Consider the following 72,089-nt stretch of genomic DNA (forward strand, 5'->3'; position numbering starts at 1 on the left):
ATCAAGTCAGGTCCAAACAACTGGCGGTCTCCAACTTCATCCCACGTCAACGGTGTCGTGCACCTCCTTCTGTACAAGGCTTTGAAAGGGGCCATCTTTAAACTGGATTGATAACTGTTATTGTAAGAGAACTCTGCATACGGCAAATTCTTGTCCCAACTAGATCCATAATCTAGCGCACAAGCTCTCAGCATGTCCTCCAAAATCTGATTGACTCTCTCGGTCTGTCCATCTGTCTGTGGATGAAAAGCTGTGCTGAACTCTAGCCTGGTACCCAAAGTTTCGTACAACTTATTCCAGAACTTTGAGGTAAACTAGGTTCCTCTATCTGATACTATACTCCTCGAAACTCCATGTAAGCATACAATCCTGGTCATGTATATCTTTGCCAACTTAGCACTGGTGTAAATGGTCTTTACCGGGATGAAATGAGCTACTTTCGTCAACCGATCAACTACAACCCAAATCGAGTCATAGCCTGAACGAGTCCTGGGTAATCCCGTGATAAAATCCATGCCTAACTTATCCCACTTCCATTCGGGTATCGGCAATGGTTGTAGCAATCCTGCTGGCTTCTGATGCTATGCCTTTACTCCCTGACATACATCACAAACTGCTACATACTCTGCAATATCCTTTTTCATTCCGTTCCACCAGAAAATATCCTTCAAATCCAAATACATCTTGGTATTTGCTGGGAGAATCAAATATGGTGAATCGTGTGCCTCTTGCAGAATCAACTTCCTGATCTCCGGGTCATTGGGCACATAAACACGGTCTTCAAACCATAGGGTGTCGTGCTCATCCTCACGAAATCCTTTAGCCTTTCCTTCGCTCATTTTCTCCTTTATAGAGGCAATCTCCTTGTCAGTCTTCCGAGCTTGTCTGGTTCTATCCATCAAAGTTGACTGAATCTCCAATGCTGCTACATAGCCTCTCGGAACTATTTCCAAACATAGTTCACGAAGATCCTCGGCTAACTCCTTTGGTATTTCTCCCATCATTAGTGTATTGACATGGCTTTTGCGGCTTAATGCGTCAGCTACTACATTAGCCTTTCCGGGATGGTAATGCAATCTCATATCATAATCCTTAATGAGCTCCAACCATCTCCTTTGTCTGAGGTTTAACTCCTTCTGCGTGAAAATATACTTCAAACTCTTGTGATCCGTGTACACCTCACAATGATTTCCAATGAGGAAATGTCTCCATGTTTTCAGTGCATGCACTACGGCTGCTAACTCCAAATCATGCGTAGCATAATTCAACTCATGGGGCTTAAGCTGTCTTGAGGCATATGAAACAACTCTCCCTTCCTGCATAAGCACTGCTCCAAGTCCTCGACGTGAAGCGTCGCAGTACACCTCATAATCCTTGGTATGGTCTGGCAAAATCAACACTAGTGAAGTAACCGAGCGTTTCTTCAACTCCTGGAAACTAACCTCACATTCCTCAATCCATTTGAACTTGGTATCCTTCTTTAATAACTCCGTCATAGGCTTCGCAATCTTTGAGAAATTCTCAATGAATCTTCGGTAGTATCCTGCGAGTCCAAGGAAACTCCGGATCTCGCCAACTGTGGTTGGTGCTTCCCACTTGGTCATGGTATCAACTTTAGTGGGATCTACTGATATACCTTCTCCGGATATAACGTGTCCGAGGAATCCTACTTCCTTCAACCAAAACTCACATTTGCTGAACTTGGCATACAACTGATGTTCTCTGAGCTTCTCAAGTACCAATCACAAATGTTCCTTATGCTCCTCTTCATTCTTCGAGTAACCAGAATATCATCAATGACCACCACGACGAACTTATCCAAGAACTCCATAAACACTTTGTTCATCAGGTTCATAAAATAGGCAGGTGCGTTAGTCAGACCAAATGACATAACGGTATACTCGTACAACCCATACCTGGTGGTAAAAGTCGTCTTAGGTATATCCTGTTCTCGAATCTTCAACTGGTGGTATCCTGATCGCAGATCGATCTTGGAAAATACCTTAGCTCCTTGCAATCGGTCAAACAGATCATTGATCATTGGTAGTGGGTACTTGTTCTTGATGGTTACTTCATTCAATCCTCGATAATCAACAACCATCCTTAACGATCCATCCTTTTTCTCCACTAGAAGTACTGGCGATCCCCAAGGCGAAGAACTTGGGCGAATATATCCCTTATCCAATAACTCCTTAATCTGCTTCTTAATTTCCACAAAATCCTTTGCAGGCATCCTGTATGGTCTCTTCGATATTGGCCCTGTGCCTGGCAATAGCTCAATCAAAAACTCAATGTCTCTATCCGGTGGCATGCCTTGCAACTCTTCTGGAAATACTTCAGGGAAATCCCTTACCAGTGGTACTTCCTCCTGCACAACTCCTGTTAAACAATTTACTTGAGTCCCTTTTGGCACATGTCGGGATACATACTTGATCCTTCTCCCTTCTGGGGTGGTAAGCAAAATTGTCTTACTGGCGCAATCAATGTTTCCTCCGTACATCGATAGCCAATCCATACCCAGAATTACATCCAATCCTTGTGATTCCAAAATGAGTAAATCCGAGGGAAACACATGCCTACCTATACTCAATGGCACTTGAAAACATCCTTGACTGGCAATATACTCCGCTCCTGGTGAGCTTACTAGCATAGGTGTTCTAAGAACCTTAGTGGGCAGGTTATACTTATCCACAAATCCCCTTGATATGTATGAATGCGATGCACCGGTATCAAAAAGAACAAGTGCAGTAAATGACTTAACCAAAAACTTACCGATTACGGCATCTGGTTGCTCTTCAACCTCCTCCACATTAACGTGGTTCACCTGTCCCCTGTTGAAAGGGTTCGGCTTCTTCCCAGAGCTTCCATTGCCATTCTGGCCTTCAGGACATTCATTGGCATAATGTCCGGTCTTTTGACACTTAAAGCAAGTGACTTGGCTCAGGTCTTTCTTGGCTGGGGTTGATGGGTTGGTACGCTTCTGGCCGTTGCTTCCTCCATTTCCATTACCATTCTTGGTGCCATTGTGATTGTGCGAGCTACCTCCTCCATGGGTATGCTGAAAATGTCCTCCCGATCTAGGGGTAAAACATGGCTTCTGCTGAGCTCCAGAATTGTACTTCCCTTGTCCATACTTCCTCTTGCGGTTCTCAATTTGCTGCTTCTTGCCTTCAATCATAAGAGCACGGTCTACCAACTCCTGGTAGTTGTTGAAGGTTGCTACCATCAACTGCATGCTCAACTCATCATTGAGTCCTTCCAGAAACTTCTCCTGCTTAGCTGCATCCGTAGCAACGTCATCTTGGGCATAACGTGCTAATTTACTAAAGTCCTCCACATACTGGCCAACTGTCTGTCCTCCTTGGTGCAAGTTGCGAAACTCTCGCTTCTTCATGGCCATAGCTCCTGCTGAAACATGGGCAGTACGAAAAGCCTGCTGAAACTGGTTCCATGTGACAGTGTCGACAGGGAAAGTGGTTGTGAAATTCTCCCACCATGATGCTGCGGGTCCTTCAAGCTGATGTGCGGCAAACTTCACCTTCTCAGCATCTGTGCATCCTGCTGTGGTCAACTCTCTAGCTGTCTTGCGGAGCCAATCATCTGCTACTATCGGCTCGGTGCTACTGGAAAACACCGGTGGATTCAGCCTAAGAAAATGGGCTAAGTGATCAAGAGGTGGTGGTGGTGGTGGGTTGTTGTTGTTGTTCCCCTGATTCTGATTCCGGACTAGCAACTGCATCAACGTGTTCTGCTGCTGGATCAACTCGGTGAGCTCCGACGGAAAGGTAAATCCGGGGTGACGTCTCGGAGGCATCTGAGGGTTTAGAAAAGATGAGATTTAATAATAGAGGGGGTCTAAATAGAAAACACTACCCATATGCACATGAGGCAAAAGCAAACAATTCACTTCATTCAATCAAACAAGGGCATACAAACGATCTAACTATCGCAAAAGTGCTCGGACTACTGTATTTACATGGTGGACTACTACTACTGATGAGGTGGTCTACTAGAAATATTCTTCGGTTGCAGACTCCATGATATCTGCTCCAGCTTCATCAACATAGTCATCATCGCTGTCATCTGGGTCCGAGTCGGTGTCGTCGATGATGATGTAGTCTTCTGGGCGAATCTCCTTGGGTTCTTCGTCTTCATCTACAGGTGTAGGGCCTCCCATAAATATCCCGATCTTCATTGTTAGGTCGGCATTCTTATCCACTAATACTTCAATTTCCTCTTCATAATCTTCACGTGTGGCCTTGAGTTCTTCCTCTAGTTCCTTGATTCTTGTCCTTTCCTTCTTTAGGTCTATCATGTCGGCGCACATCTGGTTCTCCTGTCGTCGAATGTGCTGGTTTAATTCCTGGATAAAAGTTGCAATTGATCTATCCTTTCTGGTGCTGATCATCTCCCAGTGCTCATCTCGGCGCCCACAAATCTGGTAGATAGTATCCTTGAGATCATTGCGGTAGACTTCTCCAATGCGTCCCATGGCGATGTGAGCTGCCATGCTCTTCCCTAGACTCCAAGTTGGTGCATCAAAAGAAAACTCTATGGACTCAGTGACTGGCATGAACGTCCTTCCTGGAACTTGAACTTGAATCATCCAGCGCTCTTCTTCAGGTAAAGTGGCGTTGTAGGTTCCGGTGAAGCTTGGCACTCCTATGTTCAGGTATCTAGTGACTTCCTTCAAGTGGCGTCCAAAGGGTGTATCTTCATCCGGTTGCGTGAACTTGTTCCTTGCATCCGCCATCCTAAAGAGTAGAAAAGATGAGAAGTCAGAAGAGAAGAGAGTGAATAGTGATCTAGGTCTTTAGCTTAGTGGTCGTGTCCTACAGTCAGCGTGTACTCTGATACCATCTCTATAGCGACCAGACCTCAAACAGTCTGATCTATGTGCTCAGGTGTCATCCCTGGATCAGTAATGCTGACACCACACAGTACTCGGAGGATTTATAACAGAGTAGCAATCACACACTTATTACATCGAGTGTCTCCATAGAGAACTTATTACAATAAATATGGCTTAAGGCCATCTAATAACGATAACAGCGGAAGGCTTGGAAGATAAGTGAGTCCATCAACTCCAACGACATCACTGAGTATAGAACCACGACCTAAAAACTCCTTAATCGTCGTCTGAAAAGTTTGCAACATTAACGTTGCAGCCCGAAACGGGTCAGCACATGGAATATGCTGGCAAGGTAACACATAGAGAGTAATGGAATGAAACAGCTATACTATATGAATATTTGGCTGGTGGAAAGCTCTATGGTTACAGTTTTGCGTAAAGCTAATTTTTCCCTACTGCAAAGGAATAAATTTTATTTAACTATCATGGTGGTTGTTAAACATTAAGAATGGTTGACAGCATCCTCAATCCCAATTAAGCATCATCATTAAACAAAACCCAACAAAATTAAATTTTAGAGTAACATGTTGAGATTCACATGATAATCCAAGTACTAGATACTCAAGATGTCCATAACTGGGGACACGGCTAACCATGATTAGTTTGTACACTCTGTAGATGTTTGCGCACTTTTCCCCACAAGACTCGATCGCCTCCGTTTGGTTTCTCGCACTACATGGTGTTTGAGAAGACGGATGACTGAGACATAGTCTTTCAGAAGCGCTAGCACCTTACGATGGATAGACCGTTATACCTACTTTCCCCTACATCTGCTAGTCTACCCTGCTAGAGCCCATAATAGCTTGTGGCTGCACACGGAAGTTTCTAGTATGGAAAATCTCATGATCCCTTTGGGCCTGGGTGGCGGTCCATAAAGAAAAACAGGCAATCCTGGAATACCCAGGTACCTCAATCCACCCAGATGTGTGTTTAAGTTGCCACCTTAGATAAACCATTAATTAACACTCTCACATCTGTCATGGATATCACTCACCCAATCCACGTCTACTAGCATAGCATGGCATAATAGACAAACGTAGAAGTAACTCCCAAAGGTTTGATAATACAACAGGTAATAGGTACTACCTCAATTACTTCCCATCCCACAATTTAATTAGATCCTAATCATGCAATATTTGAGGATTGATCTAATGCAATAAAACTGGGTAGTAGGAGGTATGATCAAAGTGTTACTTGCCTTGCCGATGATCCGCGAAACCTAGAGATTCGAAGTAACAGGCGGCACACTCCGGGTATTCTATCGCAGACAAACAAACAAGCATACAATAAGTATTCATCTAATGCATGGGTAAAACTCAAATAAGAGATCTAACCAGAAGGTTCAACTTAAGAACTCCGGTTTGCAAAAAGAATCAAATCAAAAGAAGCAACGAAAGTCAAACGGCAAAAGAAACAGGCTTCGTTTACTAGTCTGGATCTAGGGCAATTTTTACAGTGGCAAAAACTTATTTAAGTTGGTTAAACGGTTAGAGGGTTTCGAGATGAAACTCCAGGCGCTTGAATCGCCTGATTCCGATAACCGAGCGAAAAGTTATACTAAAACGAAAATCGGATCAGGAATCGCGATGAGAAAAATCGCGGGTTTAATCCGAGAAAAAGAAAAACGACGAACGTTCGCTAGAACGAACGAATAGACGAACGCTCGCTAAATAAATAAATCGGAAAAAGCCGATCTATTTAAAAAACCGAAACTAGAAAAAAAACCGCGCCCCCCTTTTTTTTTACCTCGGGAGGCGGGTCAGCGGCGGCTCCGACGGCTCCGGCGGCGGCGGACGCGCGGATCAAGGCGCGGCTAGGGTTAGGGTTGGCAGCGGCTCTGGTGGGCTAGGGCAGCTCGGGCGGCGGCTATTTAAAGGCTGCCCCCGGGCGGAGTCCCGCTCGGGTACGGCCCAAAGTCGGTTCGCGTTTTTTTATTCCGCGCAGAAAAACAAATAAAAGAAATACTAAAAGGACTCCAAAAATCCCGAAATAAATTTTCCCGGGCTTCTAAAATCAAGCCGCACAAGGTGAACATTTATTTGGGGCCTAAATGCCATTTTGAAAAACGCATATTTTTCCTAAATTCAAATAAAATACCGAAAAACTCGGAAACAAAATCTTGTTTGATTTTATTATTAAATTCTCAATATTTCTTTATTTTGGGAAATTCATTTTATTCCCTCTCTCATATTTTTGTAATAGAAATAATTGATGATAAAATAATTAAAATCAAATGACCCTATCTTCAAAATTTGAGAAAACTCAAATATGAAAATAATGAATTCCCCAATCTCTCCGTGGGTCCTTGAGTTGCGTAGAAATTTCTAGGATCAAACCAAAAGCAAATAAAATATGATATGCATTGATGATCTAATGTATAACATTCCAAATTGAAAATTTGGGATGTTACAATATCATTATCCACATCTTTCTTCTTTTGCATGTCACACAAATCAACGAAGCTATTAAGATGGGTAGCGGCATCTTCGCTAGGAAGCACAGAAAACGGATCTTTCATGATAAGATTCAGCAAAGCAGTATTAATTTCACAAGATTCAGCATCGGTAAGAGGAGCAATCGGAGTGCTAATAAAATCATTGTTGTTGGTATTGGTGAAGTTACACAATTTAGTATTATCTTGAGCCATCGTGACAAGCAAGCAAACTAACACATAAGCAAACAAAAAGCAAGCGGGTAATAAGGGGCAAATATAAAGTGAGGAGAGAGAGAGAAAGAGCGAATAAAACATCAAGGGTGAAGTGGGGGAGAGGAAAACGAGAGGCACATGGCAAATAATGTAATGTGGGAGATAAGGGTATGTGATGGGTACTTGGTATGTTGACTTTTGCGAAGACCTCCCTGGCAACGGCGCCAGAAATATTTCTTGCTACCTCTTGAGCACTGCGTTGGTTTTCCCCGAAGAGGAAGGGATGATGCAGCAAAGTAGCGTAAGTATTTCCCTCAGTTTTTGAGAACCAAGGTATCAATCCAATAGGAGGCTACGCGCGAGTCCATCGTACCTGCACAAAACAACTAAATCCTCGCAACCAACGCAAATAGGGGTTGTCAATCCCTATGAGGCCACTTACGAGAGTGAGATCTTATAGATATGATAAAGATAATATTTTTGGTATTTTTACGATAAAGATGCAAAGTAAAATAAAGGCAATGTAAACAGCAAAGTTCTAGGAGAACAATATGATAAAGATAGACCCCGGGGCCATAGGTTTCACTAGTGGCTTCTCTCGAGAGCATAAGTATTCTACGGTGGGTGAACAAATTACTCTTGAGCAATTGACAGAATTGAGCATAGCTATGAGAATATCTAAGCATGATCATGTATATAGGCATCACGTCCGAGACAAGTAGACCGACTCCTGCCTGCATCTACTACTATTACTCCACTCATCGACCGCTATCCAGCATGCATCTAGAGTATTAAGTTAAAAACAGAGTAACGCCTTAAGCAAGATGACATGATGTAGAGGGATAGAGGCATGAAATATGAAGAAAACCCCATCTTGTTATCCTCGATGGCAACAATACAATACGTGCCCTACTGCCCTTAATGTCACCGGGAAAGGACACCGCAAGATTGAACCCAAAGCTAAGCACTTCTCCCATTGCAAGAAAGATCAATCTAGTAGGCCAAACCAAACTGATAATTCGAAGAGACTTGCAAAGATAACCAATCATACATAAAAGAAATCAGAGAAGATTCAAATATTGTTCATAGGTAGACTTGATCATAAACCCACAATTCATCGGTCTCAACAAACACACCGCAAAAAGAAGATTACATTTAATAGATCTCCACAAGAGAGGGGGAGAACATTGTATTGAGATCCAAAAAGAGAGAAGAAGCCATCTAGCTACTAACTATGGACCCGTAGGTCTGAGATAAACCACTCACACTTCATCGGAGGGGCTATGGTGTTGATGTAGAAGCCCTCCGTGATCGATGCCCCCTCCGGCGAAACTCCGGAACAGGCCCCAAGATGGGATCTCGTGGATACAGAAAGTTATGGGAGTGGAATTAGGGTTTTGGCTCCCGCTCTGATCGTTTTGGGGTACGTGGATATATATGAGGAAGAAGTACGTCGGTGGAGCAACAGGGGGCCCACGAGGGTGGGGGCGCGCCTGGTAGGATAGGGCGCGCCCCCTACCTCGTGGCCTCCTGTTACGTGCCTTGGCATAGGGTCCAAGTCTCCTGGGTCTTATCTGTTGAGAAAATCACGTTCCCAAAGGTTTCATTCCGTTTGGAGTCCGTTTGATATTCCTTTTCTTCGAAACCCTAAAACAGGCAAAAACAGCAATTCTGGGCTGGGCCTCCGGTTAATAGGTTAGTCCCAAAAATAACATAAAAGTGGATAATAAAGCCCAATAATGTCTAAAACAGTAGATAATATAGCATGGAGCAATCAAAAATTATAGATACGTTGGAGACGTATCAGCTACTTTGCTGCATCATCCCTTCCTTTTCGGAGAAAACCAAAATAGTGCTCAAGAGGTAGCACTACATGATTCGGACAGACTTAAGCATCGCTACGGGTGAGAAGGTCTCATCGTATTCAATCCCTTGAACTTGTCGAAAAACTTTCGCAACAAGTCGAGCTTTATAGACAGTAATATTACCGCCAACGTCAGTCTTCTTCTTGAAGATCCATTTATTCTCAATGGCTTGCCGATCATCGGGCAAGTCAACCAAAGTCCACACTTTGTTCTCATACATGGATCCCATCTCAGATTTCATGGCCTCAAGCCATTTTGCGGAATCTGGGCTCACCATCGCTTCTTCATAGTTCGTAGGTTTGTCATGGTCTAGTAACATGACCTCTAGAACAGGATTACTGTACCACTCTGGTTGACCTACGAGGTTCAGTAACAAGTTGATCTGAAGTTCCATGATTATCATCATTAACTTCCCCACTAATTGGTATAGACGTCACAAGAACCGGTTTCTGTGATGAACTACTTTCCAATAAGGGAGTAGGTATGGTTACCTCATCAAGTTCTACTTTTCTCCCACTCACTTCTTTCGAGAGAAACTCCTTCTCTAGAAAGGATCCATTCTTAGCAACGAATGTCTTGCCTTCGGATCTGTGATAGAAGGTTTACCCAACAGTCTCCTTTGGGTATCCTATGAAGACACATTTCTTCAATTTGGTTCGAGCTTATCAGGTTGAAGCTTTTTCACATAAGCATCGCAGCCCGAAACTTTAAGAAACGAAAACTTTGGTTTCTTGCCAAACCACAGTTCATAAGGCGTCGCCACAACGGATTTCGATGGTGCCCTATTTAACGTGAATGCGGTCATCTCTAAAGCATAACCCCAAAATGATAGCGGTAAATCAGTAAGTGACATCATAGATCGCACCATATCTAGTAAAGTACGATTACGATGTTCGGACACACCATTACGCTGTGGTGTTCCGGGTGGCGTGATTTGCGAATCTATTCCGCATTGTTTCAAATGTAGACCAAACTCGTAACTCAAATATTCTCCTCCACGATTAGATCATAGAAACTTTATTTTCTTGTTACGATGATTTTCAACTTCACTCTGAAATTCTTTGAACTTTTCAAATGTTTCAGACTTATGTTTCATTAAGTATATATACCCATATCTGCTTAAATCATCTGTGAAGGTGAGAAAATAACGATACCCGCCGCGAGCTTCAATATTCATTGGTCCACATACATCAATATGTATGATCTCCAATAAATTAGTTGCTCGCTCCATAGTTCCGGAGAACGGCATTTTAGTCACCTTGCCCATGAGGCACGGTTCACAAGTACCAAGTGATTCATAATCAAGTGGTTCCAAAAGTCCATCAGTATGGAGTTTCTTCATGCGCTTTACACCGATATGACCTAAACGGCAGTGCCACAAATAAGTTGCACTATCATTATCAACTCTGCATCTTTTGGCTTCAACATTATGAATATGTGTATCACTACTATTGAGATTCGTCAAAAATATACCACTCTTCAAGGGTGCATGACCATAAAAGATATTAGTCATATAAATAGAACAACCATTATTCTCTGATTTAAATGAATAACTGTCTTGTATCAAACAAGATCCAGATATAATGTTCATGCTCAACGCTGGCACCAAATAACAATTATTTAGGTCTAATACTAATCCCGAAGGTAGATGTAGAGGTAGCGTGCCGACGGCGATCACATCGACTTTGGAACTGTTTCCCACGCGCATCGTCATCTCGTCCTTGGCCAGTGTTCGCTTAATCCGTAGTCCCTGTTTTGAGTTGCAAATATTAGTAATAGAACCAGTATCAAATACCCAGGTGCTACTGCGAGCTCTGGTAAGGTACACATGAATAACATGTATATCACATATACCTTTGTTCACCTTGCCATCTTTCTTATCCGCCAAATACTTGGAGCAGTTCTGCTTCCAGTGACCAGTCTGCTTGCAATAGAAGCACTCAGTCTTAGGCTTAGGTCCAGACTTGGGTTTCTTCTCTTGAGCAGCAACTTGCTTGCTGTTTTTCTTGAAGTTCCCCTTCTTCTTTCCTTTGCCCTTTTTCTTGAAACTGGTGGTCTTATTGACCATCAACACTTGATGCTCCTTCTTGATTTCTACCTCCACAGCCTTTAGCATTGCGAAGAGCTCGGGAATCGTCTTATCCATCCCTTGCATGTTATAGTTCATCACGAAGCTTTTGTAGCTTGGTGGCAATGATTGAAGAATTATGTCAATCACGCTATCATTCGGAAGATTAACTCCCAATTGAATCAAGTGATTGCAGTACCCAGACATCTTGAGTATATGCTCACTGACAGAACTATTCTCCTCCATCTTGCAGCTGTAGAACTTATTGGAGACTTGATATCTCTCAATACGGGCATTTGCTTGAAATATTAACTTCAACTCCTGGAACATCTCATATGCTCCATGACATTCAAAACATTGTTGAAGTCCCGGTTCTAGGCCGTAAAGCATGGCACACTGAACTATCAAGTAGTCATCAGCTTTGCTCTGCCAGACATTCATAAGATCTGGTGTTGCTCCTGCAACAGGTTTGGCATCTAGCGGTGCTTCCAGAATGTAATTCTTCTGTGCAGCAATGAGGATAATCCTCAAGTTACGGACCCAATCTGTGTAATTGCTACCATCATCTTTCAACTTTGTTTTCTCAAGGAACGCATTAAAATTCAACGGAACAACAGCACGGGCCATCTATCTACAATCAACATAGACAAGCAAGATACTATCAGGTACTAAGTTCATGATAAATTTAAGTTCAATTAATCATATTACTTAAGAACTCCCACTTAGATAGACATCTCTCTAATCCTCTAAGTGATCATGTGATCCATATCAACTAAACCATAACCGATCATCACGTGAAATGGAGTAGCTTTCAATGGTGAACATCACTATGTTGATCATATCTACTATATGATTCACGCTCGACCTTTCGGTCTCAGTGTTCCGAGGCCATATCTGCATGTGCTAGGCTCGTCAAGTTTAACCTGAGTATTATGCGTGTGCAAAACTGGCTTGCACCCGTTGTAGATGGACATAGAGTTTATCACACCCGATCATCACGTGGTGTCTGGGCATGACGAACTTTGGCAATGGTGCATACTCAGGGAGAACACTTTTATCTTGAAATTTAGTGAGAGATCATCTTATAATGCTACCGTCAATCAAAGCAAGATAAGATGCATAAAAGATAAACATCATATGCAATCAATATAAGTGATATGATATGGCCATCATCATCTTGTGCTTGTGATCTCCATCTCCAAAGCACCATCATGATCACCTTCGTCACCGGCGCGACACCTTGATCTCCATCGTAGCATCATTGTCGTCTCGCCAATCTTATGCTTCTACGACTATCGCTACCGCTTAGTGATAAAGTAAATCATTACAGGGTGATTGCATTGCATACAATAAAGCGACAACCATATGGCTCCTGCTAGTTGCCGATAACTTGGTTACAAAACATGATCATCTCATACAATAAAATTTAGCATCATGCTTTGACCATATCACATCACAACATGCCATGCAAAAACAAGTTAGATGTCCTCTACTTTATTGTTGCAATTTTTACGTGGCTGCTACGGGCTGAGCAAGAACCGTTCTTACCTATGCATCAAAACCACAACGATAGTTTGTCAAGTTGGTGTTGTTTTAACCTTCGCAAGGACCGGGCGTAGCCACACTCAGTTCAACTAAAGTTGGAGAAACTGACACCCGCCAGCCACCTGTGTGCAAAGCACGTCGGTAGAACCAGTCTCGCGTAAGTGTACGCGTAATATCGGTCCGGGCCGCTTCATCCAACAATACCGCCGAACCAAAGTATGACATGCTGGTAAGCAGTATGACTTATGTCGCCCACAACTCACTTGTGTTATACTTGTGCATATGACATCTACGCATAAAACCTGGCTCTGATACCACTATTGGGAAACGTAGTAATTTCAAAAAAAAATCCTACGCACACGCAAGATCATGGTGATGCATAGCAACGAGAGGGGAGAGTGTTGTCCACGTACCCTCGTAGACCGAAAGTGGAAGCGTTAGCACAACGCGGTTGATGTAGTCGTACGTCTTCACGATCCGACCGATCAAGTACCGAACACACGACACCTCCGAGTTCAGCACATGTTCATCCCGATGACGTCCCTCAAACTCCGATCCAGCCGAGTGTTGAAGGAGATTTTCGTCAGCACGACGGCGTGGTGAAGATGATGATGTTCTACCGATGCAGGGCTTCGCCTAAGCATCGCTACAGTATTATCAAGGTGGACTATGGTGCAGGGGGGCACCGCACACGGCTAAAAGATCAAAATCAATTATTGTGTCTCTGGGTGCCCTCCTACCCCCCTATATAAAGGAGCAAGGGGGGAGGTGCGGCCGGTGATGACCCACAAGTATAGGGGATCTATCGTAGTCCTTTCGATAAGTAAGAGTGTCGAACCCAACGAGGAGCAGAAGGAAATGATAAGCGGTTTCCAGCAAGGTATTCTCTGCAAGTACTGATATAAGTGGTAACAGATAGTTTTGTGATAAGATAATTTGTAACGAGCAACAAGTAACAAAAGTAAATAATGTGCAGCAAGGTGGCCCAATCTTTTTTGTAGCAAAGGACAAGCCTGGACAAACTCTTATAAGATGGAAAGCGCTCCCGGGGACACATGGGAATATCGTCAAGCTAGTTTTCATCACGTTCATATGATTCGCGTTCGGTACTTTGATAATTTGGTATGTGGGTGGACCGGTGCTTGGGTACTGCCCTTACTTGGACAAGCATCCCACTTATGATTAACCTCTATTGCAAGCATCCGCAACTACAACAAAAGTATTAAGGTAAACCTAACCATAGCATGAAACATATGGATCCAAATCAGCCCCTTACGAAGCAACGCGTAAACTAGGGTTTAAACTTCTGTCACTCTAGCAACCCATCATCTACTTATTACTTCCCAATGCCTTCCTCTAGACCCAAATAATGGTGAAGTGTCATGTAGTCGACGTTCACATAACACCACTAGAGGAGAGACAATGTACATCTGATCAAAATATCGAACGAATACCAAATTCACATGACTACTAATAGCAAGACTTCTCCCATGTCCTCGGGAACAAAAGTAACTACTCACGAAGCATAAATATGTTCATAATCAGAGGGGTATTAATATGCATATAGGATCTGAACATATGATCTTCCACCAAATAAACCAACTAGCATCAACTACAAGGAGTAATTAACACTACTAGCAACCTACTAGCACCAATCCCGGACTTGGAGACAAGAATTGGATACAAGAGATGAACTAGGGTTTTGAGATGAGATGGTGATGATGAAGATGTTGATGGAGATCGCCCTCTCCCGATGAGAGGAGCGTTGGTAATGACGATGGTGATGATTTCCCCCTCCGGGAGGGAAGTTTCCCCCGCAGAACAGCTCCGCCAGAGCCCTAGATTGGTTCCGTCAAGGTTCCGCCTTGTGGCGGCGGAGTTTCGTCCGAGAAGATGGTTATGATTTTTTCCCATCGAAAGAATCCATATAGCAGAAGATGGCCACCGGAGGGCCACCAGGGGGCCCATGAGGTAGGGGGCGCGCCCAGGGGGTAGAGCGCGCCCCCACCCTCGTGGGTAGGGTGTGGCCCCCCTGGTGAAGTTCTTGCTCTCAGTATTTTTTATATATTAGGAAAACATCTTCCGTGAAGTTTCAGGACTTTTGGAGTTGTACAGAATAGGTCTCTAATATTTGCTCCTTTTCCAGCCCAGAATCCCAGCTGTCGGCATTCTCCCTCTTTATGTAAACCTTGTAAAATAAGAGAGAATAGGCATAAGTATTGTGACATAATGTGTAATAATAGCCCATAATGCAATAAATATCGATATAAAAGCATGATGCAAAATGGACGTATCAACTCCCCCAAGCTTAGACCTCGCTTGTCCTCAAGCGAAAAGCCGAAATCGAAAAATATGTCCACATGTTTAGAGATAGAGGTGTAGATAAAATACGTACATGAGGGCATCATGATCATTCTTAGAACAGCAACTTATATAATTCTTGTCATATGATCTCTAATGCTAGAGTAATAATTCAATCACAATATCAAGTATGAATTGTAAACTTCATTGAAAACTAACAAACTACAATCTTAGTCATTGAAGCAATTGCAATTTATCATAACATAGGAAAGAGTCAATGTATAAGTGCTTTTCAGCAAGTCCACATACTCAACTATCATATAATCTTTCACAATTGCTGACACTCACGCAATACTTATGGGTATGGAGTTTTAATCAGACACAGAGAAAGATAGGGGCTTATAGTTTTGCCTCCCAACGTTTTACCTCAAGGGTAATGTCAATAGTAATAGTTCATGAAAACTCACATCCAATTATCTATATATATACCAGGATCTTTCCAACATATTGTGCTTGCCAAAGGATAAAGTGTAAAAAGGAAGGGTGAAAATCACCATGACTCTTATGCAATGTAGGAGATAAAAGTAAAAGATAGGCCCTTCGCAGAGGGAAGCAGAGGTTGTCATGCGCTTTTATGGTTGGATGCACAAAATCTTAGTGCGAAAGAACGTCACTTTATATTGCCCCTTGTGATATGGACCTCTATTATGCAGTCTGTCGCTTTTATTACTTCCATATCACACGATCGTATAAAGCTTATTTCCTCCACACCAATTAATCATACATATTTAGAGAGCAATTTTTATTGCTTGCACTGATGTCAACTTACTTGATGGATCTTACTCAATCCATAGGTAGATATGATGGACTCTTATGGCAAGACTGGTTTGAGGGTGTTTGGAAGCACAAGTAGTATCTCTACTTGGTGCAATGAATTTGGCTAGCATGAGGGGGAAAGGCAAGCTCATCATGTTGGAAGATCCAAGACAATATAATACATCTCAGATGTAAGAAAACATAACCCATTACGTTGTCTTTCTTGTCCAATGTCAACTCTTTAGCATGTCATATTTTAATGAGTGCTCACAATCATAAAAGATGTCCAAGAGAATATATTTATATGTGAAGACCTCTCTTTCTTTATTACTTCCTATTAATTGCAACGATGACCAAAAGTATGCTTGTCAACTCTCAACAACTTTTATTCATCATACTTTTTCTATGTGAGCTCATTACTCTCCATGAGATCCATACGATCTCTTTGTTTCTTTTTATTCCTTTCTCGTTTTCTTTTATTCACTTAAGATCATGGCAAAATAATCAAGCCCTTAACTCAACACTAATCTTTATTATATAGCTCATGGACTCGATTACATAGAAGGATAATAAAGCAAAACTCACAACTATATCATACTAAGAAGTTTTATTCTACTAGATCAAGATATTACCAAAAGGATCGAACTAAGAAAAACGGTAAAGATAAAAGTGATGGTGATACGATACCGGGGCACTTCCTGAAAGTGCGTTATATCGACTAGAGGGGGGGTGAATAGGCGATTTTTATGAAAGTCTTCAGAACATGGGAGTTTTGAAGACAAACGATAAAATTAAACCTATTACCATGCAGCGGAAGGTAGTCTACACAAGGCAAACCATAGTCAAGTATTCAATGAAGTGAAAGCACAAAGACTAATAGCAGCTAGGTAGTAAGGATCAGGTAGGAAGATATTGTGAAGCCAAACAGAATACGCAGTCACTCAGTGAAGACAAATGATAGAGCAAACATACAATGACTTCACAAGGAGGAACAGTAAGTAAAGTGAAGTGAAGATGAAACCAGTGACTCGTTGAAGACAATGATTTGTTGAACCAGTTCCAGTTTCTGTGACAACTGTACGTCTGGTTGGAGCGGCTAGGTATTTAAACCTTAGGACACACAGTCCCGGACACCCAGTCCTGAACACGCAGCTCAGGACACCCAGTCCTCACCGTATTCTCCTTGAGCTAAGGTCACATAGACCTCGCCCAATCACTCTGGTAAGTCTTCAAGGTAGACTCCCAAACCTTCACAGACTTCGTTCACTGGCAATCCACAATGTCTCTTGGATGCTCAGAACGCGACGCCTAACCGGCTGGAGGATGCACAGTCCTCAAGTGTAATAAGTCTTCAGATCACACAGACAAGAAGACTTAAGTGATGCCCAATTCTCTCTGGCTCTGGTGGTTAGGGTTTTTGTCCTCGCAAGGAATTCTCTCTCAAAGGCTTCGAGGTGGGTTGCTCTCAAACGACAAAAGCCGTACTATTAATCTGAGCAGCCAACCATTTATGGTTGTAGGGGGTGGGCTATTTATAGCCACTTGGCAACCCGACCTGATTTGTTCGAAATGACCCTGGGTCACTAAGGAACTGACACGTATTCCAACTGTCAGATTTCAAACTCACACGACAACTTTACTTGGGCTACAAGCAAAGCTGACTTGTCCGACTCTGGACAAGATTCGCTCTCATAGTCTTCACTCGAAGACATAGGTTTTTGGTTTAGGCATCACTTCAGTCATTCTGACTGGTTCTCTTGGACCCCACTTAACAGTACGGTGGTTCCTATGACTCAACACAAAAGAAAAAGAACTACGAAAGATCTAAGTCTTCGAGCTCCATAGGCTTCATATAGTGTCTTCTCTTGTCATAGTCTTTAATGTGAATATCTTCATATACCACCTTTGACTTCAATGTGTTCATACATTTTTAGGGGTCATCTCTGGTAGTAAAATCGAATCAATGAGGGACTTCTACCTGTGTTATCCTGCAATTCTCACAAACACATTAGTCCCTCAACTAGGTTTGTCGTCAATACTCCAAAACCAACTAGGGGTGGCACTAGATGCACTTACAATCTCCCCCTTTTTGGTGATTGATGACAAACTAGTTGAAGTTTTCAACGGGGAATATAATTTGTGAAACTGTAAGGGATAAGGAATTGTCTTCATAAGTTGCAAGGGCTCCCCCTGAAGACGTGCATATAAGTTAATTTGCTTTTGGAATGCAAATGCACATGGCAGGTGGTACTTGTGGAGATCCACTTCAACTTATGATGACAATCCACTATGCATGTGAAAGTATATGAAGATAATGCCATGCATAATGGAAAATGGACGTCTGCAGAATGAGCTACGTGCGGAATTTATCGTCGCATATGCGGAATTTATCTTCGCAAAACAAGGTGGCAAATAAGTAGCAGACGACCATCTAGTTTAAGTGTTACAACTCATAAGAACCAAATGTAGCAAAAAAACGAGAGTTGTAAGCACGAAGCAAAATATAAAGCACCCGCCCATATGGACCCGCTTGAAGACTATCAATCTCATATGCTTCTCCCCCTTTTGTCAGTAATGACCAAAAAGGTTTGAAGACATAGAGCCTCTACTCGTTCCCATGAGGAGTAGGTGAAGTAGCAGGGTTGTTGGTGTTGTTTGGCGGTGTAGAAGAGCTTGGAGGTGCTGAAGGAGGTGGCGGTGAAGTAGCATCGTCTTCTTCCTCAATAATTCTGGCAGTGACTGTGGCAGCAGAGGAAGAGAACTCAGAGTCTTCAAGGGATGGAGTTCCTAGCAGCACATCCCTTCGAGGAGGTGTGGAGTCAAACTTGAATCTCTCAGTGAAGCCATCCTCTTGAAGATCAGCTTCAGAAAGCATCATTGTTAGCCCTTTCCATGTGCGGCGACAGGTTTCATGGGCTACGAAAGCATTCTTGGTGGCAAGATTTCGAGTGCGATTAACATCCACCAAGAGGCTTTTCATCTGACACTTCAGCCAGTCATGATGCCTATCTTATTTCTGATGTAGAGCCACAAGAAGCTCTCGGTCGTTGAGAACACGAGTGCGCTTCTTGGGTCTTGGAGCAGTGGCACTGTCAGTGGCTTCAGTGGAAGCAGGGTGTGGTGCACGTGTAGTGCCAGCCAAAGGATACACCCGAGAAACTGCTTCAACGCCTTCAACGTTCTGAGTAAAACTCTGATGGTCTGCATTCTGAAGACTTAGAGGTTGCTTGGCAGGCTCAGAATATATGGCTTCAGTAGACATATCCACGTCAGGCAAGAAGATCCAATGGTTGCGGGCTGAGGGCCGATACGAGATGGCGGAGTGTAGCTTGATCAGCCGCATGACCCAAGGGGCGTAGAACTTCAAACCAAACAGATCAATGCCTGATGCAGCAAGTTGGCGTATGAACAAGTCCTGTGCATTGAAGTATTTGCCATGAAGTATATAGAAGACCAAAGTCTTCATTGCACCCTGAAGCTTGGCATTTGGAGAGTGCCCTTTGATAGGCCAGAGAGTTCGCCTGATGATGTGATAGATGGTTCTGGGCATGTACTCAAGGTCTTCAACGAAGAACTCTGTGGGATACGCAACATCTTGGGGCAATGGCTTCATCATGCTGAGCATTTGACTCATATCAGGTTCTGGCCGCTGAAAGATGCTCTCAATAGCTTCAGCATGCAGCTGACAGCTTTGCTCGAAGAGATCGCCAGGAGTGGGCAAGCCAGTGAGCTCAAGGATGTCAAATGCATTGGCTTCGTGATGAACGTTGCCAGTCATCCACTCCAGGACCCAAGTCTTCGGATCTCTGCTGTACCCTTTGATGTGAAGTGTGGCATAGAATTGTAGCAGCAGCTCTTCATTTCAATGCTCTTCATCAGTAACAAACTGCAGCAGACCCACTTGCTTGAAGCAATCCAACACTTCTTCTAGACAAGGCAGACCAGCTATAGCTTCAACGTCAAGGCGCTTGTGTGGGAAGATGCGACCTTGTTGTAAAGAATGCAAGAGTAATAGCTTCGCTGAGGATAGCTCCAGAACCGATCAGATGATATCCTTTCCCTTGAGTAGGGGTTCCTGGAGCTATTGAAAACGTGTTGTCTGCCCTGAAGCCATTGATGTTGAAGGAGCCAGGTGCTGATGCAGGACCTGGAAACCTTGGCAGTCTTGGGATTGGCTTCTGGACCTGAGGCCTGTGCTCAACATGATAGTTGAATTGGGGACCGGCAGCAGACTCAGGAACAGAAGTGGTGGGATCAGTGGCTTCGCTGTCTTCCGAAGCTTTTGCTGGGGAGGGCTCCACATTAGCTTCGTTGTTGGTTGTGGCAGCCTCAAGATTTTCATCCTCCACTTGACTAGCTGGAGGGTCGGTCACAGGCACGTTCTCCTGGAGAACTGCTTCTTGGTGGAGCAGGGGAGTGGGATCTTGTGGTACTTCTTCTTCTGCGGCTGATGCAGCCGGAATGTCTTCAGCAAAGACTTGAGGCCTTGGACCTTTGCGAAGCCTGCGGAACACAGACGACGCCTGTGGAGTTGGAGTGGGCTGGGCCTCATAGTCTTCTTCCTCTTGTGGGCGATCCACCCATGAAGCATCCTGTGCAATTGGCGTCAGTGGACGACCAATGCTGATGAGTTCGCTGTTTTCTAACTAAGGAAGGACTGCATCATCTTCTACATTGTCATGATGACCAATGTCTTCAGCAGCGATGGGATCAGCTGCTGTAATGTCTTCAGCTTCAGGAGCCTCTGTGGAAGCAGGCTCACGAACTGTCAGTTGACGTTCTGCGTCAGGATGAACCATAGAAATTGGTTCAACTATTAAGGGCTCTGTGGGAGCAGCCCGAGTTTTCTTGGTCTTTCTCTTTTTCTTGGTGGGGGCAGTAGGAGAGTCTTCAGAGTGTTTCCTCTTCCTGGCTTCAGCCTCAGCAGTTCTTGTCTTCTTGAGCTCTGAAGCTGTTGACCGGCTCTTTGGCTTCGAGCCAGTCATTCTTGTTGGGAAGACAATCGGAACTGCTTCTTGCCTTGGTGCATCAGATTCAGCCGTAGCAGGCTTCTTCTTCTTCTTTGCGGCCATCCTGGGGTCGATGCCAGGACGCCCAAGTGCCTTGCGCTTCTCAGCCTCATTATAGGCTTGCACACATCTGTCAGCCAGAGTCTTCATGCGCTCACGCGAACCCTGAGCTTCTGCACGCTTCTTCACAAAGGCTTCCTTGAGCTCGTGCATCATTGTCTTGAAGTTCTTCACTTCTTGCACGCTGAGCTTGGCCATATGCTTCTTGAACTGAGCCTTTTCATAGTCAATCTTCTGCTTCAGCTCAACAATGCGCTGAGCAATAGCAAGTTCTGAAGCAATGGCGCCTTGGAAGGCGACACTGAGGCCAATGGGTAGCTGCAGATCTTCAGAGCTGATGTTTGGCGTGTCAAACCACTCGTCAATGAAGTTGTGGATGATGGTGACATCAAAGAGAGGCAGATCATTGAAGATTTCTGCATCTTCTTTTCTCTTGATGAGTTGTTCAAGAGCGTCATCTGCAAGATCTTCATCACTTGACAGATCAATGTCGTCGTTGCGCAGAATGGCAGCAGCTGTTAGCTCTTTGCCAGTGTGAGACAGAGGCATCTTGGCCTTCTGGGGCCTTGAGACGCGTGATAAGTCTTCAGACTGCACACTGTCTTCAGGAGATGCAGTCGCCAATGGCTTTGCCTTTGAGATTTTTGGTGAAGGGGCCGGCTTTGAAGCTTTTGACTTCTTCAACTGCTTTGGCTTCGGCACTGCAGGCGCGTCATCAGACTCAGTGTCAGCTACAGGCTCATTCACTGCAGTCCCTTGAACCAAGATGTAGGTGATGAGGCCTTCAAGATTGGCGAAAGGACCGATGACATTGGGTTCTGCATGTCGTGTGCCATCTGCCCTTGGAGATGAGGGACCATGGTTGAAGTCTAACCCAAAAGTCTTCTTGTTCTGCTTCGCTGAGTTCTGAGCAAACTGAAGTTGCGCTTGAATAGATTGTCGTCACGACACCATAGCAGTGACGACGAGTGTGCATCAGCAGGCTGTGGTCCACGGACCATGCATGGATAGAAGCCTTGAGCAATGGCTTCATCTCTGGACCTGGGTAGAAGATTCTTGAATAGGATGTCTCCCCACGGTCTCTTGATGGCGTTTTTCTCAGCATACTCCTGGGTCACAAATCTGTATTTGAACCATTGTTCTGCCCAATATCTTTGAATCCATTGGATTCGGGTCTTGCGCTGACCGTAATCCTCTTTAGGATCTGTCTTGTACATTTCTGAGAGTTCATCTGGCAGATCTCTGGAGGTCTCACCACGACGCTTTCTGCCACCCTTCCTTGCTGCTTTCTATGAAGCCATAAACTTTACCTTGAAAGGCTTCAAGATGTTCAAAGGCTTCAAAGGTTTTCATTTGCTGGACCAACAGGAACTGGCTTCGGAAGAATTTATGTGATGCTGTAAGAATTCTGCAAATGAATGCAGACTATGAGAACCAAAGGATTCTCCCACGGACATGTACCTGTGACAGCATTAAGGTGCGAGGGAAGGGGAAGAGGTCATATGCATTCTCAAAAGATTTTGAAGATAAATCAGTTGAGAAGACATTGGCCTCATCGTGCGAAGACATTCACTCATAGATAAGAAGTTGGTTCCAGATTTATACGAATCCACAGATCAGTACAAGTGAGGAATCTAACTACTTTGTGAAGCACAAGTGAATATACTAGGCATGTTTATGAGATGCAGTATGAGAGAGATCTAGCTTGTGTGAACAGAAACTGCTTGTGGTACAAAGTGACAGATCAATAGGATCAACGGTGCTGTAAAAAAAGGGAGTTTTATTTACCACGCTGAGAACTGCTAGACGAAGTGGGAGATAAGGCCGAGTAGTTCGATCTTCCGTGCCCTAACTTGGCGACGGAGGACACCTACAGCGACGGCGGAGAGGACGATGTCCGCGGTCGGCGTGAAGACGGCGTCGGAGAGGTTGCGGCAGCGAAGCGCTTCGTCGCTGGCGTTGTCGAGAGCTAGCGGTGGCGCTAGGGTTCATGCGAGGGTGGAAGAAGAGATAATGACCGCTGTGAGTGTGTATTTATAGGCACAGGGGCGGCACTGTGCTATTACACAGGTACCCCTGGCGATTCGCATTTGAGGAACACGTGGCCATTATGCGGAATTTTGGGGTTTGTTCCACGTCCCACGCACGCCTGGATTGTCGGGTGGTCGTTCCTACTTCTCCAGAATTCATGTGGAGGAATGAGCATTGAAAAGGGACTTAATGGTTGTCTGTGTATCTTCTGCTGACAAGGACGCAGAGAAGACATTCGACAGTTTCAATAGAATGCATATGACTTGGAGAGATAGAGTTTGAGATAGAAAGCATAGAGAGGTTAGGGTCCGATCACATCCACTTAGTTCAAAAGATTCAACACGAAGACATAGCTATAAGTGAATATTGTAGAGGACAGAATACTAGCATATATATATATATATATATATATATATATAATCATGAAAATATGTTGAGATCGAAGCCAAACCAAATGTGAAGACATTGCAAGGTAACGCCATGAGTGAAACACTTCAAAATAGAACGTTTGGTGGTGGCGTTACCCACCGTATAGGAACTATTAGACCCAGACATGGCGCACAATTATCGTGGCGCTCCGAAGTCAAATTCCACATTAATGTATTCACACTTAGAATGTATGTCTTCATTGATTGAAGATATACTTCACTTCGTGTGTTGCACATTTAAGTCATCAATATGCATAAGGGTTAGGATGTGTGCCTGATCACAGGACATTTGAGGATTCCAGGATATTTAGCTCACACCGTAAATTGCAAAACCTCTTCTCATCCAAGGGCTTGGTGAAGGTATCTGCCAATTGCTCTTCAGTGTTGACGTGTATGATATCAATGTCTTCCTTCACAACATGATCTCCGAGAAAGTGATGACGAATTTGAATGTGCTTTGTCTTCGAGTGCTGAACTGGGTTGTTAGAAATCTTGATGGCGCTTTCATTGTCGCAGTAAAGTGGTACTTGCTTCAGATGAATGCCATAGTCCTTGAGTGTTTGCTTCATCCACAGAAGCTGAGCGCAGCAAGATCCAACAGCAATGTATTCAGATTCAGCAGTGGAGAGAGATACACAGTTCTGCTTCTTTGAAGACCAACATACAAGTGATCGTCCCATAAAGTGACATGTGCCTGATGTAGACTTGCGATCAACTTTGTCACCAGCATAATTAGCATCCGAGAATCCAACCAGATCAAACTCTGAGCCTTTTGGATACCATAATCCTAGAGTTGGGGTGTGAGCCAAATATCGAAGAATTCGCTTCACAGCTAAGTGATGCGACTCCTTTGGTGCCGCTTGAAATCGAGCACACATGCAAACACTAAGCATAATATCTGGCCTAGATGCACATAGATAAAGTAAAGAACCAATCATGGAGTTGTATACCTTTTGGTCGAACTCTTTACCATTGTCGTCAGGACCCAGATGATGTTTGGCTGGCATTGGTGTTGTGAAGCCTTTGCAGTCTTGCATACCGAACTTCTTTAGGCAATCTTTGAGATACTTCTCTTGAGATATGAAGATGCCATTGCGTTGTTGTCGTATTTGAAGACCAAGGAAGAACTTCAGCTCCCCCATCATGGACATCTGATATTGCTCTTGCATCATATATCCAAACTCTTCACTGTACTTCTGATTGGTGCAGCCGAAGATAATGTCATCCACATATATTGGACTAGAGGGGGAGGGGGCCGCAGGCCTGCCCTAGCCGCCTCTCCTCTTCTCCACTAAGGCCCACTATGGCCCATTAAGCCCCCGGGGGGTTCCGGTTAACCCCTCGGTACGCTGGTTAAATCCCGATTTCACTCGGAACATTTTTGATATCCAAATATAGGCTTCCAATATATCAATCTTCATGTCTCGACCATTTCGAGACTCCTCGTCATGTCCGTGATCACATCTGGGACTCCGAACAACATCCGGTACATTGAAACTCATAAACTCATAATATAACCGTCATCGAAACTTTAAGCGTGCTAACCCTATGGGTTCAAGAACTATGTAGACATGACCGAGACACCTCTCCGGTCAATAACCAATAGCGGAACCTGGATGCTCATATTGGCTCCCACATATTCTATGAAGATCTTTATCGGTCAGACCACATAACAACATACATTGTTCCCTTTGTCATCGGTATGTTACATGCCCGAGATTCGATCGTCGGTATCTCAATACCTAGTTCAATCTTGTTACTGGCAAGTCTCTTTACTCGTTCCGTAATACATCATCCTGCAACTAACTCATTAGTTGCAATGCTTGCAAGGCTTAAGTGATGTGCATTACCGAGTGGGCCCAGAGATACCTCTCCGACAATCAGAGTGACAAATCCTAATCTCGAAATACGCCAACCCAACAAGTACCTTTGGAGACACCTGTACAGCACCTTTATAATCACCCGGTTATGTTGTGACGTTTGGTAGCACACAAAGTGTTCCTCCGGTAAACGGGAGTTGCATAATCTCATAGTCATAGGAACATGTATAAGAAATCAAGAAAGCAATAGCAACATACTAAACGATCGAGTGCTAAGCTAACGGAATGGGTCAAGTCAATCACATCATTCTCCTGATGATGTGATCCCGTTAATCAAATGACAACTCATGTCTATGGCTAGGAAACATAACCATCTTTGATCAATGAGCTAGTCAAGTAGAGGCATACTAGTGACACTCTGTTTGTCTATGTATTCACACAAGTATTATGTTTTCGGTTAATACAATTCCAGCATGAATAATAACCATCTTTGATCAATGAGCTAGTCAAGTAGAGGCATACTAGTGACACTCTGTTTGTCTATGTATTCACACAAGTATTATGTTTCCGGTTAATACAATTCCAGCATGAATAATAAACATTTATCATGATATAAGGAAATAAATAATAACTTTATTATTGCCTCTAGGGAATATTTTCTTCAGATGACAGTTACTGGGTCCTATTAAGGATTTATACATCTTGATGACTGAATAGCCTTGATTTTTCCCAAGGTAACTCCATTTGTCACATCCTTGGAACTGACTTCTATCTTGGAGCTGAGTCTGCAGATGTAGAAGCTGTTGATATGCTTGAGAAGAGAGAGGTGATGAAAGAGCTCTTCAATGTTGGGTGAGTCCAAGACTTGAAATAGGGAGATTTCCAAATTTCTGCAGTAAGAGGCCAGTTGAGGGTAGCTGAGTTGCAATTCTTGTTCTGTCCATTTGTCCTTCCAAAATGCAATAGTATTCCCTGAGTCAGCCACACACACAGAGTGTTCTTTATAAATTGGAAGAAGCTTGAGGACAGCTCTCCACCAGAAGGATCCTATAGCTCTTTCATCAGGTAGCTGTTGAGTGTAATAAGATTTCCAAATAATCCTGACCCAAGGTGTATGTTCTCTGTTCATGAATTTATGTAAGAACTTCAGAAGAAGAGCTTGATTATGTGTTCCAATATTAAGCACTCCCAGACCCTCATGTGTTTTGGGCAGACATGCTTTGTCCCAGGCGATCATGGCCATACCTCGATGCGATCATGGCCATACCTCGACGTCGACGTGACTCTCATTGCTCGGAAAGAAGATGCGCTCTTGAGCATTTCATTTCATTTTTCTCTGCCGAAACTCGAAAGAGATGGACGTAATGGGTTGCTTCCGTTATTGGATGAGGAAGAACATGGGTGGTTTCGCGAAGGCCGTTTCACTCCCCTTTCACGGCGAGGACACTAGGGCAGGCAGGTACATGCCGTGGTACGGAAGGGAAGCACGAACAAAGTTGATAATCATGTTTGGCTAGCTCTATAAATCCATCGACTATGGTAGGCATGCATGCATGCGTCAAAAGACGAAAGTGGTGCTCTCGCTTGGCAAGTTGCGTGGAAAGGTGGCCAATAGCAAAATCGGGCTGACATGAACATGAAATGCCGGACAAAAAATACTCATATATGTCGGCACGATCTTGCGGAAAATATATAGTAAATTCGTGGGAGATCCGTGACCGTGACTCTGGACAGTACGGTACGAGTCCCATCTGGACTCCCTGACACATGCTGCCACCATGAAACAATGGATTAACGGTGGCAGGTTGAGAGGGTTTTTTTACCGACGAGACTTGCCTGCTCCCCTCCTGTGTGTCCATCCATGCTCCCGTAACATGGCTTGATTTGATTGAAACGAAATAAGGTCCGGCCCCACCTTCTTAAAATCAGGGGATGATTAGATTAGAAAGAAAAAAGAAAAAAAAACAGCCGTTGAATAAGGTGAAAGCATGGATGAAAGCACGAGAAGGGAGCAGGCAAGCCGGATCCTTTGTTTACACAAGTCGATGCATGGATCACTCCTCTTTTAACGGCGTAGGGCAGTGTGCTCGCTTCACATCCATGCACTTTGGCTAGGCGTGCAGCTGCCCGCGCTTTGGACATTGTGCTGTGATGTCTGATTCCTCGTCCGTGACCGATACATCGTTTTGGACAATGATGTGGTGGACTTTCTTCCCTGAAGCGCGCCAACGAAACATAAAACCAGCAAGCAAAACATTCACACGCGACACGTGTTATTGTCGGTAGCTAGCTCTCGTAGTCGACCGTGGAAGATGAGGCTGGTGATAATGGGGAGTAATTTATATTAGTGTCATACATATGACACTAGTGTAAGTTACTATCTTCATAATGCAAAGTAACATAGTAATAGTGTCATAGATTGTTTCATTTATTAGCTTGTAGACTTATTTTATCTCGGGAAGCGCTATGTTACAGTAACATATTATGTTACCACAAGCACCTTTTTTCTTATTAAATACTTGCCACATAAGTAAAATTGTCTTGGAATGTGTTAAGTTACTATCTAAGTTACCCCTACTATGAGACTAGCCACAATGAAGAGTAACATACACTAGTAACATACACATATCCCTAGACTATGTTACTACCTTCATAGTGGGTAGTAACATAAGTGTGGTAACATGCAGAGCTTCATTTATTATGTTATAGACTCATATTGCATTAAGACATGTGATGTTATAGTAACTAGCTAAGTTACTACTACTACCTCTTTCTTCATTAACTCATTGCCACATAAACAAATTTGTTAAGTTGAATTCGATATTACTACTGAAGTTACTCCCACTGTGGGTAGTCTGACTAGCCTGATACACGTCCCGGATGCTCGGACAAACACACATCGGATTAATCGATCGACCCACTAGCGGACAGTTACCGGCTATGCCTTGGGCCTGCACGCCGGCCGCCGGGGTGCCACCAAAGTCCCGCGCCGCCTTCGGCTTTCGCTGGTGACGGACGGACGGACGGGCTGCGAATATCTGCTTGGTACATGCCGTGGTACGGAAGGGACGCGCCAAAGAAGGAACAAATGTGCGCCCTGCCTGTTGCTGCCACTTGTGCCAGAAAGCGCAAACACGCAGCTTTGGGAGAGCATGAACGAACGTAATAAGCTTGTTTAATGGATCTGCTTTTCGCAAAGAGGGCAAGCAGTTGGAGTCAAAAGTATCTCACTCTCGGTGGAGCGATGACGAGCCAGTAGCGGTCGATCGTGCGAAAGACACGATACAAAGTGGTGTCTGGGGTGCGGTGGCGTGCATAGTAAAATGGCCCGTGATTCCGGAATCTATGGTGTGTATAGTAAATTTCGGTGACGTTTGTTGCTTGCATACTCGCGCTTGTTTGGTGCATTTTTTCTTTCGTTTTCTCGCCTCACTCGAACACGGCAGCATCCACTATAGTAAACGCAGTGTAGCTTTTTTCTGGGCGGTGGAAAAGAAAATCACAGCCCGCTCTATCAGCGTGATTACAGTGATGTACACGCGACACGCAATAACTGCGGCATGCCGGTGATGCGGTCGATGTGCTCCAGCTAGACAGACATCCATGCAAGAAAACACGCGAGCACGTACGTGTAACGTCTACCTACGTCTACGTGCATGCGCGGGCGCCATCTTCACGGAACGTATGGCTGGCAGATAACCACATGCCGTACGAGCAACAGTATGGAGCTAGAGCATCTCCAGCTGTTGAGCCTTCAGAAGGCATTTTTTCGCCTCCTCGAAGCTGCCGACGAGAACTTTGGCCTGAGGACGGGAATTTTTTCACTCACCTGCGTCAACTGTTTCAGCCTCATCTTCATCGTCTCCGGCGGGTCATCTACAGGGAAGGGAAGCACCGCCGTTGAAAAGTCAGAACAAAACTTTAGTCGCGCCGACCCGCGACGAATTAGCAATCGAAATTTACCCGCATTTCGTTGAAGAGAAGTGAACAATCGATTCATTCGTAATTCATACAGAGGCTGGTCGTCTAATCAAACAGATCAGATGAAACGGAACTGAATGCGCGTACTTGGGGAGTGTATGGAGAGGGGGATCCCGATCTGCAACGGCTCGGAGGCCTCCGAGGAGGCACCTCAGGAGCACTGGTTGGCCGCGCCGGCGTTGGCGTTGGCGGCGACGGCGTAGAGGAGGTCGACCGCCGGGAGCGTCTCGACGAGGCGGCTCTTCCCGACGTCACAGGCGGCGCAACGCTGCGAGGGCGGGTCGAAGCGGAAGCACAGATCGAGGGAGCCGCGCAGCTCGTCGAGCTGGTCGTCGGTGACGCTCTGCGCGCGCTGCAGCGGCGAGCGGCGGCCCCTGCCCAGTATCCCGCGCCGCCGCCGCTCCCACGCCTCGTCCCGCTCGATGTCGGGCGACCACGACTTCTGCTTCTGCAGGCCCATCGCCCCCGCCGCACCCCTCAACCTGCTCCCGCCGCCCAGGGCCATCAGATGTGGCTGGAACCCCTTCCTCTCCTCCTCCATGGCCGCCGGCCTCCTCCTCCTCCGCGAGGGGGTGGCGGGGGATTTGGATGGGGGCGAGGAGGACCGCTGGGAAACCAGGGAGACTAGTAGAATGCCTGTGCGTTGCCATGGGCTTTTATATAATTTTATTTTTTCATACATAAACATAATGCATATCGAGTGGTACATGTAAACATAATTGAAATCCACATATAAAAACGTTTACATCGTCAAAAATACAAAAAAATGAATCAAACTGATGACTACATGAGTGAAGTTTTCAAATTTATATCACCTTTTATTAATTTTTTTAGTGGATACTAAGAGAGCAACTATGCATCAGTCGCCTATTTTTTTCAGTGGTAAAATTTTGTGATCGTCCACTTCTTCCTCCTCTTCATCTTCTTTTTTTGTCCCCATGGCCCATCCTCCGACACTGGTCGATGTCGGTGTCGATGTCATGCGCCACCCTACATGAGCCGCCTTCTTTCCCCGTTCACCGTTGCCCTAACACTAGTCACAGCCGGTGACAAAGCTGCCCCGCCTGAGCTACCTTGTCGGTCGATCACCGTTGACACCGATCCACCCTCAGACACTGGTTGTGACCGGTGTCGATGTCCCCGTGAACGACAAGCTGATTAGGAGCCCCAGAAATGCAAGGTTATAGGGTGATTTTTCAAACGCAAGGGTGAGGAACGACAAGCTGATCAGGAGCCCCATAAGCTGATCAAGGCAATTGCACCAGTATTGTCACAAAAGATTTTCATTGGACCCGATGCACTAGGTATGACACCTAGATCGGATATGAACTCCTTCATCCAGACTCCTTTGTTTGCTGCTTCCGAAGCAGCTATGTACTCCGTTTCACATGTAGATCCCGCCACAACGCTTTGTTTAGAACTGCACCAACTGACAGCTCCACCGTTTAATGTAAACACGTATCCGGTTTGCGATTTAGAATCGTCTGGATCAGTGTCAAAGCTTGCATCAACGTAACCATTTACGATGAGCTCTTTGTCACCTTCATATATGAGAAACATATCCTTAGTCTTTTTCAGGTATTTCAGGATGTTCTTGACCGTTGTCCAGTGATCCACTCCTGTATTAATTTGGTACCTCCCTGCTAGACTTATAGCAAGACACACATCAGGTCTGATACACAGCATTGAATACATGATAGAGCCTATGGCTGAAGCATAGGGAACATCTTTCATTTTCTCTCTATCTTCTGCATTGGTTGGGCATTGAGTCTTACTCAATTTCACATCTTGTAACACAGGCAAGAATCCTTTCTTTGTTTGATCCATTTTGAACTTCTTCAAAATTTTGTCAAGGTATGTGCTTTGTGAAAGTCCAATTAAGCGTCTTGATCTATCTCTATAGATCTTAATGCCCAATATGTAAGCAGCTTCGCCGAGGTCTTTTATTGAAAAACTCTTATTCAAGTATCCCTTTATGCTATTCAGAAATTCTATATCATTTCCGATTAGTAATATGTCATCTACATATAATATCAGAAATGCTACAGAGCTCCCACTCACTTTCTTGTAAATACAGACTTCTCCAAAAGTCTATACAAAACCAAATGCTTTGATCACACTATCAAAGCGTTTATTCCAACTCTGAGAAGTTTGCACCAGTCCATAAATGGATCGCTGGAGCTTGCATACTTTGTTAGCTCCCTTTGGATCGACAAAACCTTCCGGTTGCATCATATACAACTCTTCTTCCAGAAATCCATTCAGGAATACAGTTTTGACATCCATCTACCAAATTTCATAATTATAAAATGCGACAATTGCTAACATGATTCGGACAGATTTAAGCATCGCTACGGGTGAGAAGGTCTCATTGTAGTCAATCCCTTGAACTTGCCGAAACCCTTTTGCGACAAGTCGAGCTTTGTAGACAGTGATATTACCGTCGGCGTCAGTCTTCTTCTTGAAGATCCATTTATTCTCAATTGCTTGCCGATCATTGGGCAAGTCAACCAAAGTCCGTACTTTGTTCTCATACATGGATCCCATCTCAGATTTCATGGCTTCAAGTCATTTTGCGGAATCTGGGCTCACCATCGCTTCTTCATAGTTCGTAGGTTCATCATGATCTAGTAGCATGACTTCCAGAACAGGATTACCGTACCACTCTGGTGCGGATCTTACTCTGCTTGATATACGAGGTTCAGTAGTATCTTGTTCTGAAGTTTCATGATCATTATCATTAGCTTCCTCACTAATTGGTGTAGGTGTCACAGAAACTGGTTTCTGCGATGTACTACTTTCCAATAAGAGAGCAGGTACAGTTACCTCGTCAAGTTCTACTTTCCTCCCACTCACTTCTTTCGAGAGAAACTCCTTCTCTAAAAAGTTTGCAAATTTAGCAACAAAAGTCTTCCCTTCAGATCTGTGATAGAAGGTGTATCCAATAGTTTCCTTTGGATATCCTATGAAAACACATTTCTCCGATTTGGGTTCGAGCTTATCAGGTTGAAGCTTTTTCACATAAGCATCGCAGCCCCAAACTTTCAGAAACGACAACTTTGGTTTCTTGCCAAACCACAGTTCATAAGGCGTCGTCTCAACGGATTTTGATGGTGCCCTATTTAACGTGAATGCGGCCGTCTCTAAAGCATATCCCCAAAACGATAGCGGTAAATCAGTAAGAGACATCATAGATCGCACCATATCTAGTAAAGTACGATTACGACGTTCGGACACACCATTACGCTGTGGTGTTCCGGGTGGCGTGAGTTGCGAAACTATTCCGCATTGTTTCAAATGTACACCAAACTCGTAACTCAAATATTCTCCTCCACGATCAGATCGTAGGAATTTTATTTTCTTGTTACGGTGATTTTCAACTTCACTCTGAAATTCTTTGAACTTTTCAAACGTTTCAGACTTATGTTTCATTAAGTAGATATACCCATATCTGCTTAAGTCATCTGTGAAGGTGAGAAAATAACGATATCCGCCACGAGCCTCAACATTCATCGGACCACATACATCTGTATGTATGATTTCCAACAAATCTGTTGCTCTCTCCATAGTACCGTAGAACGATGTTTTTGTCATCTTACCCATAAGGCACGGTTCGCAAGTACCAAGTGATTCATAATCAAGTGGTTCCAAAAGTCTATCAGTATGGAGTTTCTTCATGCGCTTTACACCGATATGACCCAAACGGCAGTGCCACAAATAAGTTGCACTATCATTATCAACTCTGCATCTTTTGGCTTCAACATTATGAATATGTGTGTCACTACTATCAAGATTTAATAAGAATAGACCACTCTTAAAGGGTGCATGACCATAAAAGATATTACTCATATAAATAGAACAACCATTATTCTCTTATTTAAATGAATAACCATCTCGCATCAAACAAGATCCAGATATAATGTTCATGCTTAACGCTGGCACCAAATAACAATTATTTAGGTCTAATACTAATCCCGAAGGTAGATGTAGAGGTAACGTGCCGACCGTGATCACATCGACTTTGGAACCATTTCCCACGCGCATCGTTACCTTGTCCTTAGCCAATCTTCGCTTAATCCGTAGTCCCTGTTTCGAGTTGCAAATGTTAGCAACAGAACCAGTATCAAATACCCAGGTGCTACTGCGAGCATTAGTAAGGTACACATCAATAACATGTATATCACATATACCTTTGTTCACCTTGCCATCTTCTTATCCGCCAAATACTTGGGGCAGTTCCGCTTCCAGTGACCAGTCTGCTTGCAGTAGAAGCACTCAGTTTTAGGCTTAGGTCCAGGTTTGGGTTTCTTCTCTTGAGTAGCAACTTGCTTGCTGTTCTTTTTGAAGTTCCCCTTCTTCTTTCCTTTGCCCTTTTTCTTGAAACTAGTGGTCTTGCTGACCATCAACACTAGATGCTCCTTCTTGATTTCTACCTCCGCAGCTTTCAGCATTGCGAAGAGCTCGCGAATAGTCTTATTCATCCCTTGCATATTATAGTTCATCACGAAGCTCTTGTAACTTGGTGGCAGTGATTGGAGAATTCTGTCAATGACGCAATCATCTGGAAGATTAACTCCCAATTGAATCAAGTGATTATTATACCCGGAAATTTTGAGTATATGCTCACTGACAGAACTGTTCTCCTCCATCTTGCAGCTATAGAACTTATTGGAGACTTCATATCTCTAAATCCGGGCATTTGCTTGAAATATTAACTTCAACTCCTGAAACATCTCATATGCTCCATGACGTTTAAAACGTCGTTGAAGTCCCGATTCTAAGCCATAAAGCATGGCACACTGAACTATCGAGTAGTCATCAGCTTTGCTCTACCAGACGTTCATAACATCTGGTGTTGCTCCAGCAGCAGGCCTGGCACCCAGCGGTGCTTCCAGGACGTAATTCTTTTGTGCAGCAATGAGGATAATCCTCAAGTTACGGACCCAGTCCGTGTAATTGCTACCATCATCTTTCAACTTTGCTTTCTCAAGGAACGCATTAAAATTCAACGAAACAACAGCACGGGCCATCTATCTACAATCAAACATAAACAAGCAAGATACTATCAGGTACTAACTTCATGATAAATTTAGGTTCAATTAATCATATTACTAAAGAACTCCCACTTAGATAGACATCCCTCTAATCCTCTAAGTGATCACGTGATCCAAATCAACTAAACCATGTCCGATCATCACGTGAGATGGAGTAGTTTCATTAGTGAACATCACTATGTTGATCATATCTACCATATGATTCACGCTCGACCTTTCGGTCTCCGTGTTCCGAGGCCATATCTGTATATGCTTGGCTCGTCAAGTATAACCTGAGTATTCCGCGTGTGCAACTGTTTTGCACCCGTTGTATTTGAACGTAGAGCCTATCACACCCGATCATCACGTGGTGTCTCAGCACGAAGAACTTTCGCAACGGTGCATACTCAGGGAGAACACTTCTTGATAATTAGTGAGAGATCATCTTAAAATGCTACCGTCAATCAAAGCAAGATAAGATGCATAAAAGATAAACATCACATGCAATCAATATAAGTGATATGATATGGCCATCATCATCTTGTGCTTGTGATCTCCATCTTCGAAGCACCATCGTGATCACCATCGTCACCGGCGCGACACCTTGATCACCATCATAGCATCGTTGTCGTCTCGCCAATCTTATGCTTCCACGACTATCACTACCGCTTAGTGATAAAGTAAAGCATTACAGCACAATTGCATTGCATACAATAAAGCGACAACCATATGGCTCCTGCCAGTTGCCGATAACTTGGTTACAAAACATGATCATCTCATACAATAAAATTTAGCATCATGTCTTGACCATATCACATCACAACATGCCCTGCAAAAACAAGTTAGACGTCCTCTACTTTGTTGTTGCAAGTTTTACGTGGCTGCTACGGGCTTAAGCAAGAACCAATCTTACCTACGCATCAAAACCACAATGATAGTTTGTCAAGTTGGTGTTGTTTTAACCTTCGCAAGGACCGGGCGTAGCCACACTCGGTTCAACTAAAGTTGGAGAAACTGACACCCGCTAGCCACCTTTGTGCAAAGCACGTCGGGAGAACCGGTCTCGCGTAAGCGTACGCGTAATGTCGGTCCGGGCCGCTTCGTCCAACAATACCGCCGAACCAAAGTATGACATGCTGGTAAGCAGTATGACTTATATCGCCCACAACTCACTTGTGTTCTACTCGTGCATATAACAACAACGCATAAAACCTAGGCTCGGATGCCACTGTTGGGGAACGTAGTAATTTCAAAAAAAATTCCTACGCACACGCAAGATCATGGTGATGCATAGCAACGAGAGGGGAGAGTGTGATCTACGTACCCTTGTAGACCGACAGCGGAAGCGTTAGCACAACGCGGTTGATGTAGTCGTACGTCTTCACGGCCCGACCGATCAAGCACCGAAACTACGGCACCTCCGAGTTTTAGCACACGTTCAGCTCGATGACGATCCCCAGACTTCGATCCAGCAAAGTGTCGGGGAAGAGTTCTGTCAGCACGACGGCGTGGTGACGATCTTGATGTTCTACCGTCGCAGGGCTTCGCCTAAGCACCGCTACAATATTATCGAGGATTATGGTGAAAGGGGGCACCGCACACAGCTAAGAAAACGATCACGTGGATCAACTTGTGTGTCTAGGGGTGCCCCCCTGCCCTCGTATATAAAGGAGCAAGGGGAGGAGGCCGGCCGGCCCTATAGGCGCGCCAAGGAGGAGTCCTCCTCCTAGTAGGAGTAGGACTCCTACTAGGAGGGGGAAGGAAGTGGGGAGGGAGAAGGAAAGGGGGGCGCCGCCCCCCTCTCCTAGTCCAATTCGGACCAGGGGGAGGAGGCGCGCGGCCCACCCTGGCTGCCCTTCTCTCTCTCCACTAAAGCCCATATGGCCCATTACTTCTCCCGGGGGGTTCCAGTAACCCTCCGGTACTCCAGTTTTCTCCGAAATCACCCGGAACACTTCCGGTGTCCGAATATAGCCGTCCAATATATCAATCTTTATGTCTCGACCATTTCGAGACTCCTCGTTATGTCCGTGATCACATCCGGGACTCCGAACTAACTTCAGTACATCAAAACTCATAAACTCATAATATAACTGTCATCAAAACCTTAAGCGTGCGGACCCTACGGGTTCGAGAACAATGTAGACATGACCGAGACATGTCTCCGGTCAATAACCAATAGCGGAACCCGGATGCTCATATTGGCTCCCACATATTCTATGAAGATCTTTATATCGGTCAGACCGCATAACAACATACGTTGTTCCCTTTGTCATCGGTATGTTACTTGCCCGAGATTCGATCGTCGGTATCTCAATACCTAGTTCAATCTCGTTACCGGCAAGTCTCTTTACTCGTTTCGTAATACATCATCTCGCAACTAACTCATTAGTTGCAATGCTTGCAAGGCTTATGTGATGTGCATTACCGAGAGGGCCCAGAGATACCTCTCCGACAATCGGAGTGACAAATCCTAATCTCGAAATACGCCAACCCAACATTTACCTTTGGAGACACATGTAGAGCTCCTTTATAATCAGCCAGTTACGTTGTGACATTTGGTAGCACATAAAGTGTTCCTCCGGCAAATGGGAGTTGCATAATCTCATAGTCATAGGAACATGTATAAGTCATAAAGAAAGCAATAGCAACATACTAAACGATCGGGTGCTAAGCTAATGGAATGGGTCATGTCAATCACATCATTCTCCTAATAATGTGATCCCGTTAATCAAATGAAAACACATGTCTATGGTTAGGAAACATAACCATCTTTGATTAACGAGCTAGTCAAGTAGAGGCATACTAGTGACGTTTAGTTTGTCTATGTATTCACACAAGTATTATGTTTCCGGATAATACAATTCTAGCATGAATAATGAACATTTATCATGATATAAGGAAATAAAATAATAACATTATTATTGCCTCTAGGGCATATTTCCTTCAAAAATGGCGTACGTGCGCTGCACAGGAAGAAAATCCCAGCAGTTCTGCTCAAACTTGATATCACCAGAGCTTTTGACTCCATCTCCTGGGAGTACCTACTCGAGCTTCTGCAGCAGCTTGGTTTTAGTGCCAGATGGAGGGACTGGATTGCATTGCTCCTTGCATCATCCAGCTCTTCTTTCTTACTAAATGGCATACCTGGTCGGAGCATCAAGCACCGGAAGGGCCTCAGGCAGGGCGATCCACTGTCACCCCTCCTTTTCATCCTGGCCATCGACCCCCTCCACCGACTTCTGCAACTCGCCGGCGAACAAGGCCTAATCCAACCGCTGCCTGGCAGAGAGATCAAGATGAGGATCAGTCTCTATGTAGATAACGCCATGATCTTTGCAAACCCAGTGCAGCAAGAGATCGAAAACCTTATGGAGATCATAAATTTTTTTGGCAAGGCATCAGGACTGAACATAAATCGCCAGAAATCTTCAGCAACCCCAATCAGATGTGAAGCAGTGAACCTCGACCTGGTACTGCAGAGTTTTGGTGGACAAACATCAAGTTTCCCAATGAAGTACCTTGGCCTGCCGATCACCCTCAGCAGATTACGCATGGTGCACCTGCAATTTATTCTGGATCGCATCCGTGCACGTTTGGCCGGTTGGAAGGGCAAACTGATGACCATCTTAGGGCATCGAGTGCTCGTCAGATCGGTTCTAAGCTCTTTGCCCACCTATGCACTCACTGCCCTAAGAGTGCCGAGGAAGTTTTTCAAAGATATTGACAAATCAAGGCGGCGTTTCCTATGGGCGCAAGATGAAGAACTGACAGGGGGCAAATGCAAAGTTGCATGGGCCAAGGTGTGCTCTCCGATCGAGTTGGGAGGACTGGGGATCATGAATCTGGAACGGTTTAGCCGAGCCCTGAGGATCCGGTGGCTCTGACACTCTTGGAAGCACCCCGACAGGCCGTGGTGTGGCACGACATTGCTTTGCGATCACACTGACCGGGCCCTTTTCAGCGCAGCAACCACAGTGCAACTGGGAGACGGTGAAAAGGCTGGCTTTTGGACATGTTCTTGGGTAGGAGGCGAGACCCTCATGCTATCCTACCCCAGCCTTTACAAGCACTCCAAGAGGAAAAACAGAACTGTTAGTGCTGCCCTTGCCAACGACACATGGATTCAGTACCTGGCACATGGCAACACAATCCCTCTGCTCCAGGATTTCGTTAGGATGGCTAGAAAGATTAGGGCAGCTCTGCAAGGAAGAACCCCAGGCGTGCCTGACAGCATCAGATGGAACCTCGAGGCAAGCGGGCTATATTCGACTGCATCGGCCTATCAAGTCCAGTTCAAAGCTCTCTGCAAGACTCCTTTCAAGCAGGTGTTTTGGGATACTTGGGCTCCAGGCAAACTCAAGATCTTCACCTGGCTGCTCCATTTGGACAGACTCTGGTGCAACGACGGGTTGCAACGGCGTGGATGGCCAAACAACTATTTCTGCCAAATCTGCTTCAGACACCTTGAATCCACGGTGCACCTCTTCTGGCATTGCAACTTTACCAGAGCAATCTGGTCTGAGATTGCCACCTGGTCAGGCTGTCAGGGCATGCATCTAGACTCTTGGAAGTCCCTTGACAGTTCAACTCAAATAGCCGAGAAGATGATCTCCACAGCAGGAGGAACGACAAAAAGGGAGTCAAATCGCTAACCATGATTGTTCTATGGGAGCTTTGGCTTCAGAGAAACCAGTGTACTTTCAGGCAGAAGATAGCAAACAAAGAGGAAGTGATCGCTGCGATCCGAGCAACGGCTGAACTTTGGAGGCAAGCAGATGCAAAATGCCTAGAACCTCCATTCGCTGAACCTCCGGCAGGCATAGGCTAACTACCTTGAGGTTGTTTTGTAGCTGCCTCTTTTTAGCATCTTCTTCTTTTTAATCCTTTCTGTTTGATCCTCGGATCCACCACATGTATTCCTTTTCCGCTGCTTTCTGCTATCAATCAATGCAAGCCAGCAATGCTGGATCTTTCAAAAAAATTTGCCATGGGACAATAAAACATATAACCATTGTTTTTCAAACATATTGCTAAATATCTCTCATCGTGTATATTTATCTAGTCAAACTCACCATTCTCCTCCAACATCCATGCACATATATTTATCTAGTCAAACTCACCATTCTCCTCCAACATCCATGCACGGGGAAGCGGATGCAGACTCAATTCTTCGATGTTGAGGTCATGGTGGCGTTAGTGATGTCCGAATTTCTCCCCGCCTTCAGTGTTCACTCTTAACACCAACTCTCACATTTGCCAAGTGAATCCATTCTGCTTCTGTTTCACCGAACAATATAATTTCACTACATTTGTTTAATCTAATTTTAAAATTTTACAATTACTAATCATGTAGTTTAGATTCCAGCTCACACAACTTGGAAATTTGGTGTATATTCTTATTGAAAAACATAGCACTAAACAAATTCAGTTGTAGAATGTTGTATTCGTGCATCGTATGCAATTCTAGACAAGTCAGTTCGTTCTTTCTTTATTAATCTCATAAGGAGGCATGATGAAAAGGGAAAATTCTTTAGACCCAATATGACCAGGCGTCAGTCGCATGCTCACACCAGAATTTTAAAACTAAAAGTACATTATGTTAATATGGTACAAACAACCAATCTACCGACGTCTCCTTATTGCACCCTTCCCATCCCATTCATCACACCTACTATATCCATCAATTTCAGTTCACAAAATTGATACGATGTTTGGACTACCGGGAAGACCTAACAGAGGCCACTAATCTGTCACCAGCTTAAAGATGATAGTGCTATTTTCTGTAGCTTATAAGATAAGTAGCAAAAAACAACTGCAGGTTCCTTAAACCAACACAACTTTATCCATCAATATGAAAAAGTTGAACTTGTCACCGACAAAGTAGAGACAGAGATAAGTACTTCTTCCACTAATTTTTTTAAAACAGAGCACTTGTGTCATTAGCTATAAGATTATAAGCTATATAATTAGCTAATAATGGATCAAATCCTCAAATTTATCCATCCATCAATGTTTCCAAATCTGGATCATGGGTCCATCTCCGGAATATTCAGAGGATATTTCTCAGTATTGCCATGGCGTTTCGATGCCTTCAGCCAACAATTCTGCATAATGTCATAAGCTGTTGGACCATCAAATTTCAAATGCAAGTCATGCCATGGTTCCCTTGGGGCACAGGCATCATCTGCCTGCTGACAGAGAACAAGGATAATTACTTTCAATTTCCCCAAATAAAACTTTCAGAATAGCAATTCAAATTAAGACTAAGCATAGGAGAAGATGCAACTACTCTTCGTGCCCTAAGATGATATCATTACGATGATTAAGAAGAGAACACACCATAAGTTTCCTACTCCTGTAAAAAATTAGACTCGAGTAACTGTTACATGAGAAGCTGCAAAAATACACAAGTACAAGACAAAGGAGTCAGACATTTACAGCAAAGTTCGGATTGTAATAATCCTTCTTGTGCAAAGTTTGAAGACACCGAAACAAAGGGTACCTAGGTATGTCGTATCGTCTACCACATAAATCAAGGCCTCCGATGAAAGTAATTACTTTTCTCCTATCACCGACAGCATCAACTGTTGGAATTATGCGTCCTGCAACTATATTCAAATTACTTGGAATTGTTAAATATCCGGAATACCTCATTATGGAATTATACATGTATTTGTACATGGAATTGTTTTACATGTTTAGCATGGAAAATTATCACTTGTTGGAATGTACTTAAGTAACATATGCTTAAGGAAGCTGGTCGATTATCAGTGGAATACAATATACTATTTATATTGGAATGACTACCCGGGTACACTGAAGATTGGAAGGAGCTAGATCATATAGTTAGATTATAGCCCTAATGTTGATCTACATAATTAGAGGAATTTACACTCTATTATGGCGCGTTGCTCACAAGCGTGTGCCCCGGGGACAAAACGGGTAGAATCCGTCAAACAGACAAATATGATCGTGGTTGGTAATTTGATCTGGACTCTATCCCGGAAACTAGTGGAAAAGACTAGGAATCTTATATCTGTATAAGAGGTGGACTCTTTGGAAAGACAGTATAAGAAGGTCCCTACCCCCTAGCCTCAGATATGCGAATTGTGAGCGGCACCACGGATAAGCGCAGAGGAATTAGGGGGTAGACCGAAAACCCTAAGATTCTAACATCAACATCTATGATAACTGTTTCCTGGTGATGACTATAAGCTTTTTCTGTTCTCTAGTTTTCAATACCTTCATGTGATAAATAACTGTCACTAAATATTTGGCATAATACAAGATTACTTCGTAAAATAAATAATTTTTTGCGTGCAGCTATATGTTTTATTTTTCTTGTTAAATAGTCCAAACTGCTATTTTGAAGTATAAGACAACAACATAATATAACTTCCAAGGTTGCAAAAATTATGGATGACTCACAAACTAAAATCATGCACATTAGCTATGTACACCGAACGTAATACTTTCAGTATCCAACAAAACATGATCTATAATGACAGATAAGCAAAAGATCTATATGGAATAACAATAGGGATAACCTTTGTCACCCAGCTATGATGTTTCCCAGCAGATCTTTGGCAAAGTAATATTTGAACTGATGAGTGTTTTAAAATCTGTGTATTTCCTTGTCTCCGTATCGATATGTCCATTCTAAAAGTTAAAAAAAGTGATAAGAAGCTCTACATCGGTTCTTCATCATAGGTAAAAAGAGGGACAAAAACGCACATATTTGTGTATCTAACAAAAATCTATCATAGAAATTTCGGACTATACTTTTCTCGAATAATTTTTTGACAATAGTGAGAGATATCCTCTGAATATTATATATGTCATAGCTACATATTTTGCAAAGTAGATCAAATCTGGAGGACATCCTAGGCTATGTTGTCCATAGATATAATGGTGAGTTTGCAGCACATATTTAATTAAAAAAATATGTGAACCTTGGCCAAGGGGCAACGTGTACATGTACGGGGACCTAGATCAAATGACAGATGTGCTCATGGAGGTGTGTTCGGTGGATCTAAGTATGGAACGACTCAAAACAATTGCCTTCAACCAGTTCATACCGAACGACTCAAAACCAATTGTGCCTTGATCCAGTTCATACATGCCTTGAAATTAAAGGCGTGTATATCATAGCATGTCTTTCTCTCGATTCCTTCCTCTAGTTTGCCATTACTGAACAAAGTTCTATTATTAGCCAGTTTGATGACAGGTAATGCTTTGGGCCCTATAGTGTACTGCTATAATATCTAAGCAAGTAAGCAGAAAAGCAAGTGATAAAGCAATGTGTTGTCTAGAAGTGGCACTAACAGAATGGGAGATCTACTTGAAAACTACTGTAATACACACATAAACAATCATCCATTTGTAGTGCCGAAGATGTCACACCTGAAGGACAATATTTTTTAAGGTAAAATGAATCATCTCAGAACAACAATTAATACAGCCAAGTCGCAAAATATATTATTCAAAGTCAAGGAAATTTACCTCTGAAGCCGTGTATCAGTGAGTCTTCTTTCTCGTATCTTCTTCGTATTTAGGAGATACATTCGATTACTTATAGTTGCAACACTTCTTTCCCACGGGCATGGATGAAAATGACAGAAATCCTTGCATTTTCTAGAGGAAGAACAACTGGCATGACTTGCATTTGGAAAGCCACAAGCTAATATCATTGCAAAAGGGATTCATACAGCTAATATAATGTCAAGAAGAAAACAGAATGTGGAAAATGATCCTTTGTTTACTGCATGTGATGTTGAAATTTTTTGGTCCCTAAAAGAATGCAAAAGATTATTAGGAGTTGCCAAAAAATTATATGTAATATCATAATTAGCGAGGATTTGATTTCCTATGGGAAAGAGGAGAGGAGGCCCTGACCTTAGTAGGCATAGGTTCAGCAAAATGTGTTGCGTACCTTCTCCTGGTAGGCATAGTTTCTCCATGACCTTGTACTAACCCCACCTTGTTTCTGAGAGCATGCAAATTGCTTATTTTTTATAGAAGGAGAAAGCGTGTAATGTTACAAGAGAGTTGTCATAATAAAACAAACATTAACAATACATCACACCTAGATACAAATGGACCTACTTACACGCGCAGCAACTCCGGTTCCTCCGGCTAGCTTCGAAAGACGCAGGTCAGATAAGAGATGAGATAAAATTTGAGTGGTCGCAGATTAGTGTTAGTGATACTTCGTAGAGTGTTTGTTTAGTTCCTCCAGCAATGATAAGTTAAGAAAAACCTAAGAACTCATGCAAATGTAGGATCAAAACGTTGATGGCATCTTTAAATTGCTTTCGCAGCATACAGGAGAGGAAAGGGGGTTCTGTTTGTACCTTAGATGGATTGGCCTGAGCCTTCTTCAAGAGCTGGGCCCCCAAGCTTCTGGAGATTGGGCGATTGATCCCGACGGCAGCTGGATCTTGTTGTTGCAGCGAACAAGACCAGATTCAGTTCAGTACAAAGAATGGAGGAACGAAAAATAGAACATGATTCAATCCTTGCGTTGACGTTGCCGATGTCCCTGAGCACCCGCCTGTTTCCTTCCACATTGCGGCGACCGGTGCCGATGTTGACGCCCTTCTGCTTCCCTATAGGCCATGTGGCACCTGGATCAAGAAATTGCTGGTTGACGCATGGATAGGGCAAGAAACTTGCTCGCATCAGATTGTCCATGTTGAAAGCATTATTAAAAGACCGATGTTGGCAAATTAGACTATGTATGAACAGCAGAACTCAAATGAAACAAAACCGCAAGAAACCCGACGGCGCAGCCAGGAGCAAATCCAGAATCCCTAGAGTGGTCGTTTTGAACACATACACACAAATAATAATGGCAGATTGATGATAAGCTACGAGCACCACTACAATTACCACCAGGTTTGCAGCGGTTCTCTCAGTTTCAGTTGGTAATTCTACTTGTCATGGTGATTGAAAAAATGGCTCCACTAAACCAAACAAGGATGTATGAATGGTAACATGATGAATCATCATTAACGAGAGCACACAAATCACTATTTTTCAGGATGACTTTTTTCGGAAAAGAGAGAAAGACCTTCGGTCTCAAGCGTAAGTGATGCACACAATCATAACTATTTTTCAGGATGATAACTTTGTGACTTATGAAGTACAGTGTTGTGAGTTCTTGTTATGAAAAACTACAAAGGCCGCTCAAGAGCAGAAATGACATATAGTAGAATACGGTGTTTTCATTGACCGCTGAGATTTCATCAAGGTTATTCTTTTAACTTATATAATCTTTGTTCCCACATGTTAGAAAAATTTAGAAAGTTTCAATTTCATTAACTTGCTCTAGGAGTTGCAGGGGAGCCCTGAATAAATTAAATAGCAATGGTCAATTGCAGGGGAGCGCATGCACGTCAGGAGTGCCTGCAACATCTGCGTCAAGATGGCCTCCTCGGTGGCTGCTTCAACCCCGGCCTCAAAGCGGCACCCTGCGATGGCGTCGACGACCTCCGCAGGCGGAGCCGAGGAGTGAGGGCCCGTTGAGCGCGATGACCTCTTGGACAGAGGCCGGCGTGATGGCGCCGCCAGACTCCTCGAAGCTCACGGCATGGAGAAAGGTCACAGCGGTAGCGGCTATTCTAGGGTCGCGGGTAGATGCAGGGACTCCTTGATTCACACATCTTCGTCCTGCCAACGCTGGCACATGGCCACCGCTGTCCGCTTTGCTCTCCCTCCCCTTCTTCCATGGCTGGCACAAGGGACGCGATGAGAGGAACGAGAGGCAACACCTCATCCAGATCCAGATCGGGCAGGGCCGCAGGGGTGAGTGTAGGGGAGGGGGCGAGGCAGGCGGAGGGACATGCAACAGCGAAGCAGAGCGGCGGGGGCGGCGGCGGCGGGAGGCGAACCCTAGATCAGGGGCGAGGTAGGTGGAGGGAGGGGCGACAGCGGAGCAGGACGGCGAGGGACGGCGGCGGGCGGCGAACCCTAGAGAGGATTGAGCGACATCGAACGATAGGAGAGGCGAGACCGAGGGAGAGGGAGGAGTTGGACCTAGTGATGCGGAGGGGGAAAACCAACAGGGAGCACAGAGGTGGGAGGATGATGAAAAAACCGAGCGAAATTAAACCGCAAAGACTATTCACCAAGTCGTCCATTAGGAGCAGAGATAAATATTTTACAAACAAAGTTCATGTGACAATCTTGCTGATTTGTTTACAAATTCATTACCAAGTTCTCTATTTGAGAAGTACATCAATGAAATTGGTGAAACGACTTCGGGATTTGCAAAGTTTAGGGGGAGTGTCTCCCTGAATGATAATTGATCCTCCAATCTTTGATATTGCACTCTTTTCCTTTATAAGTTTTTCCTAATTGTTTTTTTATGAAAGGTTTTTAATGAGGCAATAGTAATGCATGCATTGTGATATGTCAGTTTCTTCTTATTTTCTCATTGGGTTTTTGGAAGAAGTTTTTGGTGGCATGTTGTACATATCTCCTTATATTTTTCCTACAGGATTTTTGAAGGAGACTAATCGTGATGATGATGATCAAGACGTTTTTCTTTTTGAAAAGACGGTGATCAAGATGTTGATGACGACGTTTACAAGAATAATAAAGGCAGAGATGGAGGGAGTGTTATGATTAATTAATTAGTTTAATTAATTGGAATCTCTGCGTGTGGAACCGACAGCCGTTTTCTCTCCCGAGCGATCGCATCCTAATATAACTGACGCATCGTTCGGATGGTGCCTCTTGTAAACATTGTGTCTGTGTGACACATACCTTCCAAGGATATAAATATGTAAATCATCAACATCAATCAACAACAATCATTACTGTTCATCGCACTATTTCTTTACACACAGTACGACATGGGCTACTGCTCGGCCACACACACGACAGTGAAAAATCTAGCCCGGACCGCCTGCTCCAACGTACGGATCCATGGATAGATCTTCTTGACGTCGACGTGACTTTCATCGCTCGGAAAGAAGATGCACACTTGAGCATTTCATTTTTCTTTGCCGAAGCTCAAAAGGGACGGACGTAATAGGTTGCTTCCCGTTATTCGGTGACGACGAACATTGGTAGCTTCGCCAAGGCAGCGCGCCCCTTTCACGGCGAGCCAGGTACATGTGCGTGGTATGGAAGGAAAGCACGAACAAAGTTCATAACTTTGTTTGGTTAGCTTTAGGGCAGTATAATGGTGGCATATGGATACATATGCCTCATGACAAAAAGTAATTTGAGGCATATGTGTTGATTTTTCTCTTCAATGAAAGCTATTATCAATGGGTCTCATCAAAGAATAGAAAGTGACTCTCACTACACATGCATCCCTTCTCTGAAAAGGATCCTGCTTGTCCATCCAAACTTATTTTTTTTGTTATCCGATCCTACATGGCATGTAAGGCATCACCCTAGGATTATGCATTGGCCATGTCTAATTGATCGACTATCATAGGCATGCATGCGTCAAAAGACAAATGCAGCGCTCGCTCTTGACAAGTTGTGTGGAAAAAGGTGGCCAATAGCAAAGTCGGGCTGACAGGAACATGCAAAGCCGGAGGAAAATACTCCCTCCGTTTTTATTTAATTCGCGTATTAGCTTTGGTCAAAGTCAAGCTTTGTAAACTTTAATTAATTTTATAAATAAAAATATTAACATATACGATAACAAATCAACATCATTAAATTTATTATTGAATGTACTTTCACATAGTATAAATTTGTTATGATAAATGTTTATATTATTTTTTATAAACTTAGTCAAATTTTACGAAGTTTGATTTCAGTCAACTCTAATATGCGGAGTAAATAAAAACGGAGTAAATAAAAATTCGTGGGAGATCCCGTGACCGCGATTCCGGACTGTACGGTATGTGTCACACGTGGACTCCCTGTCAACATCGAACAATGGATTAACGGTGGCAGGCCGAGAGCGTTGGTTTGTTTACACAAGTCGATGCATCGATCACTCCTTTTTTAACGGCGTAGTACGGCGTAGGGCAGTGTGCTCGCTTCCATGCACTTTGGCTCGGTATGATTCCTCGTCCGTGACTGATAGATCGTTTTGGACATTGTGCAGGAGGACACGTGTTATTGTCGTAGCTAGCTCTCGTAGTCGACCGTGAAAGATGATACACGTCCCTTGGGCTTGCACGGATACACGTCTCTTGGGCTTGCACGCATGCCGTCTTTCGGCTTTCGCGAGTGACGGACGGACGGACGGACTACGAATTTCATCTGGTACGTACATGCCGTGGTACGGAAGGGACGTGCCCGAGAAGGAACAAATATGCTCCCTTTTGCTGCCACCTATGCCAGAAAGCGCAATCACGCAGCTTTGGGAGAGCATGATAAGCTTGTTTAGTGGATCTGCTTTTTGCAAAGACGAGCCAGTACGTGCTTTGCCAATTGGAAGGACCGAGCCACCGAGGTGCCCTCGGACGTGGCCCGTGATTCATGCACCGTACGTACGTACGTACGTACATGGCCCGTGATTCCGGCATGTAACGGTGCGGGACGCAGCTGGGCACGGTGAGAGGAAAAAAAACAGCTTGCTATTTTTCTTGCTTGTTGTCTCGCCTCACTTGAACACGGCAGCATCAACTACAGTGAACGCGGCTGGGAGTAGCCTTTTTCTGGGCGGTGGAAAGGAAAATCACGCACGGTCCATGGAACTTTCTAACTTTTGCCTGGTCTGTGCGACGGAACGGGAGGATACTTTCCACGTCTTCTGTAGATGCCCAAGAGCAGTATCATTATGGCAAGCTATGGCGGAGCATTGGAACTTGTCGGAGATCCGACGAGTCAAGCCCACGGATGAGGAATGGCTTTTCGATATGTTGCATGGGTTGGGCGACAACGATCGCATGAGAATCTTGATGGTGCTGTGGCGTAGCTGGCACACCCGGAACGAGATCGTCCATGACAAACCACCACCCCCGGTGGAAGCTTGACGTCGGTTCCTGCTAAGCTACAAGAAGTCTTTTTTGGATATCCAGCAATTTCCGGACGCTGATATTGTAAAAGGTAAAATGGTGATCAACTTTGATAGCCGTAGTGCATCGACAACAAGTATTGTACCTGCACCACAACCTCCCGCTTGCTGGGTTCCACCTGCAGCTGGCCGGGTGAAGCTAAATGTTGACGGCTCCTTCATCGAAGCTAGTGGTGAAGCTGGAGCAGGTATGATCCCGGAGGATAGTTCAAGGACCATCGTCTTCTCGGCATGCAGGTCCATTTTGTCTTGCTCGGGACCATTACAAGCAGAACTCATGGCATGATTGGAAGGACTCAACCTTGCGCTGCAATGGTCTTCGCTGCCGGTGGACGTAGAGATGGACTGTCAATATGCCGTCAAACTCATTAAATCTGAGACACAGGATAGGTCACCACATGCGATGATAGTACATGAAGTGAAACGTCTCCTAGGTGAAAGGGATAGCTCTATTGCTCACATTAGTAGGAATCAAAATTCTGTTAGTCATAGATTAGCCACGTTTGGCCGTGTAGAGGCTAGGACTGGAGTTTGGTTGAGGTCAGGCTTTACGGATGTACCCCAACTTTGTATAGACGACCTGATTCCCCATTGAGCAATGAAAATCCCTTTTAACCCTGCAAAAAAAGGAAAATCACGACTCGCTCTATGAGTGTGATTAGTGATGTACACGCGGCACGCAATAACTGCGGCATGCTAGTGATGCAATCGACAGACATATCCATGCAAGAAAGCACGTGTGCACGTACGTGTTACGTGTACCTATGTGCATGTGCGGGCGCCGTCTTTACGGGGCAAAATTTTGTGTTTTAACCTTTTTCTAAAAATAAACTAGATCTAACCTATTTTATACAAAATTCGGAATATGACCCTTTTGCTATCGTCGGAGTCTATGATGGTAGGGTGTAACAGTCTATCGTCAGATGCCTTGACGGTATGAAACATCCTTACAGCCAAACAAGCTTACGGTAGCCTATACAACCCTATCGTCAAGGTGTCCGGCAATAGGTGTGAGCATGCATTGTTATAGTCTATCGCCAGGACCTTGATGATAAAAAAAATGATCAGATCCTGAAATTTTTGTAAAATGAGGCCAGATCTTGAACAAGTTTGGAAAAAGGGTCAAACACGAAATTTAGCCTCTTCAGGGAGCATACGGTTGGCAGGTAACCACATATCGTACGAGCAACAGTATGTTAGCTAACCCCGAAAAAAAAACCCATTATGTTAGCTAGCGAGCACATGCATGTTATATACGCTTCCGATTGCTGAGCTGCGCGTTATATTGCATGGGACACCTTGTCGGCGACGGAGTGATTGATCGACGAACGTAGATATGAACAGCAATCCATCGAAAAGTCATTGATCACTCTCATCTTCTGCCAAAAATTCAATTTCATCACAGGAAACAAGAAGTTTTATGCCCCCAACCCCTTCCCCGCGCGTCGCCCTCCTCGGACGACACGGGGGAACCCTACCCACCGTAAACTCCCTCCCACCACACCACCACCAGAGGCTCCTGTGGACGAAGCTCATAGAGGGACGGTGGCGACGAGGCACATCGCCAGGCTCCAATTGCCTAGTCGGTCATCTGAGCTTGCGTGGCCTGCTGCTTCGGCTACTTTCCTTTGTCCTTCTTTTGTTTTCCACGGCCTGCTCACCTCTACTTCTGGTCCACCACCCCCGCCAGATCCATGGCTCCACTAAGGAGCCACCGACTACGTACATGTTCGACGCTGCTGCGGACCCCTCCCCACCAGGCTACACCATTTGCATCCACCGGCGTCCCCGCTTCCCATGGTGGCTTTGTCGTTTGTAGCCCGGTGCGCATTTATGGTGGGGATCCAACCCTGTCCTCCGTGTGCTTGCTTCCACTGTTGGTCACCAACCTCTGGCGCGTGCTGCGGCCAGTCCTTGCCCTAGTTCCGGCGTCTATCCCGGTGGAACGACCTATCCACGACTCTCTTCGTGCTGGCTGCTTGGTGCTGCTGGCGGCAGGTCCGTGTCTTCTCTGCCCAGATTTGGTTGTGGTGGCTCGGGTGCCTGCAATGAGGGCGGCACTGAGTGGTGGTGGTCCAGTGGGCACATCTCTCCTTCCTGCGGTGGCTGCTCCAACCATCATTCTCATGTCCACGTCTCCGGTTCCGGCGGCTTATTTGGGATTGTTCGATCTCACGCCAGGCAAAAGCCCTCCTCGACTTGCCAATGCTGGTAGTGGCGACACCTGCGGGTGTCCTCCCCTTCATGAAGGTGCTTCTCTTCCATGCCCCTTGATTGTCGAGGAAAACCCTAGGTTCGGTTCGCCAGATCGGACACCGACGACGTCACAATGTCGCCCCCTTCATGAAGGTGTTGTCTTGGGTGCTCCTGAAGTCTCCGGTGGTGGAACGTGATGTCGGACATCGAGCTTTGTCTGGGCTGCTTGAAGGAAATATGCCCTAGAGGCAATAATAAAGTTGTTTATATTTCCTTATATCATGATAAATGTTTATTATTCATGCTAGAATTGTACTAACCGGAAACTTAGTACATGTGTGTAGACAAACAGAGTGTCACTAGTATGCCTCTAGTTGACTAGCTCGTTGAATAAATGATGGTTATGTTTCCTAACCATGGACTTGAGTTGTCATTTGATTAACGGGATCACATCATTAGAGAATGATGTGATTGACTTGACCCATTCCGTTAGCTTAGCATTTCATCGTTTAGTATATTGCTATTGCTTTCTTGATGACTTATACATGTTCCTATGACTATGAGATTATGCAACTCCCGAATACCGGAGGAACACTTTGTGTGCTACCAAACGTCACAACGTAACTGGGTGATGATAAAGTTGCTCTACAGGTGTCTCCGATGGTACTTGTTGAGTTGGCATAGAACGAGATTAGGATTTGTCACTCCGATTGTCGGAGAGGTATCTCTGGGCCCTCTCGGTAATGCACATCACTATAAGCCTTGCAAGCAATGTGACTAATGAGTTAGTTGCGGTATGATGCATTACATAACGAGTAAAGAGACTTGCCGGTAACGAGATTGAACTAGGTATTGAGATACCGACGATCGAATCTTGGGCAAGTGACATACTGATGACAAAGGGAACACCGTATGTTGTTATGCAGTTTGACCGATAAAGATCTTCGTAGAATATGTAGGAGCCAATATGAGCATCCAGGTTCCGCTATTGGTTACTGACCGGAGACATGTCTCGGTCATGTCTACATAGTTCTCGAACCCGTAGGATCCGCATGCTTAACGTTCGGTGATGATCGGTATTACGAGTTTATGTGTTTTGATGTACCGAAGATAGTTCGGAGTCCCGGATGCGATCACGGACATGACGAGGAGTCTCGAAATGGTCGATACATAAAGATTGATATATTGGACGGGTATATTCGGACACCGGAAGTGTTCCGGGTGATTTCGGAGAAAACCGAAGTGCCGGAGGGGTTACCGGAACCCCCTGGGGAAGTATTGGGCCTTAGTGGGCCTCAGGGGAGAGAGAGGGCAGCAGCCCAGGAGGTGGCGCACCCCCACATGTTCATCTCGGTGACGTCCCACGAACTCACGATCCAGTAGAGCTTCGAGGGAGAGTTGCGTCAGCACGATGGCGTGCTGACGGTGTTGATGAAGCTACCGGCGCAGGGCTTCGCCTAAGCACCGCTATGATATGACCGAGGTGGATTATGGTGGAGGGGGCACCGCACACGGCTAAAAGATCAATAATAAACTTGTCTGTCCATGGCGTGCCCCCCTCCCCGTATATCAAGGAGTGGAGGAGGGGGAGGGCCGGCCGTCTACTATGGCGCGCCCTGGGGAGTCCTACTCCCACCGGGAGTAGGATTCCCCCCTTCCATGTAGTAGGAGTAGGAGAGAAGGAAAGGGAAAAGAGAAGAGAAGGAAGGAGGGGGCGCCGCCCCTCCCCCTAGTCCAATTCGGACTAGGCCTTGGGGGGGGGGCGCAGCCTCCCCTCTCTCTTTCCCCTAAATGCCAATAAGGCCCATATACTCCTAGCGAATTCCCTAACTCTCCGGTACTTCGATAAATACTCGAACCACTCAGAACCTTTCCGATTCCTGAATATAGCCTTCCAATATATCGATCTTTATGTCTCGAACATTTCGAGACTCCTCGTCATGTCCCCGATCTCATCCGGGGCTCTGAACAACCTTTGGTACATCAAAACACATAAACTCATAATACCGATCGTCACCGAACGTTAAGCGTGCGGACCCTACGGGTTCGAGAACTATCTAGACATGACCGAGACTCATCTCCGTTTAATGACCAATAGCGGAACCTGGATGCCCATATTAGTTCCTACATATTCTACGAAGATATTTATCGGTCAAATCACATAACGGTATACATTGTTCCCTTTGTCATCGGTATGTTACTTGCCCGAGATTCGATCGTCGGTATCTCAATGCCTAGTTCAATATCGTTACCGGCAAGTCTTTTTACTCGTTCCGTAATGCATCATCTCTTTACTAGAGTCAATAATCTAGTTCACATCGCTATGTGATTAATACCCAAAGAGTGATCATGTTTGGCTTGTGAGAGAAGTTTAGTCTATGGGTCTGCAACATTCAGATCTGTATGTATTTTGCAAATTTCTATGTCTACAATGCTCTGCACGGAGCTACTCTAGCTAATCGCTCCCACTTTCAATATGTATCCAGATCGAGACTTAGAGTCATCTAGATCGATGTAAAAAGCTTGCATCGACGTAACTCTTTACGACGAACTCTTTTATCACCTCCATAACCGAGAAATATTTCCTTAGTCCTCTAAGGATAATTTTGACCGCTGTCCCGTGATCTACTCCTAGATCACTATTGTACTCCCTTGCCAGAATCATTCTAAGGTATACAATAGGACTGATAAACAACATATCATACTTCATAGAAACTATGACTGAGGCATAGGGAATGACTTTTCATTCTCTTTCTATATTCTGTTGTGGTCGGGTTCTAAGTCTCTACTCAACTTTACACCTTGCAACACAGGCAATAACTCCTTTGACTGTTCCATTTTGAACTACTTCAAAATCTTGTCAAGGTATGTACTCATTGAAAAAAAACTTATCAAGCGTCTTGATCTATCTCTATAGATCTTGATGCTCAATCTGTAAGTAGCTTCATCGAGGTCTTTCTTTGAAAAACTCTTTTCAAACACTCCTTTATGATTTCCAGAAAATTCTGCATTATTTCCGATCAACAATATGTCATTGACATACACTTATCAGAAATGTTGTAGTGCTCCCGCTCACTTTCTTGTAAATACAGGCTTCACCGCAAGTCCGTATAAAACCATATGTTTTGATCACTTTATCAAAGCATATATTCCAACTCCGAGATGCTCGCACCAGTCCATAGATGGATCGCTAGAGCTTGCTCACTTTGTTAGCACCTTTTAGGATCGACAAAACCTTCTGGTTGCATCATATACAATTCTTCTTTAAGAAATACATTAAGGAATACATTTTTGACATCCATTTGTCAGATTTCATAAAATGCGGCAACTGCTAACATGATTCAGATAAACTTTTAAACATGAATACGAGTGATAAAATCTCATCGTAGTCAACACCTTGAACTTGTCGAAAACATTTTTGCGACAATTCGAGCTTTGTAGATAGTAACACTACTATCAGCGTCCGTCTTCCTCTTGAAGATCCATTTATTCTTAATGACTCATCGGTCATCGGGCAAGTCAATCAAAGTCCATACTTTGTTCTCATACATGGATCCCATCTCAGATTTCATGGCCTCAAGCCATTTCGCGGAATCTAGGATCATCATCGCTTCCTCATAGTTCGTAGGTTCGTCATGGTCTAGTAACATGACTTCCAGAAAGGACTACCGTACCACTCTGGTGCGGACCATACTCTAATTGTCCTACGAGGTTCGGTAGTAACTTGATCTGAAGTTTCATGATCATCATTAGCTTCCTCACTAATTGGTTTAGAGATCACCAGAACTGATTTCTGTGATGAACTACTTTCCAATTTGGGAGAAGGTACAATTACCTAATCAAGTTCTACATTCCTCGCACTCACTTCTTTCGAGAGAAACTTCTTCTCTAGAAAGTATCCACTCTTAGCAACGAATGTCTTGCCTTCGGATCTGTGATAGAAGGTGTTCCCAACTGTCTCCTTTGGGTATCCTATGAAGACACATTTCTCCGATTTGGTTTTGAGCTTATCAGGATGAAACTTTTTCACATAAGCATTGCAACCCCATTGGTCGGGCATTGAGTCTTACTCAATTTCACACCTTGTAACACAGGCAAGAATCCTTTCTTTGCTTGATCCATTTTGAACTTCTTCAAAACTTTGTCACGGTATGTGTTTTGTGAAAGTCAATTAAGCGTCTTGATCTATCTCTATAGATCTTAATGCCCAATATGTAAGCAGCTTCACCGAGGTCTTTCATTGAAAAACTCTTATTCAAGTATCCCTTTATGCTATCCAGAAATTCTATATCATTTCCGATTAGTAATATGTCATCTACATATAATATCAGAAATGCTACAGAGCTCCCACTCACTTTCTTGTAAATACAGGCTTCTCCAAAAGTCTGTACAAAACCAAATGCTTTGATCACACTATCAAAGCGTTTATTCCAACTCCGAGAGGCTTGCACCAGTCCATAAATGGATTGCTGGAGCTTGCACACTTTGTTAGCTCCCTTTGGATAGACAAAACCTTCCGGCTGCATCATATACAACTCTTCTTCCAGAAATCCATTCAGGAATCCAATTTTGACATCCATCTGCCAAATTTCATAATCATAAAATGCGGCGATTGCTAACATGATTCGGACAGACTTAAGCATCGCTATGGGTGAGAAGGTCTCATCGTAGCTAATCCCTTGAACTTGTCGAAAACCTTTTGCGACAAGTCGAGCTTTGTAGACAGTAACATTACCGTCAGCGTCAGTCTTCTTCTTGAAGATCCATTTATTCTCAATTTCTTGCCGATCTTTTGGCAAGTCAACCAAAGTCCACACTTTGTTCTCATACATGGATCCCATCTCAGATTTCATGGCTGCAAGCCATTTTGCGGAATCTGGGCTCACCATCGCTTCTCCATAGTTCATAGGTTCATCATGATCTAGTAGCATGACTTCCAGAACAGGATTACCGTACCACTCTGGTGTGGATCTTACTCTGGTTGATCTACGAGGTTCAGTAGTATCTTCTTCTGAAGTTTCATGATCATCATCATTAGCTTCCTCACTAATTGGTGTAGGTGTCACAGAAACCGGTTTCTGTGATGTACTAGTTTCCAATAAGGGAGCAGGTACAGTTACCTCATCAAGTTCTACTTTCCTCCCACTAACTTCTTTCGAGAGAAACTCCTTCTCTTGAAAGTTTCCGAATTTAGCAACAAAAGTCTTGCCTTCAGATCTGTGATAGAAGGTGTATCCAATAGTTTCTTTGGATATCCTATGAAGACACATTTCTCCGATTTGGGTTCGAGCTTATCAGGTTGAACTTTTTTCACATAAGCATCGCAGCCCCAAACTTTCAGAAATGACAACTTTGGTTTCTTACCAAACCACAGTTCATAAGGTGTCATCTCAACGGATTTTGATGGTGCCCTATTTAACGTGAATGCGGCCGTCTCTAAAGCATAACCCCAAAACGATAGCGGTAAATCAGTAAGAGACATCATAGATCGCACCATATCAAGTAAAGTACGATTACGACGTTCGGACACACCATTACGCTGTGGTGTTCCAGGTGGCGTGAGTTGCGAAACTATTCCGCATTGTTTCAAATGTACACCAAACTCATAACTCAAATATTCTCCTCCACGATCAGATCGTAGGAATTTTATTTTCTTGTTACGATGATTTTCAACTTCACTCTGAAATTCTTTGAACTTTTCAAATGTTTCATACTTATGTTCCATTAAGTAGATATACCCATATCTGCTTAAGTCATCTGTGAAGGTGAGAAAATAACGATATCCGCCACAAGCCTCAACATTCATCGGACCACATACATCTGTAAGTATGATTTCCAACAAATCTGTTGCTCTCTCCATAGCACCGAAGAACTACCCATAAGGCACGGTTCGCAAGTACCAAGTGATTCATAATCAAGTGGTTCCAAAAGTCCATCAGTATGGAGTTTCTTCATGCGCTTTACACTGATATGACCTAAACGGCAGTGCCACAAATAAGTTGCACTATCATTATCAACTCTGCATCTTTTGGCTTCAACATTATGAATGTGCATGTCACTACTATCGAGATTTAATAAGAATAGACCATTCTTCATGGGTGCATGACCATAAAAGATTTTACTCATATAAATAGAACAACCATTATTCTCTGATTTAAATGAATAACCGTCTCGCATCAAACAAGATCCAGATATAATGTTCATGCTCAACGCTGGCACCAAATAACAATTATTTAGGTCTAATACTAATCCCGAAGGTAGATGTAGAGGTAGCGTGCCGACCGCGATCACATCGACTTTGGAACCATTTCCCACGCGCATCGTCACCTCGTCCTTAGCCAATCTTCGCTTAATCCGTAGTCCCTGTTTCTTGTTGCAAATGTTAGCAACAGAACCAGTATCAAATACCCAGGTGCTACTGCGAGCATTAGTAAGGTACACATCAATAACATGTATATCGCATATACCTTTGTTCACCTTGCCATCCTTCTTATCCGCCAAATACTTGGGGCAGTTCCGCTTCCAATGACCAGTCTGCTTGCAGTAGAAGCACTCAGTTTCAGGCTTAGGTCCAGATTTGGGTTCCTTCTCTTGAGCAGCAACTTGCTTGCTGTTCTTTTTGAAGTTCCCCTTCTTCTTCCCTTTGCCCTTTTTCTTGAAACTAGTGGTCTTGTTGACCATCAACACTTGATGCTCTTTCTTGATTTCTACCTCCGCAGCTTTCAACATTGCGAAGAGCTCGGGAATAGTCTTATTCATCCCTTGCATATTATAGTTCATCACGAAGCTCTTGTAGCTAGGTGGCAGTGATTGGAGAATTCTGTCAATGACGCAATCATCTGGAAGATTAACTCCCAATTGGATCAAGTGATTATTATACCCAGACATTTTGAGTATATGCTCACTGACAGAACTGTTCTCCTCCATCTTGCAGCTATAGAACTTATTGGAGACTTCATATCTCTCAATCTGGGCATTTGCTTGAAATATTAACTTCAACTCCTGCAACATCTCATATGCTCCATGACGTTCAAAATGTCGTTGAAGTCCCGCTTCTAAGCCGTAAAGCATGGCACACTGAACTATCGAGTAGTCATCAGCTTTGCTCTGCCAGACGTTCATAACATCTGGTGTTGCTCCAGCAGCAGGCCTGGCACCCAGCGGTGCTTCCAGGACGTAATTCTTCTGTGCAGCAATGAGGATAATCCTCAAGTTACGGACCCAGTCCGTGTAATTGCTACCATCATCTTTCAACTTTGCTTTCTCAAGGAACGCATTAAAATTCAACGGAACAACAGCACAGGCCATCTATCTACAATCAAACATAAACAAGCAAGATACTATCAGGTACTAAGTTCATGATAAATTTAAGTTCAATTAATCATATTAATAAAGAACTCCCACTTAGATAGACATCCCTCTAATCCTCTAAGTGATCACGTGATCCAAATCAACTAAACCATGTCCGATCATCACGTGAGATGGAGTAGTTTCATTGGTGAACATCACTATGTTGATCATATCTACCATATGATTCACGCTCGACCTTTCGGTCTCCGTGTTCCGAGGCCATATCTGTATATGCTTGGCTCGTCAAGTATAACCTGAGTATTCCGCGCGTGCAACTGTTTTGCACCCGTTGTATTTGAACGTAGAGCCTATCACACCCGATCATCACGTGGTGTCTCAGCATGCAAAACTTTCGCAACGGTGCATACACAGGGAGAACACTTCTTGATAATTAGTGAGAGATCATCTTAAAATGCTACCGTCAATCAAAGCAAGATAAGATGTATAAAAGATAAACATCACATGTAATCAATATAAGTGATATGATATGGCCATCATCATCTTGTTCTTGTGATCTCCATCTTCGAAGCATCGTCATGATCACCATCATCACCGGCGCGACACCTTGATCATCATCGTAGCATCGTTGTCGTCTTGCCAATCTTATGCTTCCACGACTATCACTACCGCTTAGTGATAAAGTAAAGCATTACAGTGCAATTGCATTTTATACAATAAAGCGACAACCATATGGCTCCTGCCAGTTGCCGATAACTTAGTTACAAAACATGATCATCTCATACAATAAAATTTAGTATCATGTCTTGACCATATCACATCACAACATACCCTGCAAAAACAAGTTAGACGTCCTCTACTTTGTTGTTGCAAGTTTTACGTGGCTGCTACGGGCTTAGCAAGAACCGTTCTTACCTACGCATCAAAATCACAATGATAGTTTGTCAAGTTGGTGCTGTTTTAACCTTCGCAAGGACCGGGCGTAGCCACACTTGGTTCAACTAAAGTTGGAGAAACTAACACCCGCTAGCCACCTTTGTGCAAAGCACGTCGGGAGAACCGGTCTCGCGTAAGCGTACGCGTAATGTCGGTCCGGGCCGCTTCGTCCAACAATACCGCCGAACCAAAGTATGACATGCTGGTAAGCAGTATGACTTATATCGCCCACAACTCACTTGTGTTCTACTCGTGCGTATAACATCAACGCATAAAACCTAGGCTCGGATGCCACTGTTGGGGAACGTAGTAATTTCAAAATTTTCAAATTTTCCTATGCACACGCAACATCATGGTGATGCATAGCAACGAGAGGGGAGAGTGTGATCTACGTACCCTCGTAGACCGATAGCGGAAGCGTTATGACAATGCGGTTGATGTATTCGTACGTCTTCATGGCCCGACCGATCAAGCACCGAAACTACGGCACCTCCGAGTTCTAGCACACATTCAGCTCGATGACTATCCCCGGACTCCGATCCAGCAAAGTGTCGGGGCAGAGTTCCATCAGCACGACGGCATGGTGACGATCTTGATGTTCTACTGTTGCAGGGCTTCGCCTAAGCACCACTACAATATTATCGAGGACTATGGTGGAAGGGGGCACCGCACACGGCTAAGAGAACGATCTTAGAGATCAACTTGTCCAGGGGTGCCCCTGCCCTTGTATATAAAGGAGCCAAGGGGGGGGGTGCGGCCGGCCCTAGGAGGAGGCGCGCAGGAGGAGTCCTACTCCTACCGGGAGTAGGACTCCCCCCTTTCCCTTGTTGGATTAGGACTTGGGGAAGAAGGAAGAGAGGGAAGAAAGAAAAGGGGGGGCGCCGCCCCCCCTACTTGTACAATTCGGACTTGGGGGGAGGGGCGCACGGAAGCCCCTAGGCCTCCTCTCCTCTTCCTCCACTAGGCCCATTAAGGCCCATTAGGTTACCGGGGGGTTCTGGTAACCTCCCGGTACTCCAGTAAAATGCCGATTTCACCCGGAACACTTCCGATGTCCAAACATAGGCTTCCAATATATCAGTCTTTATGTCTCAACCATTTCGAGACTCCTCATCATGTCCGTGATCACATCCGGGACTCCGAACTAACTTCGGTACATCAAAATATATAAACTCATAATGAAACTGTCATCGTAACGTTAAGCGTGCGGACCCTATGGGTTCGAGAACAATGTAGACATGACCGAGACACGTCATCTCACAACTAACTCATTAGTTGCAATGCTTGCAAGGCTTATGTGATGTGCATTACCGAGAGGGCCCAGAGACACCTCTCCGACAATCGGAGTGACAAATCCTAATCTCGAAATACGCCAACCCAACATGTACCTTTGGAGACACCTGTAGAGCTCCTTTATAATCACCCAGTTACGTTGTGACGTTTGGTAGCACACAAAGTGTTCCTCTGGCAAACGGGAGTTGCATAATCTCATAGTCATAGGAACATGTATAAGTCATGAAGAAAGCAATAGCAACATACTAAACGATTGGGTGCTAAGCTAATGGAATGGGTCATGTCAATCACATCATTCTCCTAATAATGTGATCCCATTAATCAAATGACAACACATGTCTATGGTTAGGAAACATAACCATCTTTGATTAACGAGCTAGTCAAGTAGAAGCATACTAGTGACGTTTAGTTTGTCTATGTATACACACAAGTATTATGTTTCCGGATAATACAATTCTAGCATGAACAATAAACATTTATCATGATATAAGGAAATAAAATAATAACTTTATTATTGCCTCTAGGGCATATTTCCTTCACTCGGGCGTCCGGCCTGTTAGCCATGGGCCGGACTGATGGGTTGTGAAGATACGAAGGCCGAAGACTACACCCGTGTCCAGATGGGACTCTCCTTGGCGTGGAAGGCAAGCTTGGCGACTAAATATGCAGATTCCTTTCTTTGTAACTGACCTTGTGTAACCCTAGATCCTCCCGGTGTCTATATAAACTGGAGGACTTAGTCCGGAAGAGATACATTATCATAACCACACAAGCTAGGCCTATAGGGTTTAGCCATTACGATCTCATGGTAGATCAACTCTTGTAATACTCATATTCATCAAGATTAATCAAGAAGAACATAGGGTATTACCTCCATAAAGAGGGCCCGAACCTGGGTAAAACATTGTGTCCCTTGTCTCCTGTTACCATCGACCTTAGATGCATAGTTCGGGGCCCCCTACCCGAGATCCGCCGGTTTTGACACCGACATTGGTGCTTTCATTGAGAGTTCCATTGTGCCATCATCAAGAGGTTTGATGGCTCCTTCAACCATCTACAACGATGCTGCCCAAGGGGGAGTTTTCCTCCCCGGACAGATCTTCGTGTTTGGCGGTTTCGTTCTGCGGGCCAACTTGCTTGGCCATCTGGAGCAGATCAAAAACTACGCCCCTGGCCATCAAGTCAGATTTGGGAGCTTGAACTACGTCGCGGACATCCGTGGGGACTTGATCCTCGCCGGATTCGAGACTGCGGCCACCACTCCTGGCCACCTTGAGGGACATGACCTAAATCTTTCATCGGACTGCATCCAGGAGACAGCTCCCGTAACCGCTCTGGCCTTAGATCCGGAGCAGGCTGTGCCATCCAACGACGGGAAGCTTAACCCCGCCACGGAGGCCACATATTCCCCGGTGTTGGAGCCGCACATAGACTTAATCTCACACGATACCTGTGACACAGGAACTCCGGATTCGTTTCCGGACATAAGTTCCGAATCACGTGAGCTCGCGGACACCGAACTTGATCGTTTATCGATCTTCGAATTCAACGCCGCATACATCTTCCAGCACTCGCCTTTCGGCGACATGCTAAACTCATTAAAGAATCTGTCCTTGGCGGAGGACTCACAGCCGAACTATATCCTATTCGAACTAGGGGCTAACGATGGAGAATTTTGCTCGCCACCCACTTTATAGCATGATCGTAGATTTAACCGACACACTTGATTATGACTCCGAGGACATCGACGATATGGACGACGATGCCGGAGAAGAAGAGGCCCAAAACCCACCGTTCACCAGACGCTAGATGGCCACTTCGTTGTATGATGTATACATGGTGGATGCACCAAAGGAGAACAGCGGCGATGGCAAGGAAGATCCAGCTGAGGATAAACCTTCCGAAATATATTCCAAGCGCCAGCGTCAGCGGCGCCGCTGTAAGTCACACCGCAGTAAAGACAGCAACACCGGCACAGGAGAAGATAATACTCCAGAAGGTGCCGAAGACAACGAAGACCCCGTTGAAACTGCTAATGAAAAAGATGAACGGGAAGATGGGCAGGTTAGCCTTGGTAAAAAGGCCAGACACGAAGACTCAGAGGACGGAAGTTATCTTCCCCTCTCCGAGGATGAGGTGAGCCTCGGCACCGATGATTTCATCGTGCATGAGGAACCTCTAGAGCAGGAGCGCTTCAAGCGCCAGCTCATAGCCACGACAAGGAGCCTGAAAAAGAAGAAACAACAGCTTCAAGCTGATCAAGATCTGCTCAATGATAAATGGACCGATGTCCTAGCAGCCGAAGAATACGGCCTCAGGCGCCCAACCAAAAGTTACCCAAAGCGCAAACTGCTACCTCAGTTTGACGAGGAGGCGCCGGAATACATACCACCATCATACAATGCGACTGACCGACCACCACGTGGTCGGGACAAAATGGCAACTCACGCCGAATACGAGCCCGCCCCGCCTCATCGCACAGGTAGGGGTAAATCAGCCCACGGCCATACATATGACCTCTGGCAAAACTTGAACAATAAAGCAGGACATACCAAATCAATCTACGGATCTCGAGGACGTGCCTCGACATGCGATGACGGCCACCTATTTAGACATGACATACTTAGTCATGCGCGGGCAGAAAACCGCAGACAGACTCCATCAGACCTACGTCGCGATACGGCCCGATATAGAGGCATCGCACACCCTCACTGCTTCACTGATGAGGTCATGGATCATGAATTCCCATAAGGGTTCAAACCCGTGAATATAGAATCATACGATGGAACCACGGACCTCGCGGTGTGGATCGAAGACTTCATTCTCCACATTCATATGGCCCGCGGCGATGACCTCCACGCCATCAAATACCTCCCTTTAAAACTCAAGGGGCCAGCTCGGCACTGGTTAAACAGCCTGCCTGAAAATTCTATCGGTAGCTAGGAGGACTTCGAAGAAGCCTTCCTCGACAACTTCCAAGGTACATACGTCCGGCCACCAGACGCCGATGACTTAAGCCACATAGTTCAACAACCTGGAGAGTCCGCCAGGAAATTATGTACTAGGTTCTTAACTAAAAAGAACCAAATCGTCGATTGTCGAGATGCCGAAGCCCTAGCAGCCCTCAAACACAACATCCACCACGAATGGCTCCCTCGCCACCTCGGCCAAGAAAAGCCAAAATCCAAGGCGGCCCTCACGGCACATGACCCGCTTTTGTACGGGCGAGGATAGTTGGTTGGCCCATAGCAAAAACAATGCAAGCGACGCCAACACACCTGAAGTTAAAATAACAAGGACAAGTCTCGACGCAACAGATACAAGCGTCGAAACAACAGTGATAACACCGAGGATACGACGGTCAATGCCGGATTCAGTGGCTCTAAGTCCGGTCAGCGAAAGAAGTCATTCCAAATGAACAATTCGGGCCCATCCAGCTTGGACCTCATACTTGATCGTCCGTGCCAGATTCATGGCACCCCGGACAAACCACCCTATCATACAAATAGAGATTGTTGGGCTTTTAAACAGGCGGGCAAATTAAATGCCGAGAACAGGGAAAAGGGATCGCAAAGCAAGGACGATGACGAAGAGCCCCGACAAGCGAAGACAGGGGGCAAAAGAAGTTTCCCTCTCAGGTCAAAACACTGAACATGATATACGCTACCCACATCCCCAAGAGGGCGCTCAAGCGCGTGCTCGGGGACGTCTACACGATAGAGCCAGTCGCCCCAAAATTTAATCGATGGTCGTCATGCCCTATCACTTTTGATCGTCGGGATCATCCGACTAGTATCCGTCACGGTGGTTCAGCCGCACTGGTCCGAGACCCAATAATTGATATGTTCCACCTGACTCATGTCCTTATGGACCAAGGCAGCAACCTCAATCTGCTCTATCAGGATACAACGCAAAAAATGGGCATTAACCCATCACAGATCAAGCCCACCAGGACTACCTTCAAAGGAGCCATACCAGGTGTAGAAGCCCGCTGTATGGGCTCAATCACACTAGAGGTTGTCTTCGAATCTCCGTACAACTTCCGAAGCGAGGAGTTAATCTTCGATATCGTCCCCTTCCACAGCGGCTATCACGCATTGCTCGGACGAACTGCGTTTGCTCGATTCAACGCAGTACCACACTATGCATACCTCAAGCTCAAGATGACCGGTCTGCCTGGCGTCATAACGGTCGACGAAAATATGGAACACTCCCTCCATACAGAAGAGCACACAGCTGCCTTAGCAGCAGAAGTACAGAGCGGCCTTCTCAAGCAGAACCTTAATTCGGCTGCCGAGCCCACGGACACCGTTAAGAGGGTCCGAACTACTCTGCAGCAGGAGAGCTCGGCTCGTCAGGAGCTCGACTAGCAATCCGGCCTCTGTCTCAGTCATGATAAGGTGGCGGCATTCATGCCGCGCGTACATAACTACGCACTTAAAATCCCATGGCATCGACAGAGGCATAGCTAGCTTGTGGTCCATGGTACGGCTCAATCGACATCGGATACACACATACTTTCACTTTTACTTGTTTCCTTTGCAGGTCTCAATCCTACAGGCCCCACCTGGTGGACTGGTCATCGACCCTCTTGAAGGATAAACACACCAAGACAGCAAGAAACGCAGACATATGGGGCCTTTTTAGGTGATTCCGTTAACGATAACTCTACCTGTTTTTCAGGACCCACATGCAGCTCTCCCTTGGTTTCGGCATGTCAAATACCCTGTGGCTTATCACACTACCTGTATCAATGTGCCTTGACGTACTAATTAAAATACAATGAGAACAGTTTGCGGCTAGAGCTTTAGGTCCCCAGCTTTTTACCTTTTCTGTTTTCTTTCTCTTTTTTCAGCTCCCCTATGGATAACCCTATCAGGTAGTACCCGTACACTTTGGTACGTTTGATGTTTGCCAGGGGCTTCATAGCACCCCACATTACGGCAACAAAAGTCCAAACACTTTTTATAAGTATAGTTCGGCACCCCGAATTTAGCATTATATGCATTGGCTCCGAGTCATGTATTTGGTCAATAGTTGGGTTGCCCGGCTCCTGTGGTTTCTACCTTACCTTCCGCTATATCAACTAAGGTAGTAAAGGGAGAACTACTGCGATTGTGCCTTGGTTTATCCAAAGGAGCATCTCAGTAGAGAAAGCTGAAAACTGACTGTCATGATGCGGTGAGAGCCGGTCAGCTGTTCGGAGGTTACAAATCGTTGGAGATTTCTTATGCATTACGCGAAGGATTGGTACTTCCTGATCAGACGCTTATAGCACTCTAGTTCGGATACTAGGGGCTGCGCCCATATTTTTATTACAAAACTCCTATGGCTAAGTGAGGGCATTCAAGCCGCATAGTATGGTTGCCTGGTTCGTTGCGCTAAACAACTCCTTCAAGGACCATATAATTGGATCAAGATTGTTTAGATTCCATCCCGAACACCCCCATACTACCTTCGTGGGGGCAGAAGCCGACGACTGGCCAACCCTCAGATTTCAAACAACACGGCCGCACGGGAGGAAAAAATTAAAACATAACAAGCATTATATTACATAACATTGTTGATTCATGTTACAAGACAGGATAATACGAATATTTTCATGGGAATATAACATCCTTCGCACATTGCTCCGCCACAAGGCGGGATCCCTCCAGGACACCATCAAAATATAACTCAGGATGGCGGTGCTCCTTGCCCTCAGGCGGCCCCTCGGTCATCAGCTTCTTGGCATCCATCTTCCCCCAATGCATCTTGACACAGGCAAAGGCCATCCGGGCACCTTCAATACAGATCGATCGCTTTATGACCTCAAGCCGTGGGCAGGCACTAACAAGCCGTTTCACAAGTATGAAGTAGCTGCTGGGTATCGGCGCGATAGGCCATAGTTGGACTATCAGGTCCTTCATGGCTAGCTCGTCCGCCTTGTGCAGCTCGACCAGCTGTTTCAGCTAGTCGCTGAAGGGCACCAGATGTTCTGGTCCAAGATATTGAGACCAGAACAGCTTCTCCATAGACCTCCCTTCTTCGGCTCGATAGAACTCAGCAGCATCTCATACGCTGCGCGGCAAATCCGTAAACGCCCCTGAAGAGCTCCAAATTCAGGTAAGTAAAAGGAACGTTTCCTTCACAGACTTGCTTTGCATAATGAAAGCCTTACCCGTCGCGATCTTCTTGGCCGCCTGGATTTCCTGAAGGGCGCTCTGGGCCATGGCTCGAGCCTCTTGTGCGCTCTGCCGGGCCTTCACAAGTTCGGACGCTTGTGTCTTCGAATCCCGCTCCAAGGACTCATACTTCTTGGCGGCGTCCTGGAGCTCTTTGTGGACCTCGCTAACCCGGGACTCGTGTTTTTCACATGCGACACGCTCCTTGGCCACTTTGTCCTTGGCCTCGGCTAACGCCTTCTTGAGGGCCGCCACCTCGGTCGTGGCCCCTAATAAAACTCATGACACTTTAGTCAGCATGAAACATTCATCCTTCCTCAATTCACGCGCAGGTCATCGCATACCTTGGCTGTCCTCCAGCTGCTTCTTTATGAGGCTGAGCTCTTCTTCGGCCCGCTCCAGGCTCTGCTTCAGGCCGGAGACCTTCGCAGTGTGAGCGGCAGCAGCCAGCAGCGACGCCTGCTTATTCACATAAACATCTTATGTTAGACTCCTGCGAAAATTATTTTGATCCTCTGTTCGGCTTTTTCTTTCCGAACACCGAACAGATCGTCAGGGGATACTGTCTACACTGCGGTATCCTTTCTACAATTACACTACTTACCTCAAAGCCTGTTAAAAGGCTAGCGCAGGTTTCGGTCAGTCCGCTTTTGGCAGACTAAACCTTCTCGATTACCGTGCCCATAAGGACACAGTGCCCATCCATAATGGAAGCGCCTCGCAGCGCTTCCAGCAGATTATCCGGTGCCACGGGTTGGACAAGGGTCACCAGTGGAATACGCATACCCCCTTCTTTCGAAGGAGGTTGCGTGCCGGATTTGGGAGCCGCATCGGTCTCCGGAATTGAGTCCGGCTGAGGGCCGGACCGAACACGGCCCTCCTCGCCACCAATCTCCCTGGGGATCGGCTCCCGCTGGTGTACGGCGACGGAGGCATCGCCTTCTGGCGCCCCCTGAGCCTCTCCCCGGCCCGGGAAAGTCCTTCAGGATAACACCTCTGCGTCGTCCTTAGCCTTGGGGGAGTCAGCGGGCGGCGGCGACACGCTGGCCATCTCCTTTGAATCTAGCGAACCCTCTGTCGAGTATCGCAGGGAGCTGTCATGAGCTGGACTGTGATGGCATAATTTAAACATATTAATACTACAAAATGGAAAGGCCAGGAGTCGGTGTAAAAACCGGCGGATCTCGGGTAGGGGGTCCCGAACTGTGCCTCGAAGGCGGATGGTAACAGGAGGCAGGGGGCACGATGTTTTACCCAGGTTCGGGCCCTCTTGATGGAGGTAAAACCCTACGTCCTGCTTGATTGTTCTTGATAATATGAGTAGTACAAGAGTTGATCTACCACGAGATCAGAGAGGCTAAACCCTAGAAGCTAGCCTATGGTATGATAGTATGTTGTACTACGGACTAACACCCTCCGGTTTATATAGACACTGGAGGGGGCTAGGGTTACACAGAGTCGGTTACAAGGAAGGAGATCTACATATCCGTATTGCCAAGCTTGCCTTCCACGCCAAGGAGAGTCCCATCCGGACACGGGACGAAGTCTTCAATCTTGTATCTTCATAGTCCAACAGTCCGACCAAAGGATATAATCCGGCTGTCCGGATACCCCCTAATCCAGGACTCCCTCAGTAGCCCCTGAACCAGGCTTCAATGACGATGAGTCCGGCGTGCAGATTGTCTTCGGCATTGCAAGGCGGGTTCCTCCTCCGAATACTTCATAGAAGATTTTGAACACATGGATCGTGTCCGGCTCTGCAAAATAAGTTCCACATACCATCATAGAGGGAATAATATTTCCACAAATATAATCTGCTGACGTACCCCATAGTGTGACATCACACCACAACCAAGTCTTTATTCGAATCGTTTTTCATAACCTATCTCAGCGTGTTTCGCGAGGCGGTTTCCATGGCACGTCTTGTCGAAGCAGAGATCGTGTCCCTTTATTACGGGATTCCCATCAATACGAACGTGGGTAACCCAACCGCGCCATCAATTACGGCGCTCGGGGGATAAGCAAGTTTTACCAGGCTGGTGGGGGTGCATAGTTTCGTCCACCCTTATAAAGGGATAAGGTTTCACCTTTTTCTACCCACGCCTTCTTTCTCATTGCTCACCCATTCTCGCGCACTCGAGCTCCAGCGCCCAATTCAACATCCTTCTCCTCAACTCTCTCCAAACATGTCCGGAGCGGGAGGCAAGTGGATGGCCTCCTCCGTCATGGGGGGACACATCAAAAAACTACGTGGATCCGGATACTTAGCCGCGGATATCGCGCACCGGCTGCCAGCCGCTGGGCAGATCGTTCCTACCCCGGAACCTTACGAAAGGGTGGTTTTCCTACCCCACTTCATCCGCGGACTAGGGTTTCCCCTCCATCCATTCGTCTGCGGCCTTATGTTCTATTATGGGCTGGACTTTCATGATCTGGCCCCGAATTTCATCCTCAACATCTCGGCGTTCATGGTCGTGTGCGAGGCTTTCCTCCGCATCCGGCCCCACTTCGGCCTGTGGCTGAAGACCTTCGATATCAAGCCGAAGGTAGTAGGCGGCCAACAAGCGGAATGCGGCGAAGCCATGGTGGGCAATATGCCCAACATTACATGGCTCGAGGGCTCCTTCGTGGAGACCATAAAGGGGTGGCAATCGGGGTGGTTCTACTGAAGGAAATATGCCCTAGAGGCAATAATAAAGTTATTATTTATTTCCTTATATCATGATAAATGTTTATTATTCATGCTAGAATTGTATTAACCGGAAACATAATACTTGTGTGAATACATAGACAAACAAAGTGTCACTAGTATGCCTCTACTTGACTAGCTCGTTAATCGAAGATGGTTATGTTTCCTAACCATAAACAAAAGAGTTGTTATTTGATTAACGGGATCACATCATTAGGAGAATGATGTGATTGACATGACCCATTCCATTAGCTTAGCACCCGATGGTTTAGTATGTTGCTATTGCTTTCTTCATGACTTATACATGTTCCTATGACTATGAGATTATGCAACCCCCGTTTGCCGGGGGAACACTTTGTGTGCTACCAAATGTCACAACGTAACTGGGTGATTATAAAGGAGCTCTACAGGTGTCTCCAAAGGTACATGTTGGGTTGGCGTACTTCGAGATTAGGATTTGTCACTCCGATTGTCGGAGAGGTATCTCTGGGCCCTCTCGGTAATGCACATCACATAAGCCTTGCAAGCATTGCAACTAATGAGTTAGTTGCGAGATGATGTATTACGGAACGAGTAAAGAGACTTGCCAGTAATGAGATTGAACTAGGTATTGAGATACCGACGATCGAATCTCGGGCAAGTAACATACCGATGACAAAGGGAACAACGTATGTTGTTATGCGGTCTGACCGATAAAGATCTTCGTAGAATATGTAGGAGCCAATATGGGCATCCAGGTCCCGCTATTGGTTATTGACCGGAGACGTGTCTCGGTCATGTCTACATTGTTCTCAAACCCGTAGGGTCCGCACGCTTAAGGTTTCGATGATAGTTACATTATGAGTTTATGAGTTTTGATGTACCGAAGGAGTTTGGAGTCCCGGATGAGATCGGGGACATGACGAGGAGTCTCGAAATGGTCGAGACATAAAGATCGATATATTGGACGACTATATTCGGACATCGGAAAGGTTCCGAGTGATTCGGGTATTTTTCGGAGTACCGGGTAGTTACGGGAGAAGCAATGGGCCTTGATGGGCTTTAGTGGGGAGAGGAGAAAGGGCCATGGGGCTGCTGCGCCCCCCCTCCCCTCTAGTCCGAATTGGACTAGGGAAAAGGGGGCCGGCCACCTTTCCTTCTCCTCCACTTCCTTCTCCCTTCCTCCCCTCTTGGTGCACTCCTATTAGGACTTGGAGTCCTAGTAGGACTCCACATCCTAGCCGCACCAATTGCCTTGGCCGGCCTCCTCCTCCTCCATCCTTTATATACTGAGGCAAGGGGCACCCCATAGACACAAGTTGATCCACGTGATGTTATTCTTAGCCGTGTGCGGCGCCCCCAGCCACCATAGTCCTCGATAATATTGTAGCGGTGCTTAGGCGAAGCCCTGCGACAGTAGTACATCAAGATCGTCACCACGCCGTCATGCTGACGGAACTCTTCCCCGACACATTGCTGGATCGGAGTCCGGGGATCGTCATCGAGCTGAACGTGTGCTAAAACTCAGAGGTGCCGTGGTTTCGGTGCTTGATCGGTCGGGCCGTGAAGACGTACGACTACATCAACCAAACGCTTCCGTTGTCGATCTACAAGGGTACGTAGATCACACTCTCACCTCGTTGCTATGCATCATCATGATCTTGCGTGTTCGTAGGAATTTTTTTGAAATTACTGTGTTCCCCAACAGTGGCATCCGAGCCTAGGTTTTATATGTTGATGTTATATGCACGAGTAGAACACAAGTGAGTTGTGGGCGATATAAGTCATACTGCTTACCAGCATGTCATACTTTGGTTCGGCGGTATTGTTGGACGAAGTGGCCCGGACCGACATTACGCGTACGCTTACGCGAGACCGGTTCTCCCGACGTGCTTTGCACATAGGTGGCTTGCGGGTGACAATTTCTCCAACTTTAGTTGAATCGAGTGTGGCTACGCCCGGTCCTTGCGAAGGTTAAAACAGCACCAACTTGACAAACTATCGTTGTGGTTTTGATGCGTAGGTAAGATTGGTTCTTTCTTAAGCCCGTAGCAGCCACGTAAAATTTGCAACAACAAAGTAGAGGACGTCTGACTTGTTTTTGCAGGGCATGTTGTGATGTGATATGGTCAAGACATGATACTAAATTTTATTGTATGAGATGATCATGTTTTGTAACCGAGTTATCGGCAACTGGGAGGAGCCATATGGTTGTCGCTTTATTGTATGCAATGCAATCGCGCTATAATGCTTTACTTTATCACTAAACGGTAGCGATAGTCGTGGAAGCACAAGCTCGACGAGACGACAACGATGCTACGATGGAGATCAAGGTGTCGCGCCGGTGACGATGGTGATCACGACGGTGCTTCGGAGATGGAGATCACTAGCACAAGATGATGATGGCCATGTCATATCACTTATATTGATTGCATGTGATGTTTATCTTTTATGCATCTTATCTTGCTTTGATTGACGGTAGCATTATAAGATGATCTCTCACTAATTATCAAGAAGTGTTCTCCCTGAGTATGCACCGTTGCGAAAGTTCTTCGTGCTGAGACACCACGTGATGATCGGGTGTGATAGGCTCTACGTTCAAATACAACGGGTGCAAAACAGTTGCACACGCGGAATACTCAGGTTATACTTGACGAGCCAAGCATATACAGATATGGCCTCGGAACACGGAGACCGAAAGGTCGAGCGTGAATCATATAGTAGATATGATCAACATAGTGATGTTCACCAATGAAACTACTCCATCTCACGTGATGATCGGACATGGTTTAGTTGATTTGGATCACGTGATCACTTAGAGGATTAGAGGGATGTCTATCTAAGTGGGAGTTCTTGAGTAATATGATTAAATTGAACTTAAATTTATCATGAACTTAGTCCTGGTAGTATTTTGCAAATCATGTTGTAGATCAATAGCCCGCATTGTTGCTTCCCTGTGTTTATTTTGATATGTTCCTAGAGAAAATTGTGTTGAAAGATGTTAGTAGCAAAGAT

The 72,089-nt window shown here is 45.0% G+C and overlaps 1 protein-coding gene and 1 long non-coding RNA gene across 4 annotated transcripts; both read right to left on the minus strand.

Moving 5' to 3' along the window:
* Positions 1-28,955: 28,955 nt before the first annotated feature.
* LOC125515767 (uncharacterized) lies at positions 28,956-30,172 on the minus strand. Its single transcript, XM_087531092.1, has 2 exons — positions 29,571-30,172; positions 28,956-29,378 (listed from the first exon to the last, which is right to left on the minus strand). The coding sequence occupies exon 1, from the start codon at positions 30,169-30,171 to the stop codon at positions 29,635-29,637; it is 537 nt and encodes a 178-aa protein (XP_087387218.1). The 5' UTR covers position 30,172; the 3' UTR covers positions 28,956-29,378; positions 29,571-29,634.
* Positions 30,173-40,193: 10,021 nt separating this feature from the next.
* LOC125517500 (uncharacterized) lies at positions 40,194-43,865 on the minus strand. 3 transcript variants are annotated; one of them, XR_015607557.1, is made up of 6 exons: positions 43,629-43,865; positions 43,415-43,505; positions 43,022-43,309; positions 41,022-42,178; positions 40,859-40,913; positions 40,194-40,707 (listed from the first exon to the last, which is right to left on the minus strand). It is a non-coding gene; the product is annotated as an uncharacterized LOC125517500 (long non-coding RNA). The 3 variants fall into 3 exon arrangements; XR_015607556.1 differs by having other exon boundaries at positions 43,415-43,865; XR_015607558.1 differs by having other exon boundaries at positions 40,202-40,707; positions 41,022-41,127; positions 43,415-43,865.
* Positions 43,866-72,089: the final 28,224 nt, after the last annotated feature.

The sequence above is a fragment of the Triticum urartu genome, chromosome 6A (assembly GCF_056163025.1).
Source record: "Triticum urartu cultivar PI428250 chromosome 6A, HENAU_Tu73, whole genome shotgun sequence".
Taxonomy (NCBI): Eukaryota; Viridiplantae; Streptophyta; class Magnoliopsida; order Poales; family Poaceae; genus Triticum; species Triticum urartu.

What these genes read in the sequence shown, in the direction of transcription:
- LOC125515767 (XM_087531092.1), bottom strand. Translation starts at nt 30,171, where the DNA reads ATGTTTATGTATGAAAAAATAAAATTATATAAAAGCCCATGGCAACGC.